The sequence below is a fragment of the Salvelinus sp. IW2-2015 genome, linkage group LG20 (assembly GCF_002910315.2).
Source record: "Salvelinus sp. IW2-2015 linkage group LG20, ASM291031v2, whole genome shotgun sequence".
NCBI classification, from domain to species: Eukaryota; Metazoa; Chordata; class Actinopteri; order Salmoniformes; family Salmonidae; genus Salvelinus; species Salvelinus sp. IW2-2015.
The window spans coordinates 44396725-44468813 of record NC_036860.1 but is presented as its reverse complement, the minus strand read 5'-3'; the positions used below and the strand labels follow the sequence as shown (position 1 = coordinate 44468813).

Genomic DNA, 72089 nt, shown 5'->3' with positions numbered 1-72089 from the left:
AACATCATGCTAATCACATTAGTGCATGTTAGCTCAACCGTCCCGTCCCGTAGAGGTTAACCAAACAGCCACCCAGACTATCTGTCAGACTATCTGTACTGACCTTTTTTGCACAAACTTTTTTGACTCATCACGTACGCAGCTGCTACTGTTTGTTATCTGTCCCTTATTCCTAGTTGTATGTAAAATATATGTTACATTTATCATTACCCATTGTGTATTTATTATTACTTTTATATTACATGTTTTACTTTTCTAATATTTGTCTACATTCTTTCTCTCTGCATTGTTGGGAAGGGCCTATAAGTAAGCATTTCACTGTTAGTCTACACCTGTTTACGAAGCATGTGACGAATAACATTTTATTTTATTTGATGGACACGGCTTGCCGCGTACTTGTGGCTTGTGTGTGTGTGCATTTTATGTGCTCTTACCATGCGCTGTGCGCAGCAGCTTGTAGGAACAGAATAGTTGGATATACAGATGTCTCTGTCCTTCACAGGCTCACTGAGGCCTACTGTACATCCAGTCAGTGCTACTGGAGACAAGACAAAGCAGCAGTACTGTTCATACAACGTACTGTACGGTTCAGAGCAGATTATTACTGTAGTCGATAGCAGTGTGTTTTTTTACGCCAAGTGCTTGTGCTGGCGGGACTGGATGTATATTGACACATAGGATGATGCATTCAAATGTGTTTAAGTGATGCCTTTGACACACATCATGATTTATAATGTTTTGAACAAAAGGCCCAAGCCTAATTCCCTAAAAGACAACCTATGGTGACAGTGGCATGAGTGGATAAAGGGGTATAATGGCAGGGAAATGGGTTAGTGGTCAGAGGGTTAATTCACTGTTGAAAATTTGTCAGGGTAATAACTTCAGAAGAAAGTTGGGATCTTCCCAATTAGTTGTGATGAATATAGTTGTGCTGGTTTTTGGTGCAGTGCGCTATGCATAACTTTCACTCTAAGAAAGAGCTCTGGCGCCATCCTGTGCAAGTTAAATATATTGCACTCTACATGTTTTGACAAACTCTTGGCATTTGAATTCCACACAATGCACACAATTACCTAACATAAATGTTTTTCTGAGATTGTATAGAACCCCAAATATATAAGACAAGCACTTTTCTTTCATTGAAAGTAATACGGGTTATTCTCATTGAGATAAAGTATAGGCCTACAAGGCAGCAGGTAGCCTAGCGGTTAGAGAGGGTTGCCAGTTTGAATGCAGGGTCTGACAATAAATATTTGTCTGGAAGTGAGCTGGCAACTGGAGGGTTGCTGGTATCAAATCTTAGATGCCATTGCCTGCTGTTGTGCCCTTGAGCAAGGCACTTAACCCCCCAGAACAACTGCTCCACGGGTGCCCAGTGTGGCAGCCTCCTGCACCAACATCTCCAACCATGTATTTGTGTCTTTCTGAGGGGTTGAGATAAAGCAGAAGTCACATTTCGGTTGGACCTTGTGTACAATTGATTAATAAATAGATCTTAATCTTAGGAGATGGCAGTTTAGAGTGTATTTTGTTTAGACATTTTGGGGCCATACTTGTGTACATTAGAAAAAGTAAATTTTTTACCTGGACCTCTGTCTCAAAATGCCTGTGAGCCAATTAAAATGGTCAATTTACTTGCACGTGATAGAACGCTACATTGTGTACAGTAGCTGGTCCCATCAGATAACCTGGCACACGTTAAGCCCCATGCAACCTCACCAGGTGGCAGTGATTATTTCCTGTAACAAATTCAGCGTCGGCCTATCAAAGATCTTAAACCTTTTCTTCACAAACCAATGGCATTTCTTAAAATAGGTCAACCTGGCCACCAGAGGGATATATTTAAAACTCCAAATTCAATGTTTACTTTTGTTCCCCTTCACTTAGTCTGTCTCAAGTGTAGAGAGTGACAATATTGGTCCTTGGTCATAATGCACTAGCGGGAGTTTTTCGCCCACCCTCAGCTCCGGTATCTGCTCTATGCAAATTGTTCGAGTTAATGTCTAATTATGCAAACTCTGAATTATTGATTATTGGAGATCTCAATCTGGACTGGCTGATGCCAGCATCGTTTAAATTAAAAGACATTTGTAACGAACTAAATCTTACTCAACTAATAACTATACCTACCCGTCCTAATCCAAAAGACCCCCCAAAAATCTCCATTAATAAACCTTATCTTAACAAATACACCTCACAAATATATAGCTAGTGGGTTATTTGCTAATGACATCAGTGACCACTGCCCTATTGCATGTATCAGAGATACTAGGCTAAAAAACCCTGACCCCCGTATAATTCTAAAGAGAAACTATAAACACTTCTCAGAGTAAGCCTTTATCCATTACCTTTATTATTCCGAGCTTTTATCCGTAAACTGCATAATGCACCCAGTTTTAGCGTTCTCTTTCTTTTCATAAATTTTTACCTTCATGGCTGATAAACACGCCCCGTTAAAGTGACTTAGGGTAAAAAAACGAACTAATCCTTGGTTCTCCTGTGATTTGAAAATCATTTTCCTGCAAAAAAATCAAGCACGGGCTTTGGAAAACTGGTGAAACAGCTGATTGGCTGTATAAAAATAAAGAAGGAATAAAGAAGGCAAAATCTAGGTATTTTCTTGATGCTACGACAGAGTCTGCTGGTGATCCCGCTAAATTCTGGAAAACTGTTAACTCACTTAAACGAGGAAATTCCTTGACTTCCCTGCCGAAGCAAATTACATCGGAATCTGGGATCATCAGTGACCGAACTGAAATTTGTGATGTTTTTAATAACCATTTTATTTCTGCTGGTTTTCTTTTTGATAGAAAAAATGGCCAACATGATCCTGACCGACCTATTGTTTCAGTCCCTCGGCCTTCAGCTGATGTGGAAAACAATAAGCCGGTTTTTAATTTTCAAAAAGTCACAGAAGATGAGGTCTTATCTGCACTATCTGCTATAGATTCTAAGAAATCATTAGGCGCTGACAATCTGGATCCATATTTACTCAAGTGTGCGGCACCTATTATTGCTGGTGTAGTGACGCATATCTTTAGTCAAACATTTGTCGTAGGAAAAATTCCTAAATCTTGGAAAACAGCTTTTGTTTTACCACTCCTCAAGGGAGGTGATGGTAGTGAATTGGATAATTATCGGCCCATCTCTACGCTCTCCTGTTTGGCTAAAATTCTAGAGTTATTGGTGAATAGGCAACTACAATGTTTTTTAACTGTTAACAATACTCTTTCTAGTAATCAATCTGGCTTCAGACCTAAACACAGTACAATTACGGCCACTGTACATGTTGTAAATGATACTACTAATGCCCTAATAATAGAAAGTACAGTGCCGCCTTGTTCATAGATTTATTTGAAAACTTTTGACACTGTAGACCATGCAATACTTTGGGGTAAGCTGTTGTCAATAGGACTGGGATTGGATGCCTGTCGTTGGTTTCATGACTATCTAAAGGATAGAAGTCAGGCTGTTAGAGTCGACGGCATCCAGTCAGAGCCATTGGAGTTGGTTAAAGGGGTCCCACAAGGTTCTATTCTTGGTCCATTACTGTTCACTCTCTACATAAACAATATCGGTGATGAGATAAAAAAGTGTCAAATTAATTTATATGCTGATGACACTGTCATGTACTCTATCGCTTCAACGGCTGACCAAGCATTATCATTATTGGAGACATATTTTAAGATATTACAAGGGTATTTTATACAGCTGAAACTTGTTTTAAATGCAAAGAAAACACATTTTATGATTTTTAATAGGTTAAAAAAGTTGGTTGAAAATACACTTGCACTTACGAGCTTAGATGGTTCTCGAATTAATCAGGTCTCTGCATATAAATACTAGGGATATGGTTGGATGATAAACTGTCTTTTAAAATGCATATTGACAAACTTTGCAAACGGCTAAAAATCAAGCTAGGCTTCCTCTATAGAAACAGGACATGTTTGTCCTCTACAAATAGAAGACAAATTGTGCAAGCTACTTTTATGTCTGTTATAGATTATGGGGATATTATTTACATGCATGCTACGGCATCAACACTTAAATTGCTGGATGCTACTTATCATTGCGCACTTAGGTTTATTACGGGTGCTAGCTACAGAACTCTTTACTGTGTTTTATATCAAAATGTGGGTTGGACTTCGCTGTCCRTGAGACGAGAACAACATGCTCTCGTGTTTGTCTATAAAGCACTTCTGAATAAACTACCTTATTTATCATCACTCATCAATATTAGAATTATAATTCCTAAAACCAGGTCTCAAGCATGGATTACACTTGAGGCCCATGCGATTTCCACAGAGTTGGGTATGGCTGCCTTTTCTTGTTACACTCCGTGCCTATGGAATAGCCTGCAGACTAAACTTAAACTTGAGACTCTTGTCCTCCTTGCCCATTTTACATTTTTATTGGAGGATTATTATTTTTGTATTGCTTGTAACTGTTTCGGGTAATGCAAGTTCTTGTGCTGTTAGGGGAATAACCTATGTGTAAATGTAATCTGTTGCTGTATTGTTTGTCTTGTGTAGTTTCTTAATCATTGTACCTGTATGTGTAAACATGTATACGCAGGGCCCAGCTGTAAAAGAGACCTTGGTCTCAGTCTGTGTTCCTTGTTGAAATAAAGGTATAATAATTGCATGATCATTGAATCCTTGACTAGGCTACTTACTAACGTTACGTTAGGCAAACTAGTTTTCAAATATATGACAAAATCCCACGTTTTTGCCTATCTGTTTCACACACATTCCTGTTCTTTCACAGCAATAAAGCTGTAGGGGGATGCTACTGTACATGATGCAAGTTTATATTTGTATTCGTATAAAATGCTGTAAAATCTTGTAAAATAGATGTAATTTAATTTATAAATGAGTGGGGTGAACTGAGTGTGGCTAATGCAGAGACGGAAGAGAAAGCGAGACGTTACACTGCCTCCTTTATCCAGTTTTTGCTCCTCATAGGAAGTAATCCATCCACCTGTATTTAGACCATCAATCTACAACTTCACAGATGTAGCTACACTTTCAACCCCATCCCCTCCTCCCTTCTCCAGGCCAACTCTGGAGATGTTCTCCCATTCCTCACTTCCCTCATCCCTGACCACTGTCTGCATACCCTCTGACTTCAAACTGTCCGGTGTCGCTCCCCTCCTCAAGAAACCAACACTCATGTCAAAACTACAGACCGGTATACTTTCTTTTTTTTCTTTCCAAAACACTTGTGTGTGCTGTCTGACCAAGTTTCTCGCTATCTCTCTCAGAACAATCTTCTTGACCCTAACCATGCTGTCTGACCAACTCTCTCGCTATCTCTCTCAGAACGATTTTCTTGACCCTAACCATGCTGTCTGACCAACTCTCTCGTTATCTCTCTCAGAACAATCTTCTTGACCCTAACCATGCTGTCTGACCAACTCTCTCGCTATCTCTCTCAGAACGATCTTCTTGACCCTAACCATGCTGTCTGACCAACTCTCTCAGAACGATCTTCTTGACCCTAACCAGTCAGACGGGCGGCAGGTAGCCTAATGGTTAGAGTGTTGGACTAGTAACCGAAAGGTTGCAAGGATGAATCCCCGAGCTGACAAGGTAAAAATCTGTTGTTCTGAACAAAGCAGTTAACCCACTGTTCCTAGGACGTCATTGAAAATAAGAATTTGTTCTTAACTGACTTGCCTAGTTAAATAAAGGTAAAAAAGACTTCAAGATGGGTCACTCAACCAAGACTGCTCTCCTTTGTGTCATGAAGGCTCTCCGCGCTGACTCTGTCTTCTCATCCTCCTAGATCTATCTGCTTCCTTTGACAACGCTGCCTACTTTTCTCCTCGCCCCTTCTGAAACCCAGGTGGTGACACGCATCCCTGCGTGCCTTGCAGATATCTCAGCTTGGATGTCAGCCCACCACCTCAAACTCAACCTCGACAAGACGGAGCTGCTCTTCCTCCTGGGGAAAACTGCCCTCTCCAAGACCTCTCCATCACGGTTGACAACTCCACGGTATCCCCCTCCCAGAGTGCAAAGAACCTTGGCGTGACCATGGACCACACCTTGTCATTCTCTGCAAACATCAAAGCAGACTCAATCCTGCAGGTTCATGCTCTACAACATCCGTAGAATATGACCCTACCTGACACAGGAAGCGGCGCAGGTCCTAATCCAGGCACTTGTGCTCTTTCATCTGGACTACTGCAACTCGCTGTTAGCTGGGCTTCCCGCTTGTGCCATCAAACCCCTGCAACTTATCCAGAATGTCGCAGCCCGCCTGATGTTCAACCTTCCCAAGTTCTCCCATGTCACCCCGCTCCTCCACACACACCACTGGGTTCCAGTTGAAGCTCACATCCACTACAAGACCATGGTACTTGCCGACGGAGCAGCAAGAGGAACTGCCCCTCCCTACCTTCAGGCTATGCTCAAACCCTACACCCCAACCCAAGTACTACATTCTGCAACCTCTGGCCCTATGGGAGGGTAGCTCCTGCTCAGCCCAGTCAAAGCTCTTCTCTGTCCTGGCACTCCAATGGGGGGGCCAGCAGAGTCCCTGCCCAACTTCCGAAAACATCTGAAACCCTTCCTCTTCGAAGAGTATCTTAAATAATCCCACAGCACCCAGCCCCCAAAATGCCTTTTGTGAGTTTACACGTGCACTTGACCTTTTTCCCCCCTACTAGCACTGACTTTCCTGATAGCTACTTTATTGAGGAAAAATGTACTTACTATGACTGAGATATGTGGTTGTCTCACATAGCTATCTAGAGATGAATGCACTTACATTCATCTAGAGATTAATTGTTAAATTACAAAACATTTAAATGTAAGGCTACTCTGAAATGTCTATTTTGGCTAGCCATGTGGTGGAGAAAGAGATGGTTGTTTGGTTTGGCCTACATGGAATGATGTGGGACCCAAGACCCTTTGATAGACATTTTGATGTATTGCACACGTTGGTATCACAACAACTGAACGACCAAACACTTCTGGAGCTGGCCGGCCCAGATAGTCAGTCAGAGGTCAGCAGCTGGAGAAGGTAACATGCCTTGTACCCAGATTTGACTTGTACCTGTACAAATGGTTGTAGAAACTTCACTATTCCAGCAGGTGGTAGCAATGCAGCACCATCTTCAATCCAGAGACCACAGTGATCAGCTGTTCAGAAATTAAAGCCTTTGGTCCATAAATGAAAAGCAACTATTCAAAGATGTAATTTGAAAATGTCCTAATAAGCAAGATGCAAACTATTGTTCAATATACCATAGAAGTGTGAAAACATGAGATCATTAAAAGTGCATATGGATATCTTCCAATGGAGCAACACGTGGCTCAGACGGGCAGCTCCATTAGCCAAGTAGGCCTACATCCCCTAATAAAGAGAGGATCCATAATAGGGAGAGAGGACGCCCATTGCGTTTGAGCCATAATGTTCTTTGACTTTCCCTGGTACAGAGGCAATCTCAGTGCATTTAGATGAAACTGCTCTGATGCCTCTCAGTGCACACAGAGAGAAAATGAGGTCCGCTGGGTTCAGCGCACACAATTACTCTGTCTGCTATGGATGCCATCCATTGCACTGCCTACTTGTGCATGTCATGCACGATTGGCCATTCGCAAGTTTTCTGACCGCAAATACTTTTTCATGGCCAATAGCGCTTTAGGGAAAAGGGATTTGAATGGGAATTGTATTTTCCATCGCTACATTTTACAAATGCTATGCTCATTTTATTTTGTTATAGAAGTGATACATTTTGTTATCATCCATTTATCAATTCAGGTGGGAATTTCATTGAATCAATTCACAGTCAGTGCATTCTATTTAAATTAGGGTGTCTTATATCCTCTTGCCTTCCACTGTAGTCCGCGGCGCCACTGCTTTTTCACTCTGGCTAGCACCTTTGAGGTTATCATGCTATGGAATGATAGGCTGGTCATATAGAATGAAACACCTTTTCATAGTGGCAGAATATGGTGATGAAATAGAATGCTTGCCAAAGTGTTCTGGAAAGATCAAGGTCATTAGATAGGATTCAAGGTCTTACCACTATCTTTCATCCACTGCACTCTGTTAATTAAGTGTATGTTCACTGTTTAAGACATGACACAAAAGTCGCCTTTACCAAGGAAACCAACCACTTTGTAAAAAACAATATATTCAGTAGTTTAACAGCTTTCTTCTGGATGTTCAAGGCACACTAGAAGGCAGCAAGTTTGAGTTTAAAAATACTATTATCTTGGCGTTTCTAAAGAACTTGTTAAATATAGACAAGCAATCAAAATGCCAATTTGTTTCAGCACAGCCCGTTTTGACATAAGGCCTACATCATTTACCTTTTCCTTTCTACTCAAAAGGGCTTCAATAAAGATAGGCTATTCAGAAAGATTGGGTTAAGGACTAATAAACAGCTTTGAGAGAACACAAAGTCTGAATATCTCAGAGGAAGCACTCAAATGGCTGTCACTTACGGCTGGAGATGGGGGAGTAGATTGAAATTCTGTTGATTCTGTGGTGGGATGTGTTACGAGTTGAAAACTGGTCAAGGTGTGGAGAAATGCCAGATGCAAAAGATAAGGCTAACAACTTCTATATTTAAAGGTTTAATAGACAAAGACAGACATGCATATGGGGAGACAGACACGTTCCTCTACGAAGTTCACAGCAATCTACCACCCTCCAGAGGTGAGGACAGAACTAAATACTCTTTCCTTATCTGTTCGCTCTTTCATCCTTCTGTGCACTCAAGCATTAAATCAAGGCTGAGACCTTGGGGTTGAATAGACTACACATTTTTGTCAGAGTCGTGTGTATAGGTGGCAGGGAAGTCAGGCGCAGGAGAATCAAACTTAAGGTAATGGAGTTGTTTAATAACAATAAATAAAACATAACTCCAAAACTATAGTAACAATAAAACAAAGTGGGTACGAGGACCTGTCGCGCACCAATACAAACAACACTAAACTGAACATCAAACAATCTCTGACAAAGACATGAGGGGAAACAGAGGGTTAAATACACAACAGGTAATGAGTGTGATTGAAACCAGGTGTGTAGCTTCCTTCCTATCGGTCTGGTTGTTCCAAGACAAAACCAATGGAAAATGAAAAATGGATCAATGATGGGGCCGCCCGAACAAGGAGAGGCTTCGACTTCGGTAGAAGTCGTGACAATTTTTAACATCTTTATCACTTAAAGTGAAGATTGCAGAATTACTGTTTAACATTCTGATTGGTTTCATCCTTCAAACTAAAAGTCCCAATATGACATATCACTTTACATTTGTATTTTGGGAGAAATTTATATTTTATCTGAATTTGACTGAAGTTATGTCGGAAAAGCATTTGAAAAAGTGACGCAAAGAGAAGAACAAGCGTGTGAATCCACAGCAGGAGTGGAGCCACTGTCCACATAAGACGGTAAAGTCCCACATCATACCTAGTCCTCATTGTTTAAAAAAATATATTTTGACACTCTTAATAAAGACAACATATAATTTGACCATATCCTGTGATTTCTTTATGATGTATCAGCTAACAATGTTTTTATCACTTGTACAGCGGGCTAGCTTTCAGCATGGCCCCTTTTAGACCCATGCTAACCACTAGAAGCCTTGAAACACATCACTTATTAGCGGTTCAGCACATCAGCATTTATTGTACTGTTACACAAAATCAAGATAAACCTTAACCATCATAGTAGACATTGAACGTCTATAACCAAACTGACTAAAACTCTGTTGTTGGCAAATAGTAGCTATAGCTAGCCAGATGCTAAACTGAGTGCTAACGTTACTAACGTTACTAGCAGCAGTAACAAAGAGTAAATCCAGGTATAATGGCTAACACAAACATTGGCTACCATCATACCCTTTACGTTATATCGGCCAATAAAGATCAGGCAGTTCAGCAAAAATAAAGGGATACCTTAAAATAAACAGACATTAATCCGATTGGTATTTGACCATTTATTTCTGCAAAATGTGCAGTGTTGATGCAGTTGTTGTAGCTTGCTTGCTGGATTATTCCATCCCCTAAAACCATGCTAGATCCAAGAGGGCCAGTTCATTTTGCATGGTGTACTTATCTTTGTTTTTTTCATCTACTAGCAACATAACATGACAAAACTCTTTGGGCACTTTAGTACCGACTTACCTGATTACCCTCCATCACCAAAGCCACCAGCAGGCTGTTCCTTTCTTGACGCCAAAGCCGCAATGTATTGTTGGTATATGAGTTTTTGATAAATGTCATTCAAATTGCAAAAATAGAAGTGTATAATTATTTTTTTATTCACTTTTGCATTAAAACTGTTTACGTTGATCTCTGGTCTTAAGGGCTGTCCACACCAAGGAAGATAACTATAAAGGTAACTATAACGATAAAACAAAAAATCTTGAACAGGGGCGTTCACTACAACAAGAGTGAAGAAGAATAATGAGAGCTATCGTTTGGATCACTTTCAGAGGGATTTTTTCCCTGTCCCGCCGACGATAAAACAATTGACAACCAATCAAAAACATGTTCCATTGAAGAGTTCTTACTTCTAGGTGCACAAGGCTGCTCGGAGAGAAGGTTGAACGCAAGGTAAGTTTGCCTGAATAACTGGGCATGTGTGAGCATATTGGTGGCCCCATTAATTATAGGATGACTTGGGAGAATGATGATCCACGACAAACAGCCTATGAGAAAGCTGGTAGGCCTATCTGTTATCACCAATACAACCTGACAAAATACACACTATGACTGGCATGCTAATATGCCGTTCTGGACCTTGTAAACTGTCGAGAATAGAATCATAACAGCATAATCAGGCCTAGGCTGTATGCATTCATTTCAGCATGATTTTGGTTATTAAAATTAGCCTACATCGCTGCAGTTTACAGCCATAGACAAAATGGTGTACTCACTTGATAACAATAACACATCCCTCATTGCATTGTGTTGTTGTGGCCTAAGTAGAATAATTTTCTTGTCTAAAAACGTAGACCTAATCAATAGTGGAGCTTTGCGTATCTGGGACTGCAGACCACAACCTGGAGGAATGCACATCTGCCATTTCATAATCTGTGAACTTTTTATTCTTGCATTTTGAAGGGTAAATATTTATAGCCCTACTATTTATCTAATGAATGGCCTAATATCTAGCAAATATTTAGCTTCTTAGTTCAGCTACACATCCCCAGCCTCTCTCTTCCAGCTGTTCCCGTGCATAATAGGCTATAGGCTACGCAAGCCTCTCCGCTATTCTTCTTCACGTGAAATCCAAGGAAAGCTATAGTCTACAAAAGCAATTGAACATTTATTTAAAAAAAATATATATATATATATACAGGTCTGGAAACAAAAGAGACCACTGCAAAATGATCAGTTTCTCTGGTTTTACTGTTTATAGGTATGTGTTTGGGTAAAATTAACATTTTTGTTTTATTCAGTAAACTACTGACAACATTTCTCCCAAATTCAAAATAAAAATATTGTCATTTAGAGCATTTATTTGCAGAAAATTACAACTGGTCAAATAACAAAAAAGATGCAGTGTTGTCAGACCTCAAATAATGCAAAGATATTTTTTTTTAACAACACAATACTAATGTTTTAACTTAGGAAGACTTCAGAAATCAATATTTGGTGGAATAACCCTGATTCTCAATCACAGCTTTCATGCGTCTTGGCATGCTCTCCACCAGTCTTTCACATTGATGTTGGGTGACTTTATGCCACTCCTGGCGCAAAGATTCAAGCAGCTCGGGTTTGTTTGATGGCTTGTGACCATCCATCTTCCTCTTGATCACATTCCAGGGTTTTTCAATGGGGTTCAGGTCTGGAGATTGGGCTGGCCATGACAGGGTCTTGATCTGGTGGTCCTCCATCCACACCTTGATTGACCTGGCTATGTGGCATGGCGCATTGTTCTGCTGGAAAAAACAATCCTCAGAGTTGGGGAACATTGTCAGAGCAGAAGGAAGCAAGTTTTCTTCCAGGGCAACCTTGTATGTGGCTTGATTCATGCGTCTTTCACAATGACAAATCTGCCCGATTCCAGCCTTGCTGAAGCACCCCCAGATCATCACCGATCCTCCACCAAATTTCATGGTGGGTGCGAGACACTGTGGCTTGTAGGCCTCTCCAGGTCGTGAATTTTAGTTGAGGATCGGTGATGATCTGGGGGTGCTTCAGCAAGGCTGGAATCGGGCAGATTTGTCTGTGGGCTTCCAATTAGAAATCATATCCGGAGGTACCTGCACCTTCATCCTCTATTCTGTCTCCCTCTCCGGTGGCTTCTACCTCGGGTTCAGATCCTCAGATCTTCCCCTTCATCGGACCGTGAGGCTGTCTGATACTCCGGCCCATTCATCATCCACGATGGTTACTACAGCTGGCTTGGGAATGCAGAGGGTGTTCTTTAATGGAAGCCTTTCCAACATAATCCAGGTAGAATCAGGCATTCCCCAGGGCAGCTGTCTAGGCCCCTTACTTTTCTCAATATTTACTAATGACATACCACTGGCTTTGATTAAAGCCAGTGTGTCTGTATGCGGATGACTCAACACTATAAACATCAGCTACTACAGCTAGTGAAATCATTGCAACACAAAGAGCTGCTTGGAGTAACCCTGGATTGTAAACTGTCATGGTCAAAACATGTTGATGCAACAGTAGCTAAGATGAGGAGAAGTTCTGGCCATAACAAAGCGCTGCTCTACCTTCTTAACCTCTCTTGGGTACGTAAGACGTTAAAGTCCCACCTCTTCAACAGCCAGTGAAACTGCTGGGCGCCAAATTCAAATACAGAAATACTCATTATAATAATTCAGAAAACAAAACATATTTTACATAGGTTTAAAGATGAACTTATTGTGAATGTCAGATTTAAAAAATGCTTTACGGCGAAAGCATACCTTACGATTATTTGAGAAATAGCCCAGCAGACAAATCATTACAAACAGTAACCAGCCAAGTAGAAGAGTTACACAAGTCAGAAATAGAGATAAAATGAATCGCTTACCTTTGATGATATTCATATGGTTGCACTCAGCAGACATTCATTTACTCAATAAATGTTCCTTTTGTTCGATAAAGTCTCTTTATATCCAAAAACCTCAGTTTTGTTTGCGCGTTTTCTTCAGTAATCCACAGGCTCAAACGCAGTCAAAACAGGCAGACAAAAAATCCTAATTGTATCCGTAAAGTTCATAGAAACATGTCAAACGATGTTTATATTCAATCCTCAGGTTGTTTTTAGCCTAAATAATCGATAATATTTCAACCGGACAATAACGTCGTCAATATGAAAGGTAAACAAGAAAGACACTCTCTCGGTCTCGCGCATCAAAAAGCTCCGTGACACTTTAGGGTCCACTCATTCAGACTGCTCTTACTTCCTCATTTTTCAGTATACGAGACTGAAACAATTTCTAAAGACTGTTGACATCTAGTGGAAGGCATAGGAACTGCAATTTGAGTCCTAAGTCAATGGATACTGTAATGGCATTGAATAGAAAACTACAAAACCAAAAGAAAACTACTTCCCGAATGGATTTTTCTCAGGTTTTCACCTGCCAAATCAATTCTGTTATACTCACAGACACTATTTTAACAGTTTTGGAAACTTTAGAGTGTTTTCTATCCACATCTACCAGTTATATGGATATCATATCTTCTGGGGCCGAGAAGCAGGCAGTTTAATTTGGGCATGCTTTTCATACAAAATTCCGAATGCTGCCCCCTACCCTAGAGAAGTTAACAACACTATCAACAAGGCAGGTCTGCAGGCCCTAGTTTTGTCTCACTTGGACTACTGTCCAGTCGTGTGGTCAGGTGCCACAAAGAGGGTTCAGATCAGGGCAGCACGGCTTGCCCTTAAATGTACACAGAGAGCTAATATTAATAATATGCATGTCAATCTCTTATGGCTCAAAGTAGATGAGAGGTTGACTTAATCACTACTTGTTAATGTAAGAAGTATTGACATGCTGAATTAACAGATCTGTCTGTTTAAACTACTTTCACACTGCTCAGACACCCATGCATACCCCACAAAACATGCCACCAGAGGTCTCTTCACAATCCCCAAGTTCAGAACAGACTATTGGAGGAGCACAGTACTACATAGAGCCATGGCAACATGGAACTTGTTCCACATCAGGTAACTGATGCAAGCAGTAGAATCAGATAAAAAAAGAGATACAAATACACCTTATGGAACAGCAGAGACACACACAGGCACAGACGCACGCATACACATGCTAACATCCGCAATCTACACATACGTACACATGGATTTTATTATTGTAGATATGTGGCAGTAGAGTAATGCCTCGAGGTCACACACTTAATGAAAAGTGTTGTGAAATGTAATGTAATGTCCGCTGGTGTGTTATCCGCTGGTGTGGATGCTCGCCAACGTTTATATACTGAACAAAAACATAAACGCAACATGTAAAGTSTTGGTCCTATTTTTCATGAGCTGAAATAAAAGATTCCAGACATTTTCCATTTGCACAAAAAGCTTATTTCTCTCAAATTGTGTGCACAAATTTATTTACATCCCTGTTAGTGAGCATTTCTCCTTTGCCAAGATAATCCATCCACCTGACAGCTGTGGTATATCAAGAAGCTGAAAACAGCATGATCATTACACAGGTGCATCTTGTGGTGGGGGCAATAAAAGGCCACTCTAAAATGTGCCGTTTTGAGCAAGTTTTGAGGGAGCGTGCAATTGGCATGCTGACCGCAGGAATGTCCAACAGAGCTGTTGCCAGATAATTCAATGTTAATTTCTCTACCATAAGCCACATCCAATGTTGTTTTAGAGAATTTGGCAGTACATCCAACCGGTGTAACCACGCCAGTCCAGGACCTTCTTCACCTGCGGGATCGTCTGAGGAGGGGGGATGCTGAGCAGTATGTCTTTTGTGGGGAAAAACTTATTCTGATTGGCTGGGCCTGGCACCCCAGTGGGTGGGCCAATGCCCTCCCAGGTTCAACCATGGCTGCGCCCCTTCCCAGTCATGTGAAATCCGTAGATTAGGCCTAATGAATTCATTTAAATTGACTGATTTCCTTCTATGAACTGTAACTCAGTAAAATCTTTGAAGTTGTTGCATGTTGCGTTTATATTTTTGTTCAGTATTTTTATGTATAATTTATTATTATAGTTATTGCTATAGTTATCATCCTTGGTGTGGATGGTCCTATAGAAAGGGTACCTACAGTACAGGCCAAATTCCAATAGGGAATGATCATCAGAAAATAGTATTCTTAAACGGTCCGCTGGTGTGGATGCTTGCCAACGTTTATACATTTACATTTAAGTCATTTAGCAGACGCTCTTATCCAGAGCGACTTACAAATTGGTGCATTCACCTTATGATATCCAGTGGAACAACCACTTTACAATAGTGCATCTAACTCTTTTAAGGGGGGGGGGTTAGAAGGATTACTTTATCCTATCCTAGGTATTCCTTAAAGAGGTGGGGTTTCAGGTGTCTCCGGAAGGTGGTGATTGACTCCGCTGACCTGGCGTCGTGAGGGAGTTTGTTCCACCATTGGGGTGCCAGAGCAGCGAACAGTTTTGACTGGGCTGAGCGGGAACTGTACTTCCTCAGAGGTAGGGAGGCGAGCAGGCCAGAGGTGGATGAACGCAGTGCCCTTGTTTGGGTGTAGGGCCTGATCAGAGCCTGAATGATAGTTATGTATCATTTATCATTATAGTTATCATTGTAGTTATCATCCTTGGTGTGGATGGCCCTTTAGAGAGGGTACCTAGAGGCCAAATTCCAATATGGAATAATCATCAGAAAATAGCATTCTTAATAGATGTTAATGTTGAATGTGTATTGAGTGTGCTGAGAGTCGGGAAGCAAGTACAGGGAGTGAGTGTTTAAATAAATAAACAAAATAATAAACACGAAACACAAACAACACACCTACATGAAAGCTGAGTTGCCTGACTTTTTGACACATGGGAAGTCTAGGTTCACCTAGATCATATTACTCAACTTCTTCAAAAATATTCCCACAATATTTTTTCCTTGGTGCTAAAATAATGGGCATCGTGGAATTAAATGTACCTGCTGTATTGTAGACCAAAATAAATGCTGTTACGAATGAGGAATGGGGATATGTACGGACTTTGAGGAAATGTTCATACTGATAGATTTGTGTATACCTGTATTAGTAAATATATCAGTATGAAGACTGAATGAGAGACTGTAAATGGAGAATCCTGTACTGTGAAAAGCTGTCAAGCGAAGTTAAACAAGGTTGTCCACTATCTCCATATCTATTTGTTATTGCCATCAAAATGTTAGCTATTAAAATCAGATCCAACAATGACATTTAGAGGTTAAAAATCCAGGGCTTAAAAGTGTCAATGTATACCGATGACTGAAGTTTTCTTTTAAATTCGCAATCTGGATTACTGCAAGGTCTCATTGAGGATGTTGATCATTTCTCTATCTATTTGGACTAAAACATAGGCTGGGATTCAATCAAACTTGCCATAGCAATGTTTACACAGTGTGTTTATTTTTATAATATTCATCCCTTGCCTAAACTTCTAATTCTGAAAAGTGAAAGCATACCTGTGAAAGGAGTTGCCCTGGCAATAGTTGTAGGTTTTTATACAGTAATTTGACCATTGGAAAAAAGATCTACTGCGTGAATACTGCAATGCGGGTTTGATTGAAATGAGCTCCTAATTATGATGTGTACCATATTACATATTGGATTGTTAACTGTTACAGTACCCTCTAATTTACCAATAAACTGGTCTGATGGTGAAGTAGACAAAATTAACGAACTCACCAAATTCTGTAAAAAGTTAGCAAAATTAGACAAGATCTTGCAACCATGGTGAGGTAAATACCAGTCTATTTATGGAAAAATCACACTGATGAACTCTTAAGTCATATCACAGTTTACTTATTTACTTATGGCGCTGCCTACTCCAGATTACTTGTTATATATAAGCAAAAAATATTTCACTTTATTTTGTATTTTGTTCGGCCAAGGTAGCAGCTACTCTTCATGGGGTCCACACGGGAATAAAACAATTACATCATAATAAAACAATATATCATACAATAACTTATTACATTATTACTCCATTATTGCACATTTACAGTATACATTTTACAACACTACAATAATACAATATTACAATGTGTGTGTGTGTGTGTGTGTGTGTGTGTGCGCGTGCACGCGTGCGTGTGTGCGTGCGTGCGTGCGTGCGTGTGTGTGTGTGTGTGTCTTCACAGCCTGTGCTGTTCCCTGATGTGTTGTTTTATCTGTTTCTAAATTAGATTTTACTGCTAGCTTTCACTTTATTTGGAACAGTAAGCCAGACAAAATTAAACATGCATATTTACGTAGATAATGAATATGAGTTTGGGTGGCTAAATGTATTAAATATTAATGCATTAAACCTCTCACTAAAGCTTCTGTCATACAAAAATTATACTTAAACCCGATCAGGTTATCCAGTAGATTAGTAGGAATGGCTCACCTTTTGTTAAAAAATTGCCTTTTTGCCTTTATCCAGATTACAACCTCCAATTCTTGGTTATTTTAAATTACACCTTGTTCAACGTATCGCCTTTTCTAAAACAAGCCATACAAAGCTGGTTACAATTTCAACTTAATCCTCTAGAAAAGACAGAACAAGTATTCCCCAAAATATTATGGTTAAAATCAAATATACTGATTGATATTTTTTTAACATTATTTATGGAAAATAGGTGTTAAAAAATATGTATTAATGATATTATGCATAGGAATGGTGGAGTTATGTCACACGTGTAGCTAACAAAATATATGGGAATGTTTGCTCTATCCAAAGTTACAACCAACTGATTGCAGCACTATCGCAGAAATGGAGGAGGGAATGGGAAGGGGGAGAAGGTAGGGAACTTGTTTGTCTGCCTTATATTAAAGACCAAAATTTGCTGAAAAACAATTCATAAATAGAAAAATATACCAGATTCATTTCAGGACCAAAATGTTGATAGCTGCAGGTTGCAAAATAACTGGGAAGAGATTATCGATGTTCAGAATCTATGGCACATTGTTTATTAACTGATAGATGAAACAAATCTTGTTTCAACAAGCTCTTCAATTTAAATTATTATAAAAAATGATTGCCACCAACAGAATGTTATGTGCAGTATATGTGGCATACAGCCAATTCAGCTCTGCATATTTTGCTGTGAAGAAACAGATAATCATTAGATAATTTATTCTGGTATTGCCCCCATGTAGCTAGTTTATGGTCACAGGTTCAGCAGTGGCTGAAAAATTACAACATTCACCTAAAAACCTAACCCTACAAATAGCGCTGTTGGACAATTTGGAAAGCCATTGTCAATCAATAATCTAATAATATTGTTGTCACGCCCTGACCTTAGAGATCATTTTTATTCTCTCTTTTGGTTAGGTCAGGGTGTGACTAGGGTGGGCAATCTATGTGTTCTATTTCTTTGTTGGCCGGGTATGGTTCCCAATCAGAGGCAGCTGTCTATCGTTGTCTCTGATTGGGGATCATACTTAGGCAGCCTGTTTTCTACCTTAGTTTGTGGGATCTTGATTTTGTTAGTTGCTGTATAGCCTGCAGAACTTTACATTCATTTTTGTATTTTGTTGGTTTTTGGTGTTCATTTGAAATAAAAGTAAGATGTTTGCCTACCACGCTGCAACTTGGTCCAGTCTATCTTTCAACGGACGTAACAATTCTTACCAAAAATATTGATCTTTAATTTACAATCTATGGATACTATGGGATTAGAAAAACACCACAGCACAGTTGAAAAATAAATGCACATGGAAATCAAGAGAGGGGGAATCCAAGGAGATAGGTGGGATGGGCTGAGTGTAGCTGAGGGCTGGGATTAAAAGCTCATGATCTGTAATCGCCAGGACCGAATACACCATATCATGTACACCAAATATGTCTGAGTACCGTGTAATGTGTATATCAAACTATATGTACTGTATGTCATGTAATACTGTGTATAAAAGTAACATGTATGTAAAAGGAATGAATAATGTACTGTATATGTAACAAAATAGCTAAAAAATAAATACAACAAATTCAAACAAAGTTACTTTTGTCCTCCGAAGCGGTTGATGGGCCAATAATTTTTTTGGTATAATCTATTTGCAATGAAAATTAGAATCCACAATGTGAGAAACAGAAGGAAATGCTCTTTCTGGCTGTGGAGAAAGGGATTGGGAAGCGTTTTGTCACCATGTTGACTGTTCCTGTGGGTTTTAAAGTCACATATTATTTAGCAGATGGAGTCGTCCGTTTGGACCGTCAATTCAACACAGACCCCACAGGATGTCCATTATGCGTTCACGTCACTATTTTAACCCTATTATTCACACTGTAAAGTGTTGCTGAGAGAAAGAAGAGTGAGATGACAGACAGACCTGTTCTAGTAGGTAAGGCAATCAACATGATGGCCAACTATACACTTGTCACTCTGGATGCAGAAATTCAGAGCTGTCAGTGTTATAAGGAAAAGTGGATATCATTAATTACTATACTTCACTTTGCATCCCCCTGAGAAATGCTTCTCATACTTTACTTTTTTCCAAAGATACATAATTTATTAGACTTACCCTGGGCAACTTTTCTCCAAATGCTTTTCTAACATTTTAGAGTAGAGTATCCTTAAAGCTAGAATCCTTGAAACAATAACAACTCTGTCACCCCGTCTGTGTTTTGGTAAAAAGCGGAGGGGTGAGCCTGGAGAATTCTAACCACTCTCAAATTCATAGACAGAGCTATGGATGCAAGGACTGACCATCCATGATATCAAAATTATATGTTTTGAGGCTATACTGTGTTTGTTTATATTTACATTGTTTACAAACATTGGAGTAAAACAAGCTTGTATTTTGGGTTCTGATTTGGTATGACAGTTGAACTAAGCTCACGAGGCATTAAAGTTATATTCTTAAAGTACTTAATTCTATAGCTAGAGTCCTGATATCTTCACGAGTGAAAAGTGTAATTTATTTTGTCTTCATCTGTTGTTGTCTAGTACTGTCTTTTTGCTAGCTAGGGCCATCTACTTTAAGTGCTGCTTGACTTCCCAGCGCCCTACTTGGTGTGGGAACTGATGACTGCTCATAATTTGCAGATAGTTGATGACTCATCAACCAGGATCAAGGGGCAGAGCAATTTGTGTCTTGTTTTGGTAATCAGTGGCTGTATTGGAGGGGGAGTCGTTTCACCTCTCCTAAGCAATTAGCAATTAGTACAGGGAGGCGTGCTCTCCACCTCTGCTAGGCAATTAGCAATTAGTGTTAGTTCTTCAGTCGCCCCTGGTTCCTTAGCGGAAAACTAAGGCCGTTGCCGAAACAAAGACGGTTCTGCGGAGTTGTTCGAGGAGGGAAAGAGAGGAAAGCTCCACTCTCTCACTTGAGTATTTTACAGATGATCTAATTTTGGTATTTTGTAGCTTTGTCATCTATGTGTGTGTTTTCTATACCTGTTCGCACTTCTCCATGTAGGCTTTACAGGCGTTCCCCACCTCTTGGCTGCAACCCTTCTAATTTAGTGTACCCTGTGCGCACAACCCGTGTGGAATTCCGGGTCTCTAGCAGCATTTGGAACTGCCGAACTGCAGTCAAGAACACAGAGTTCATCTCGGCCAATGCTGCCCTTCAGTCCCTTTTACTTTTTGGCCCTGACAGAGACAGGGATCACCCGAGAGAACACTGCCACCCCCAGCTGCTCTCTCTTCATCTGACTATTTTCTCTCATAGTCCGAGAGCATCTGGTCATCACGGTGATGGCACAGGTCTACTCATTTCTCCTAAGTGGAGATTTTCTCTTCTCCCTCTCTCAAATGTTCATCTCTTCATTTTAATTCCATGCTGTCACTTGTCCACTCAAGCTTAGCATTGTCATCTATTGCCCACCAGGTGCCCTTGGAGAATTCCTCAATGAGCTTGACACCTTGATAAGGTCATTTGATGACGATGGATCATCGCTCTTGGTTCTTGGCGACGTCTGCCTTCGATTCATTTCCTTACAACTCTCTTTCCCCTCGTCTCTTTGACCTCACCCTTTCGCAATATCCTCCAACTCACAAGGCAGGCAATATGCATCTTTAGTAGGCGAGCAGCCTCTAGTAATCTCACTAACTCCCCCTCCAGGTGTCTGATCACTACATTGTTTCCTTTTGTCTCCCTTTCCACCAACCCTAACCACTCAGCCGCTACCCAGATGATCATGCACCGCCGCAATCTTCGCTCTCTCTCTCCCACTATTGTCTCCTCTTCTATCCTATCATCTCTCCCTTCTGCTAAATCCTTCTCCCTCCTATCTCCTGAATCTGCCTTTTTCGACCCTACTCTCCTCCCTTGCCACATTCTTTGACTCTCACTGTCCCCTTTCCTCCCGACCGGCTCGGCTCTCCCCTCCTGCTCCATGGCTGAGTGACTCATTGCGAGCTTACAGAACAGGACTGCGGGCAGCTGAGCGAAAATGGAGGAAAATTAAACTTCCAGTGGACCTATCATCCTTTCACTCCTTTCTCTCTACCTTATCTTCCTCAGTATCCACTGCTAACACCACTTTCTACCACTCTAAATTTCAAGCTTCTGACTCTAACCTTAGGAAACTAATTTCCAACTTCTCCTCCCTCCTTAATTATCCACCCCTCCCACTGCAGATGATTTTGTCAACCATTTAGATTTTTTTTTGAGGACATCCGCTACTCATTCACTCAGCCTATTGAGTCCACTGGTCTCTCCCACACACAGAACTACCCTATGCCTTGACCTCTTTCTCCCTCTCTCTTCAGATGACATTCTGCAACAAGTGATGGGCTAGGTTCTAGGCCCTCTCTTCTCTCTATACACCAAGTCACTCGGCTCTGTCATATCCTCACATGGGGTCTCCTGTCACTGCTAAGTGGATGACACTCAACTACTTTTCTCCTTCCCCCCTTCTGATACCCAGGTGGCGACATGCATATCTCAACTTGGATGTCGGCCCACCACCTCAAGCTCAAGCTCAACCTCGACAAGACGGCACTGCTCTTCCTCTCGGGGAAGGCCTGTCTGCTCGAAGACCTCCAACACGGTTGACAACTCCAGTGTCGCCCTCCCAGAGTACAAGAACCTTGGCATGACACTGGACAACACCCTGTCATTCTCTGCAAACATCAAAGCAGTGACCCGCTCCTGCAGGTTAATGCTCTACAACATCCATAAAGTACGATCCTACCTCACACAGGAAGCGGCGCAGGTCCTAATCCAGGTCCTAATCCAGGCACTTGTCCTCTCCTGTCTGGACGACTGCAACTCTCTGTTGGCTGAGCTTCCCGCTTGTGCCATCAAACCCCTGCAACTTTTCCAGAAAGCTGCAGCCCGCCTGGTTTTCAACCTTCCCAAGTTCTCTCAGATCACCCCGTTCTTCCGCACACTCCACTGGCTTTCCTACAATTCTACACATTTTGCCATGGGGCTTAGAGAAGAAATTACAGTTTCATAGCTATTCTAGACATTTTACAATGACAGAGAATTTAGCATTTTTAAGCAAATTTTCTGCTATTCTACAAATTTGGTGCCATGTCTTATGACAGATATGTGATCTGTGGTGGGGTTATATATTATACAATGCCTTTCAGAAAGTATTCTCACCCCATGACTTTTTTAAAATGTTGTTGCTAGACTCTGAATTTAAAATGCATTACATTTAGATGTTGTCACTGGCCTACACACAACAGGACTGTGAAGCAGCATAGACGCATGCATACACACACAATAACATACATACACATGGATTTAGTACTGTAGATATGTGGTGGAGTAGGGGCCTGAGGGCACACAGTGTGTTGTGAAATCTTTGAATGTATTGTAATGTTTTTAAAATTGTATAAACTGCCTTAATTTTGTTGTACCCCAGGAAGAGCTGCTTTGGCAGCAGCTAATGGGGATCCATAATAAATGCAAATACAATACCCCATAATTTTAATTTTTGCAACAAATTTAATAAATGAAAAGCTGAAATGTCTCATGTATTCAAGCCCTTTGTAATGGCAAGCTTAAATAACTCCAGGAGTAAAGATTTGCATTACGTAGTAAGTTGCATGGACTCTGTGTTCAATAAAAGTGTTTAACATGATTTTTGCATGACTGACTCATCTCTGTACCCCACACGTAAACCCAGCAAAAAAAGAAACGTCACTTTTTCAGGACCCTGTCTTTCAAAGATAATTTGTAAAAATCCATCCATGCTGCAAGGAGGCATGAGGACTGCAGATGTGGCCAGGGCAATAAATTACAATGTCCATACTATACTGTGAGACGCCTAAGACAGCGCTACAGGATAGACAGCTGTTCGGTCTCGACGGTGGCAGACCACGTGTAACAGCTGTACAGGATTGGTACATCCGAACATCACACCTGCGGGACAGGTACAGGATGGCAACAACTGCCCGAGTTATACCAGGAACGAACAATCCCTCCATCAGTGCTGAGGCTGGACTGAGGGCTTGTAGGCCTGTTGTAAGGCAGGTACTCACCAGACATCACCGGCAACAACGTCGCCTATGGGCACAAACCCACCATCGCTGGACCAGACAGGACTGGCAAAAATTGCTCTTCACTGACGAGTCGCGGTTTTGTCTCACCGGGGGTGATGGTCGGATTCGTATTTATCGTCGAATGGAATGACCGTTACACCGAGGCCTGTACTCTGGAGCGGGATCAATTTGGAGGTGGAGGGTCCATCATGGTCTGGGGCAGTGTGTCACAGCATCATCGGACTGAGCTTGTTGTCATTGCAGGCAATCTCAGCTCTGTGCGTTAGAGGGAAGACATCCTCCTCCCTCATGTGGTACCCTTCCTACAGGCTCATCCTGACATGACCCTCCAGCATGACAATGCCACCAGCCATACTACTCGTTCTGTGCGTGATTTTCTGCAAGACAGGAATGTCAGTGTTCTGCCATGGCAAGCAAAGAGCCCGGATCGCAATCCCATTGAGCACGTCTGGGACCTGTTGGATCGGAAGGTGAGGGCTAGGGCAATTCCCCGCAGAAATGTCCGGGAACTTGCAGGTGCCTTGGTGGAAAAGTGGGGTTACATCTCACAGCAGATACTGACTGTTACTTTTGATTTTGACCCCCCCGTTGTTCAGGGACACATTATTCAATTTCTGTTAGTAACGTCTGTGGAACTTGTTCAGTTTATGTCTCAGATGTTGAATATTGTTATGTTCTGACAAACATTTACACATGTTATGTTTGCTGACAATAAACACAGTTGACAGTGAGAGGACGTTTCAGTAAGGTCCCTCAGTCGAGCAATAGATTTCAATGGATTTCAATGGATTTCAAACAAAGACAATGGAGGTTTTCCAATGCCTTGAAAAGAATGGCACCTATTGGTAGATGAGTAAAAATGAAAAAAAGCACACACTGAATATCCCTTTGAGCATGGTGAAGCTATTAATAGTGTATCAATACACCCAGGCACTACAAAGATACAAGCGTCGTTCCTAACTCCGTTGCCAGAGAGGAAGGAAACCGCTCATGGATTTCACCATGAGGCCAATGGTGACTTTAAAACAGTTACAGAGTTTGATGGCTGTGATAGGAGAAAACTGAGGATTGATCAACATTGTAGTTACTCCACAGTACTAACCTAATTGACAGAGTGAATACAAATATTCCAAAACATGCATCCTGTTTGCCACAATGCACTAAACTAATATTGCAAAAAATGTGCCAAAGTAACTTCTTGTCCTGAATAAAAAGTCTTATGTTTGGGGCATATCCAATACAACATATTATTGAGTGCCACTCTCCATATTTTCAAGTAAAGTTAGTGGTGGCTGCATCATGTTATGAGTATGCTTGTAATTGTTAAGGATTGGGGAGTTTTTCAGGAGAAAAAATAAACAGAATGGAGCTAAGCATAGGCACAATCACAGAGGAAAACCCGGTTCAGTCTACTTTTCACCAGACACTGGGAGATTAATTCACCTTTCAGCAGGGCAATAAACTAAAACACAAGGACAAATCTACACTGAAGTTGCTTACCAAGAAGACAGTGAATGTTCCTCAGTGGCTGAGTTACAGTTTTGACTTAAATCTGCTTACATCTTTGGCAAGACCTGAAAATGGTTGTCAAGCTATGATCAATAACCAACTTGACAGAGCTTGAAGGATTTTGAAAATATACAGAAAGACTCATAGCTGTAATCGCTGCCAAAGGTGCTTCTAGAAAGTATTGACTCAGGGGTGTGAATACTTATGTAAATGAGATATTTCTGTATTTCATTTTCAATAAATTTCACAAATGTTCTAAAAATCATGTTTTCACTTATTCATTATGGGGTATTGTGTGTAGATGACTGATAAAAAGATTAATTGTATCAATTTTGAATTCAGGATGTAACACAACAAAATGTGGAATAAGTCAAGTGGTATGACTTTGTGAAGGCACTGTATAATTAATTAAAATGTCCAAAAATGTATATGGCAACTAACGAATCCAGCTTTAATTCAGAACCCTTGACTTTAAGGTGGATAGTGCTCTTCGAACTTAGCTGTTACCTGGGGCTCTATTAAACTAGATGCGCTTTAGTTGACATCCGCATTGCGGTTGTTTAGGCGGTGTCGGAGGTAGAACTGCGTTAGAGCTGTCAAATCCACAAGCTCCTGGTATTATACCTAAATCGGACATTGCCAGTGGCTGCACGGAGTTGCTTTAATAGAATTCCCATGCAGCCTTGTTTACAAGTTCGAACACTGGAATTCTTGATTATGCTGATAGAAATCATCATTATTTCATTTAATCATTTTAAATTTGAGCGTCATTGTTTCTATATTACCTACACTTTCTCGTTCTGAACTTCTAATGCGAGTGGGACACGTGTGGCTTCGTAACAATGATGAAGAGCAGCTGCTCACCGATTTGACAGCTCCAACGCAGTTACACGTCCGACTCTGCCAAAACATCAGCTATGCGGGTGTCGGCTATCGCAGGTATACGCTTGATCTGATTGAATCTAGGCCTTGATTTTATAGTCCCAAAGTTGTTTCTTTTGGATTAAACCAATAAACTACACCGCTGAAAAAGAAAAGCTGCATTTGAAAACACATTGAGAGCAATGCATTGAGCTGACTATAGTTCAATGAGCTAGTTACACTATAGTTGTCACGCTTGTGCCATGGTTAGATGTTGTAATGACTGAGTTACAGACTCAGCCTTTTGACAGATGGGTTAATAGTATCATTGAGGGTTTTGATAGGAAGTGTTTCAACATCTTGACTCAGTGGCTTAGAGCCCACATCACTATGCAAATGCGTTGTAACACACCCCAAAAACTCAACAAATTCTAATTTAAATGATAGGGTTCAATGAGTTGATTAGTTTTCCGTTGTCTTTGTGTGAAATTCTTTATATTCTGTCATCAGCCAAACACAATGGCAGACAGCCAGAGAGTTGCACCATATTTATTTTCTAATTAGTCTGTGTTTGTTTTGTTCCACAACTATGCCGCTAATCTACATAAACAGATGCCAGTGCTGCCGTCTGTCTGTGCATGGATCCAGCTTTTAGATTCATTAATATGACCAATTGTTTGTTTGTCTATCTTCAAATACCTTTCTGGCCATTATCTTCCCAATGTGTTGACTTGTTGTTTGCAGTAACAGACTGAACATTAAGCATGTAATTAAAAATTATAATTTGGGAAAATATCTTGCACTCAAGTGTCCATATTCTATTCTCAAGCGGTGCACTTTCCCCTATAAACATGGGAAAGCTACTAGACCAAATTAGACCAAAGCTATTAGACCAGCCACAATTTGTACAAGATATGGTACACAATGCTACGAATGGGCTGTTTAGCCAGTACAATGTCACTTTACGTCTCTCAGAGGAATGGAAGCCACTTACAAACTGATACAACTACAAACAAACAAAAAAGCCTGCATAAGACCAAACACCTCAGTTTCACTACCCACTGACTACCACAACAAGATATGAGTCATCATTCAACCAATAATGAAAAACCTGACAATAGAGCTAAACATAGGACATTTAATTAGCAAAAGTCCAATACAACAACCAGATTACATTGTTGGATGGCATGTTTTCTGTTTAACCGCCCTCTATCAGTAAAACTGATATTAAACATTACAAAAATCCCAAACAAATTCAAACGACCTATGATTCCAATACAAGCTAAAGGACTCACAGTCTACAATGCTTGATTGAATTGTTTGTGCAGACAGGCAATTGTTCCATACTCCTAATGCCTGCAGTAAAAAGGAGAATGTGTCACTTTCAGCAGGAGCTGTAATATTCAGCAATCTTTTCATCCCAGTGAAACTGACAGTTCACACTAAAGTCTAACTCAATGTTATTCCACAACTCTCTGCAGCTATTCACAGTGGGTTGGCAATGTCAAGTGCATCATTGGTGTGTTCATACAGTCACTTTCCCTCTGAGCCACTCTTCTGGAAATGTTTTGTAGCTGACAGAATTCTTCAACACATCTAAAAACTTTCACCCAACCATGCTAATTAGTTGGCTGGACAAATCCCGTTGGAGTGGTGGCAGAGATTGCACCTTCCCCCTTCATTTGTTGTCATGTCCTTTCGGGCTGTAGTGTGGATGAGCTGGTGATCATCTGGGTTAGTATTTGTGTGGCAGGCCATTGTAGTTCCTGTCCCTCAGGGCCTGGTCCACCGTGAGGATGTAGGAATCGATGGTGCTCCTCATCTCTGCTGTAAAGGGGTCGAAGGAAGGCCGCTGGGCCCCCCCAGAGCGTTTGAAGTGTCCATCCTGGTTGCTTTTGGCACACATCAGCCTCTCCTCCATCATGGTGGCGTTGAGGAACAAGGTGAGGAGGCGGAGCTGGGGGAAGAGTGCCATCTGCAGGTCCTCGTAGTGTACCACCAGCAGGCGACGGCCAAACTGCAACCAGCTCAGAGCGTGGGACGCCCACCAGGGGGCGTAGCTGTCAACAAACTCTGGCCATTCTGAAGTAAACAGAGGAGAGGGGGAAAATAGGTACACTTTATATACAAAAGTATGTGGACACCCCTTCAAATTAGTGGATTCGGCTATTTCAACCACACCCGTTGCTGACATGTGTATAAAATTGAGCACACAGCAATGCAATCTCCATAGATAAACATTCGTAGGAGAATGGCCTTACTAAAGAGCTCCGTGACTTTCAATGTGACACCGTCATAGGATGCCACCTTTCCAACAAGTCAGTTCATCAAATTTCTGCCCTGCTAGAGCTGCCCAGTCACCTGTAAGTTCTGTTTTTGTGAAGTGGAAGCTTCTAGGAGCAACAACGGCTCAGCCGCAAAATCTTAGGCCACACAAGCTCACAGAACTGGACCGCCGAGTGCTGAAGCTCGTAGAATGTAAAAATCATCTGTCYTCGGTTGCAACATTCACTACCGAGTTCCAAACTGCCTCTGGAAGCAATGTCAGCACAATAACTGTTCATCGGAAGCTTCGTGAAATGGGTTTCCATGGCCGAGCAGCCGCACACAAGGCTGAGATTACCATGCGCAATGCCAACCGTCAGCTGGAGTGGTGTAAAACTCATTGGACTCTGGAGCAGTGGCAGGAGGACCRAGCATGCCACCATTCTCATCGACGGGGCTGTAGTGGAGCAGTTTGAGAGCTTAAAGTTCCTTGGCGTCCACATCACCAACAAACTAACATGGTCCAAGCACACCAAGACAGTTGTGAAGAGGGCACGACAAAACCTATTCCCCTTCAGGAGACTGAAAAGATTTGCATGGGTCCTCAGATCCTCACAAGGTTCTACAGCTGCACCATCGAGAGCATCCTGACCGGTTGCATCACTGCCTGGTTATGGCAACTGCTCGGCCTCCGACCGCAAGGCACTACAGAGGGTAGTGGTGTAGAGGTCTGCCATCCAGGACCTCTATACCAGGCGGTGTCAGAAGAAGGCCCTAAAAATGGTCAAAGACTCCAGCCACCCTAGTCATAGACTGTTCTCTCTGCTACCGCACGGCAAGCGGTACTGGAGCACCAAATCTAGGTCCAAGAGGCTTCTGAACATATAATCAAATTGCTACCCAGACTATTTGCATTGCCCCCCCTCTTTTAGCTGCTACTCTCTGTTATTATCTATGCATAGTGACTTTAATGACTCTAGCTACACGTACATATTACCTCAATTACCTCGACTAACCAGTGCCCCCGCACATTGACTCTGTACCGGTACCCCTTGTATATAGCCTCGCTATTGTTATTTTACTGCTGCTCTTTAATTATTTGTTTACTTTTATAAAAAAAATTGGGCGGGGGTATTTTTCTTAAAACTGCATTGTTGGTTAAGGGCTTGTAAGTAAGCATTTCACTTTAACGTCTACACCTATTCGATTTGAATTGAAAAGCTTCACCATCTGGCAGTCCGACAGATGAATCATAGTGCCAACTGTAAAGTTAGTGGTCTGGGGCTGGTATTCATGGCTCGGGCTAGGCCCTTTAGTTCCAGTGAAGGGAAATCTTAACGCTACAGCATACAATGACATTCTAGATGATTTGTGCTGCCAACTTTGTGGCAACAGTTTGGAGAAGGCCCTTTCCTGTTTCAGCATGGATATGTCCCCATGCACAAAGCGAGGTCCATACAGAAATGGTTTGTTGAGATCGGTGTGGAAGAACATGACTGGCCTGCACAGAGCCCTGACCTCAACCCCGTCAAACCCCTTTGGGGTGAATTGAAACGCTGACTGCGAGCCAGGCCTAATCACCCAACATCAGTGCTCGACCTCACTAATGCTCTTGTGGCTGAATGAAAACAAGTCCCTGCAACAGTAGTGGAAAGCCTTCCCAGAAGAGTGGAGGCTATTATACCAGCAAAGGGGGGGACCAACTCCATATTAATGCCCATGACTTTGGAATGAGGTGTTCGATGAGAAGGTGTCCACCTACTTTTGGTAATGTAGTGTATCTTATCAATGTGCGATGTGTAGAGACTATGCTGACATCTCACGTTCAGAGTCTATGCAGCGAGGTATAGCAGCTGACGTGAACATTTGTCACCATATTTCCCTAAACACTGAGCTGTGCTTGTTGTGTGGTGTTACCTTTGCTCCTCCACTGTGCGTCTGTGGCATAGCCCAGGTGTCCAGCACACTTCCGGTTGAACTCTGCCATGAGGGAACGGTAGGGGTTACGGATCAGCAGGATGGCAGAGTCAAACATCTCTATCTCTCTCTGACCACTCTCATGTGTCTTAACACAGATGCTACGCCCACTCTTCCAGTAGTCCTTCTCCCCTTTGAAACCTGGTAGAAAAACCCAGATACCCAAGATGATCAAACATCTGAAAACGTATGCGTCACAGAGCATTCAAGCTGTTATTGCCATTTGTAAGTACTGTACACGTGCATTCATTGGAAATTCTCTATGAGAGCTCCATGGTATAGCAATTTTTAGCGCATACTTAAAAACATGCAATGATACATTTCAGTAGAGAAACATCAAGCATTCACAGTATGTGCTATTATCCATCACAACACCTGAGCTGTGTTCACAGCCTCACCTCTATTGTAAAGCGCGCCATCGAAGTAGAAGCTACCAGTGTAGTAGCCTGTCACTAGCTCGATCAGGTGGCGTACCCAGGTGTTTCCAGCTCCGGGGAAGCTTGAGAGAGCCACCAGGGAGGTAGACCTCTCAGGCAGAAATGTCCTCTCTTTGCACCTAGAGTCTGAATGAGGCAGAACCAGCAGGGTTGAACATCGCCATAGAAACACGCCATTGATCTATCTCTGAGATACGGTATTGTAGCATGCTGTTGCTAAGAGTTTAATTACAGTTGCAGTGAAGTATAAAGTCCATATATTTTTTATGGTTGAAAACTTGGACTGCAGTATCAGTGAAACTAAAGGTTATTCAAGGCTCTCACCAAGTACAGGTGTCTGGTAGACCTGGTAGTAGTCTTGGTCAGATGGGGAAGTGGAGATGGAGGAATCAGTGTGTTCTGTGCCATTAGTCTCCAGACATGGCTGGTCCAGTGGCAAACGTTGACTCAGTCTAAATAGAAACGAGGCCCGGATGCAGTAACAATGTGGCTTCCTCAACACAGCCAGTGGGAGCTCCTGCAGTAGAAACCGAACCAGGATCAATAAAAAAACATCAGAGGCATAACTTCAAGCAGTAATTTACAGTGCAAGGAACATGACTGGTCACTCATTCCTCCTCTGGTGGATTGGATGTGATTTTACCATTGGGTGACATGATGGGTGGGTTATATAAGATGTCTGAACCACTCCTGCTCCATTTTCTTTGATTCCTTTTTTTCTAAAGTTCAGATGTTTTTTGCACAAGTTGTCTTAGTTTTTTCCTATTCAATATTGTAAAGCCCCCATCACCTCCACACAAAATGGAATTACAATTTCTATCGAGACTGACTCTGGAGAGAGGCAATTGTGTTATATGCTGGTACAGTTCTCTTTGTTTATTGACACTGGGCACTGGAAGATGCGCTAATGTAAATACACACAAAGCACAAACGTACACACACATACAGAGTGAATAGGCTAAATCAAATACACGATTATCATCACATAGACAAGTCTGTGATATTTCTTCCAACCATTTGTGTGTAGAGCAGAGCAGAGGACCACCTCACCCAACATCCTAGGCCCACTACAATTGGCATATCGCCCCAACTGATCCACGGACGACGCAATCACCATTGCACTGCACACTTCTGCACACTTCCCTATCCCACCTGGACAAGATAAATAGTTATGTAAGAAGGCTATTCTTCGGCTACAGCTCAGCCTTCAACACCATAGTGCCCTCCAAGCATTATTAAGCTCAGGGCCCTGGGTCTGAACCCCTCCCTGTGCAACTGGGTCCTGGACTTCCTGACGGGCTGACCCCAAGTCGTGAAGGTAGGCAACAACACCTCCGCCACGCGTGCTCAGTCCCCTCCTGTACTCCCTGTTCACCCATGACTGCGTGGCCACACATCTCCAACTCAATCATCAAGCTGCTGACGACACAACAGTGGTAGGCCTGATTACACACATTGATGAGACAGCCTACATGGAGGAGATGAGAGCCCTGGCAGAGTGGTGCAAGGATCATAACCTCTCCCTCAACGTCAACAAAACTTAGGAGCTGATAGTGGATTACAGGAGACAACAGAGAGAGCACGCCCCCCATCCACATCGATGGGGACGCAATGGAGAGGGTCAAAAGCTTCAAGATCCTCAGCGTGCACATCACTGACAACCGGAAATGGTCCCTTCACACAGACAGCATGGTGAAGAATGCGCAACAGCTCCTCTTCAACCTCTGGAGGCTGAAGAAATTTGGCTTGGCCCAGAAAACCCTCAAAAACTTCTACAGATGCACCATTGAGAGCATTCTGTCAGGCTGTATCACTGCCTGGTAAGGCAATTGCACTGTCCGCCACTGCAGGGCTCTCCAGAGGTTGGTACGGTCAGCCCAATGCATCACTGGTGGCACACTGCCTGTCCTCCAGGATATCTACAGCACCCGGTGTCACAGGAAAGCCAAGAACATCTTCAAGGACCTCAGCCACCCGAGTCAAGACCTGTTCACCCCGCTACCATCTAGAAGGCGGAGACCGTACAGGTTCATTAAAGCTGGGACCGAGAAGCTGAGAAACAGCTTCTGACTGTTAATCAGTCACCACTAGCCGGCCTCCGCCCAGTGCCCTGAACCTCAGTCACTGTTCTAGCCAGATGCACTGTCAACTGTGCAACCTTATATAGACAGGTGTGTGCCTTTCCAATTTATGTCCAATCAATTGAATTTACCTCAGGTGGACTCCAATCAAGTTGTAAAAACATCTCAAGGATGATCAATGGAACAGGATGCACCTGAACTCAATGTCAAGTCTCATAGCAAAGGGTCTGAATAATTATGTAACTAAGGTATTTCAGTTTATTTTTATTTTTATAAATTTGCTAAAATGTCTAAAAACCTGTTTTCGCTTCATCATTATGGGGTATTGTGTGTAGATTGATGAGGAAAACATGTAATTGAATCAATTTTAGAATAAGGCTGTAATGTAACAAAATGTGGAAAAAAGGTTGGGGTCCGAATACTTTTTGAATGCACTGTAAATATACTATATTCTATTCATGGCTCATTCTACATAACTACTGCTGTACACAACTTTCTATTCATATACTGTTCACACTGTATATACACACCATTATAAGTACATGTACAGTACCAGTCAAAAGTTTGGACACACCTACTCATTGAAAGGTTTTTCTTTATTTTACTATTTTCTACATTGTAGAATAATAGTGAAGACATCAACTATGAAATAACAGATATGGAATCATGTAGTAAATAAAAAAGTGTTAAACAAATCAAAATATATTTTATATTTGAGATTCTTCAAATAGCCACCCTTTGCCTTGATGACAGCTTTGCACACTCTTGGCATTCTCTCAACCAGCTTCATGACCTGGAATGCATTTCAATTTACAAAATGGCTCCGACAGAGAGGGCTGCCTCGCTTTTAGTCCTTAGGAAGGGTTGCAGTATTTTGTTGTTCTATGTATTATTTATTACATTGTTATCCCAGAAAATCTTAAGTGTTATTACATACAGCCGGAAAAAACGATAGGATATCAGAGCGGCGTCAACTTTCCAGCACTACGACCAGGAATACAATTTTCCCGAAGCAGACCCTTTCTTCGCACCACCCAGGGCATTTGAACTGATCCCAGAGGCAGACCCAAAACAACGACGCCAGAGGAGAGGGAGTCGGAGCGGTCTTCTAGTCAGACTTAGGAGGTGCGCACACCACCCACCGCTTCCGAGTATATTACTCGCTAATGTCCAGTCCCTAGATAACAAAGTAGACGAGATCAGGTCAAGGATTGCTTTCCAGAGACATCGGGGATTGTAACATACTCTGTTTCATGTAAATATGTCTCTCTCGGGATATGCTGTCGGAATCAGTACAGCCACATGGATTCTCAGTGCATCGTGCTGAAAGGAATAAACATCTCTCCAGGAAGAAGAAGGGCAGGGATGTATGTTTCATGATTAACGACTTATGGTGTAATTGAAACAACATACAGGAACTCAATTCATTTCGTTCACTTGACCTAGAATTCCTCACAATAATATGCCAAACATATTTTTCTCCCAAGATAATTATTATTGTTGTCACAGCCGTGTATGTCCCCCCTCAAGCAGATACCACGATGGCCCTCAAGGAACTTCACTAGACTTTATGCAAACTGGAAACCATATATCCTGAGGCTGCATTTATTGTAGCTGGGGATTTTAACAAAGCAAATTTGAGGAAAAGGTTACCTAAATTCTATCAGCATATTGACTGTAGCACTCGTGCTGGAAAAACACTTGACCAATGTTACTCTACTCTTTTGGGATGCATATCAGGCCCTCCCCCGCCCTCCTTTCGGCAAATCTGACCACGACTCCATTTTGCTCCTCCCTTCCAATAGGCAGAAACTCAAACAGGACGCACCCGTGCTAAGGACTATTCAATGTTGGTCTGACCAATTGGAATCCACGCTTCAAGATTGTTTTAATCACGAGGACTGGGATATGTTCCAGGTAGTCTCTGAGAATAATATGGATGTGTACACCGAAACGGTCACTGAGTTTATCAAGAAGTGTATAGGAGATGTTGTACCCACTGTGATTATTAAAACCTACCCTAACCAGAAACCATGGATAGATGGCAGCATTCGCGCAAAACTGAAAGCACGAACCACCATATTTAACCATGGCAAGATGACTGGGAATATGGCAGAATACAAACAGAGTGATCGTTCCCTCCGCAAGGCAATCAAACAGGCAAAATGTCAATATCGATACAAAGTGGAGTCGCATTTCAACGGCTCAGATACGAGATGTATGTGGCAGGATTTACAGACAATTATGGACTACAAAAGAAAAACCAACCACTTCGCGGCCCCAGACGTCTTGCTGCCAGAAAAGCTAAACACGTTCTTTCCCCGCTTTGAGGATAAAACAGTGCCACTGACGCGGCCAGCTACCAAGGACTGTAGGCTCTCCTCCGTGACCGACGTGAGTAAGACGTTTAAACGTGTTAACCCTCGCAAGGCTGCCGGCCCAGATGGCATCCTTTGACGTGTGCTTAGAGCATGTGCTAACCAGCTGGCTGGTGTGTTTACGGACATATTCAATCTCTCCCTATCCCAGTCTGTTGTCCCCACATGCTTCAAGATGGCCACCATTGTTCCTGTACCCAAGAACGCAAAGTTAACTGAACTAAATTACTATCGCCCTGTAGCACTGAATGAAGTGCTTTGAGAGACTAGTCAAGTATCATATTACCTCCACCTTACATGTCACCCTAGACCCACTTAAATTTGCTTACTGCCCCAATAGGTCCACAGATGATGCAATTGCCATCACACTGTCCTATCCAATCTGGACAAGAGGAATGTAAGAATGCTGTTAATTGACTATAGCTCAGCATTCAACACCATAGTACCCATTAAGCTTGAGGCCCTGGGTCTCAACCCCGCCCTGTGCAATTGGGTCCTCGACTTCCTGATGGCCCGCCCACAAGTGGTGAAGGTATGAAACAACATCTCTACTTTTCTGATCCTCAACACTGGGGCCCCACAAGGGTGCGTTCTCAGCCCCCTCCTGTACTCCCTCTTCACCCATGACTGCGTGGCCATGTACGCCTCCAACACAATCATCAAGTTTGCAGACGACACAACAATAGTAGGCTTGATCACCAACAACGACGAGACAGCCTACAGGGAGGAGGTGAGGGCTCTTGGAGTGTGGTGTCAGGAAAATAACCTCTCTCTCAACATCAACAAAACAAAAGGAGATGATCGTGGTAGCACCCCCCTATCCAAATCGACAGGACAGCAGTGGAGAAGGTGGAAACAGCCATCACTAGCATAGAGAGGCTGCTGCCTATATACAGACTTGAAATCATTGGCCACTTAAATGGAACACTAGTCACTACAATAATGCCAATTTAACAATGTGTACATATCTTGCATTACTCATCTCATATGTATATACTGTATTATATACTATCTATTGCATCTTAGCCTATGCTGCTCTGACATTGCTCATCCATATTTCTATACATTCTTATTCCATTCTTATTACTTTGATGTGTGTGTATTATGTTTTTGTTGTGTAATTGTTAGATATTACTTGTTATATATTGCTGCACTGTCGGAACTAGAAGCACAAGCATTTCGCTACACTCGCAACATATGTTAACCATGTATATGTGACCAATAAMATTTGTTTTGATTTGGAATTAACAGGTGTGCCTTGTTAAAAGTACATTTTTGGAATTTCTTTCCTTCTTAATGCGTTTCAGCCAATCAATTGTGTTGTGACAAGGTAGGGGGGTATACAAAAAATTGCTCTATTTGGTAAAAAAGACCAGGTCCTTATTATGGCAAGAACAGCTCAAATAAGCAAAGAGAAATGACAGTCCATCATTATTTTAAGACATGAAGGGCAGTCAATCCAGAACATTTCAAGAACTTTGAAAGTTTCTTCAAGTGCAGTTGCAAAAACCATCAAGCGCTATGATGAAACTTGCTCTCATGAGGACCAACACAGGAAAGGAAGACCCAGAGTTACCTCTGCTGCAGAGGATAAGTTCATTAGAATTACCAGCCTCAGAAATTGCAGTCCAAATAAATGCTTCACAGAGTTCAAGTAACAGACACATCTCAACATCAACTGTTCAGAAGAGACTGCTTGAATTTTTTATTTATTTCACCTTTATTTAACCAGGTAGGCTAGTTGAGAACAAGTTCTCATTTGCAACTGCGACCTGGCCAAGATAAAGCATAGCAGTGTGAACAGACAACACAGAGTTACACATGGAGTAAACAATTAACAGTGGGTAATAACATGGTAGAAAAAAGAGAATCTATATACAATGTGTGCAAAAGGCATGAGGTAGGCAATAATCGAATAATTACAATTTAGCAGATTAACACTGGAGTGATAAATTCAGATGATCATGTGCAAGAAGAGATACTGGTGTGCAAAAGAGCAGAAAGTAAATAAATAAAAGCAGTATGGGGGTGAGGTAGGTAAATTGGGTGGGTAGTTTACAGATGGACTATGTACAGCTGCAGCGATCGGTTAGCTGCTCGGATAGCAGATTTTTTAAAGTTGGTTGAAGGGAGATAAAAGTCTCCAACTTCAGAGATTTTTGCAATTCGTTCCAGTCGCAGGCAGCAGAGAACTGGAAGGAAAGGCGTCCAAATGAGGTTTTAGCTTTAGGGATGATCAGTGAGATACACCTGCTGGAGCGCGTGCTGCGGGTGGGTGTAGCCATCGTGAATCAGGTCTTAATGATCGATTTGCTGCAAAGAAACCACTACTAAAGGACACCAATAAGAAGAAGAGACTTGCTTGGGCCAAAAAAAAGAAGGAAAAAAAAGCAATGGACATTAGACTGGTGGAAATCTGTCCTTTAGTCTGATGAGTCCAAATTTGAGAATTTTGGTTCTAACCGTTGTGTCTTTGTGAGACGCAGAGTAGGTGAATGGATGATCTCCGCGTGTGTGGTTCCCACCGTGAAGCACGGAGGAGGTGTGATGTGTGGGGGTGCTTTGCTGGTGACACTGTTAGTGATTTATTTTGAATTCTAGACATACTTTACCAGCATGGCTACCACAGCATTCTGCAGCGATACGCCTTCCCATCTGGTTTGCGCTTAGTGGGACTATCGTTTTTTTCAACAGGACAATGACCCAATACACCTACAAGCTGACAAGTGCTCAGCATATGTGGGAACTCCTTCAAGACTGTTGAAAAAGCATTCCAGGTGATGCTGGTTGAGAGAATGCCAAGAGTGTGCAAAGCTGTCATCAAGGCAAAGGGTGGCTGCTTTGAAAAATCTAAAATCTAAAATCTATTAAACACTTTTTTGGTTATTACTTGATTCCATATGTGTTATTTCATAGTTTGGATGTCTTCACTACTATTCTACAATGTAGAAAATAGTAAAAAAAAAATAAGAAAAATCCTTGAATGAGAAACCTTTGACTGGTACTGTATACTATATATTTATATTCCTGTCTCTGACATTGCTTGTACTGATTTTTTTTATTTTTAACTGCACTGTTGGAGTTAGAAGGACACACATTTTGCTGCACCTGAGATAACATCTGCTAATCTGTGTACGTGACCAATAAACTTTGATTTGATTTGATTTGACCCAACTGATGCACCCATTCAGCGTGAAGGACTGATTCCAGAGCCCATCTATTTCTCCTTAGAGGGACATTAAACCTTAAACAGTCAAATGGTGTTCCAGGCGCTCAATCACACAGAGCCATGCCATTCCCATCTCCCATCTCCAGGGAGCAGAGACAGAGACAGGCCATGATCGATGATACCTCACTCCTAGGTCTGTGTGAGGAAGACTGGGGTCTGGGCTGGTAGTGAAGATGAAATAAATGGTTCAGTGGTTTTCAGAGTTTCTTTTTGGTAACAGAATCAAACCTTATCTGTGCAGGTCTCGATGCAGGTCTGTGAAGTGGAGTTTGGTTGAAAGGAGTAGACAGGGAAGGTGTTGGTGGTGTTCTTTGGAACCTTGAAGCAGCCACCATAGCGGACGTTTCTGACTATGAGTAGAACAGAGGTATGCAGACATCAGACCACATCTTATAAACATAGCTACATTCCTTGAATTTATCTATATGTTTCTCTGTATTGATAATGGCAAATGATCTACAAGCATAGTCTTACACTGCCAAGCTTAAAGGAAACATTGGCCATAGAAATCTATCTATTATCAACTTAACAAATTGCTAAATCAAATTTTCACATCAAATTTTATTTTGTCACATGCTTCGTAAACAACAGGTGTAGACTAACAGTGAAATGCTTACTTACTGGCCCTTCAAAACAATGCAGTGACATGTTAAAAAAATATATAGAAAAATAGAAACAATAACACGAGGAATAAATACACAACGGGTAATGATAACTTGGCTATATACACGGGGTGACAGTACCGAGTTGATGTGCAGGGGTACGAGGTAATTGAGGTACATATAGGTATAGATAAAGTGACTAGGCAATAGGATTTCTCTCCCAGGCTGATACAGAGAGACTCATCTATGCTTTTATTACAAACAGGCTTGACTGCTGTAATGCTCTTCTGTCTGGGCTACCCAAGAAAGCCATTGGTCATTGCAAAACATACAGAATGCTGCAGCACATATTACACCGGTTTTAAGTCTCTGCACTGGCTGCCTGTAAGTTTAGAATTCATTTGAAGATTCTTCTATTTAAATCAATCCACAATTGTGCACCCCAATACATGTCAGACATGCTTTTACGTTATGTACCCAGTAGGTCCCTCAAGTGCTCTGGCACTGGCCTTTAAACTATCCCAAAGCCTAGGTCCAAGAGGCATGGAGAGGCAGCCTTTAGTTATTATGCCCCCTGCCTCTGGAATAGCCTGCCAGAGAACCTGATGGGGGCCGAAACTGTTGACATTTTTAAAATAAATCTTAAAACACACCTTTTTAGCTTTGTTTTCCTTAGGGTGCTTTTTAGTTGTTCAGTTTTTATTGTTATTCTTTAGTTATTTATCCTCTTATGTTTGTGTAGTAAATATTTTCTAGTTTTAATTCGTTTTTTCCTGTGAAGCACATTGTGGTGCATTCCATGTCTGAAATGTGCTGTAGAAATAAAGCTTGATTTGATTTGATTAGGCAAAAGGATAGATAATAAACAGTAATGGCAGCGTATGTGATGAGTCAAAAGACAATGCAAAAAGGGTCAATGCAGATAGTCCGGGTAGCTATTGGTTAATTACTCTCTGAAGCGCCTTGCGATCGGATGCCAAGCAGTTGCCGTACCAAGCGGTGATGAAACTAGTCAAGATGCTCTCAATGGCACAGCTGAAGAACCTTTTGATTATCTGAGGGCCCATTCCGAATCTTTTCAGCATCCTGAGGGGGAAGAGCCATTGTCGTGCACTCTTCACAACTGTGTTGGTGTGTGTGGACCATGATTATTTCTTAGTGATGTGAACACCGAGGAACTTGAAGCTCTTGACCTGCTCCACTACAACCCAGTCGATGTGGATGAGGTGTGCTTGGCCTTCCAATTCCTGTAGTCCACGATCAGCTCTTTTGTCTTGCTGATGTTGAGAGAGAGGTTGTTGTCCTGGCACCACACTGCCAGGTCTATGAACTCCTCCCTATAGGCTGTCTCATCGTCGGCGGTAATCAGGCCCACCACCGTCATGTCGTCGGCAAACTTAATGATGGTGAGTCGTGTGCGGCCACGCAGTCGTGTACAGTAAGCATTATTAAAGCACTGGTCTCTCTTGACACTGTTGGTCAGCGCTCATGAGATGTGGTTCTGGGTTCAGAGATTAGTAAAGTTTTACAGCCATTCAATCAGCCAGTGCTCTATCCAGATTGAATGTACTTACATTTCCTCTGTCCCGGGAGCTGTTCCTCCACCTTGTAGATGGAGAGGCGCCCCACACCCCCACAGGGGACTCCCCTCTCGCCCCTCTCCCCCCTGCAGACCAGGCTACAGTCCTCGTCCTGGGCCCGCGAGCTGCTGATGTGGTTACCACAGTGACATTCTGCTCCGTACTCCAGACCTGCAAATCGGTACCCACTGCATAGAGGAGACAAGCACATAGGTCACCACACCCACACACACACACACACACACACACACACACACACACACACACACACACACACACACACACACACACACACACACACACACACACACACACACACACACACACACACACACACACACACACACACACACACACACACACACACACACACACACACACAGACCCTCTCACCTCAGTGCCTTAGCCCAGAGCTGTCTTTAACCATCATTAGCCTTGGGATAATTTGCCCCAAAGGACACCAGATTGCATAACCCCAGGCCAGCATGTGAATAAATACTAAACATTTTATTTGAATCAATCAGGGCAGGCAGCAGAGAAGCACAGCATTCATTGCTCTGTGGTGCTGGCTGGTAACAGTTTCACCGTTGACTAGATCACAGTAATAGCTCTGGGTGGATGATGGTCCTTTCTAATCCCAAGGGCGACATGAGTCATCCTACCTCAAGTATCTTATCCTCTCTCCTTGGAAAGAGAGGACCTATTCAAAATGACCTTCTTGCATTTGCTTTGAGCTCCACCAAACATTTCCCAGACTTTATTTGACAGCTAAAAGCTTGACTCTACTCTCCACATGGGTGGGGGAAAGGCTGAGCAGGCATATGATTCTGGCTGAATATCCTCCCAGCAGTCCACATTGATTGATTCTATTTGCTTTGCCTATTTGTTTTTGTGGCAATCATTTCCTGTGTCTAAACGTACTGTGGAATATTGCACTGCTAACGGTTTTGGCATAAATTGATTTATACAGTTTTGTCATTAATTTGAATGTATACTAACACTCCTCTAATACCCATTATATCTTATTCTGCATCTTTAACGCAGATCTGGCCTTCCACTACACCACACGCACACCACACACACACACACACACACACACACACACACACACACACACACACACACACACGCACACACGCACACACACACGCACACACACGCACACACACGCACACACACACACACACACACACACACACACACACACACACACACACACACACACACACACACACACACACACTCACACCACCAATTCTTTCCCCATTTGGAACACAGGATCTATTCATCCCAGCGACTGAGACAGAATAATTAACCAAATAGCCGCAGCTCTCCATGGTTCCAGACTCATTACCTTTCTGAGCAGGTGTCTTGACACAAAGAGCTGGTCATTTTGCGCAGGTCATACAACACGGTTCCCCCCAGGGCTTGATCATTGGCATCATGCATGAAGCAGCCTATGTAGGTCCCTTGCCATGTCAAAACAAAGCAGTTAATGAAAAGCCATATTATATCCATTCAAACAACAATATTAATAATTTAGTACAACACACTATTGAGAAGTGATGGCAACACAGGTTTGCAGCAGATTTTAGGCTCAGTCCTGTCAGTGAGTACTATTTAACTCACAAATACTATTTAAACCAGGTCTGGTATGCATTCAGCGGTTAAACTACACCTATGTTGGCAATAAAGTAAACAATGTTGCAGTGGGTAGGTGGTACCTTTGTGCCTGGTATTGCTTTGTAGGGGACCCCTCTGCTCCTGTGCGTCTGGCATCAGACCGTGGAACCAGCGGCGGTGCAGATGTTGGACCCTCAGGTGCCGGGATGTGGGCCAGTGCCGCCCCATCTTGATGCCCATTCCACCACCCAACACGCCCTGGGGGGCTGCCCATCTGGAGCGCGCCCTCATGCCCAGGCCGGGGGCAGCCCTCACGGCTGTGGGAGGCGCTGGCAGTGCCATGAGAGAAGAGAGGCTGGCGCTGCCTGGTGGCTGGGTGGTCCTCAGGGTCAGGCTGGAGCGCTGCAGCAGCAGAATGCTCCCTGCCATCAGGTAGGCGATGCCCAAGAAGAGGAGGAGCATCTGAGCTCGCCGCAGGAAGCAACGCAGCCTGTAGAAGGGCGTGGCCATTCCCAATGTCCAGCTGGTGGCTATTTGATCCTTAGTGAGCCACCATTCCAGAGAGAGGGGTGAGGGATCTACAGCTTCATTATAACCCCATCAGTCCAGTAACAGTAGGTAGGCTACCTGGCTGCAGCTTCAGATGGTTAATGAGGCTCCACGCTTAATAGCCATGCCTCTGGACAGGAGACCAAAAAGACCACTGTGTAATCAGATCCCTCAGATGAGTCACAGCAGCGCCAGACTTTACAGTAATCTCCAAGGCAACAGAACAGCCAGCAAACCCTGGAAGCCAGTAGTTTCACCTAGGGCAACAAAATAGAAGCAAATAAGATTTTAATTGGCAGAATATAATTATCTTTGTATACAACCCCTATAGAATATACGAGGGAAACGTATATACAATAGCTTTGTGGATTAGATCTACAGTTCATGTTGACATATAAGATTGTATTTCTGTTCTAGAGCAGTGAGCATAAAGTAATTTCCCTTGCTATTTATTGTTTGTCTTTCCTCTGAACCTGGTGTGATATTATATCTGGTGTCAGAGGGTGTGTGGGAAGAGGTTATCTTCCTGTTAGCTACAGAACAGTTTCTCAGCTTTACGCTTGTCTTGGCTTAGAAAATATCCATCATTCTGCCTCAATTACACTGGCAGCATGACAGCATCACAGCACCATCTGTATTATGTTCTTGTTTCCCTGACTTTTCTCAGTGTGTTGGTACATTTGTAAAGCTCCACAGACATGGGTTTGTGAACCATCTTTTGACGATTTGTACCATATCAAACCAATTATGTTTAAGCGGCAACTCAGATTGAGAGTTATGGAAATTAGTGATTTTCAAAAGCATTTTCAACTGGATTTGTGACCCACATCAAAAGCATTAAAGGGATAGTTCACCCAAATTACAAAATTACATGTTGGTTTCCTTACCCTGTAAGCAGTCTATGGACAAGGTATGACAGTAATCCATGCTTTGGTTTTGTTTCTCTGGCACTGTTTCCAAATGCTAACGTTTTAGCATTTGTGGCACAAATCCAATGCAAGTCATGGTACCTACAGTATCTTAGCATTTTTTGTCCAAATCATCCTAAATTATCTCAAATTGATTAGGTAGCTCAATTAAGTCACTTATAGATGATTTGGACATGATGAGCGAAAAATACTAATACAGGTACCATGAATTAGATCTATGTCACAAATGTTAAAATGTTTTGGAAACAGTACCAGCTGTAAACAAAACCAAAGCATGGATTGCTGTCATACCTTATAGGTTAAGGAAACCAATATGCCATTTTGTAATTTGGGTGAACTATTCCTTTGAAAGTAATAGTGCTCTCAGATAACATGTTAATATCTGCCTGCTGCTTCCAAATCTAAATAAAGTTCCTAATAGATGATTTCACTAGATACACTATTACCACAGTGGGAAATTATGACGTGATAAAACTGTCTTGAGGGGGGATATTTATGGTTGGCTCCAATGAAACAAGATTATCATAGCACACATGTCACCCGACTTTAGAGTTTTATCTTTCAAAATATGGATAAATCAATGGCTCTGCTCCTCCACCTACACAGGTTAAACTCTACCATGAAGATTGGAGAATAATGTGATGCGGGAGGGTGTTAAAAATAATAAACTATTTTCAGTATTTTGATCATGTATAGCAGTGAATGAAGTGTTTAGCTGTGACCTGTAACACTCAAAGAGAGTATAGGCCAGTGGGAAATCGTAAGGGCCTTCTAAGCCTTCAGAGCACAGGAGGTTGCTGGCACCATAATTTGGGAGAACGGGCTTGTGGTAATGGCTGGAGCGGAATAGGCGGAATGGTATCAAACACATGATTTTTATGTGTTTCATGCCATTCTATTCGCTCCGTTCTAGACATTATTATGAGCCATCCTCCCCTCAGCAGCCTCCAATGCTTCAGGGAAGGCCTAAGGATTTATAAAAGGATTTATTATTTTTAATAACTTCAATTTCAGATTTTCTATCATTTAAATTATATTCTGATATAATTTCTTCAGTTTGTTTTGGAAAGGGGAAGAGTTAACGCTGAAGCAAAAACAAAAAGATCCAATCAGGATTTTTATTTGATGGTCTCTAGGGAGAAAAATCTACTTAGCTAAGTCAGCTATTGGATAGGCTCTCAGAATCTAGACAGAAGGCATCAACTGTATTAGGGCAGAATTTTGGAGAGACAGGGAAATCTCAAATGCCTAGAAGACCTAGACATGTAACTCCTGATAGCATGAGAATTAGCTTAGTTTTCCAACAGTCTACCTAGCTTTTGTTGTAGTGCGCGGCTAGGAACATAGGTGTGATGCGGCTGCAGCCACAAGTGTTATTGAGGAGAATGTGAAACTCACACTGTAAAAAGGTGAACAAAAATAGATTGGTGTTATTTCCTGATAGTTGCTGGTAGAAAATATAATCTACCAAATAGTTTTGGATTTCCATGGTGACATTACCATGCAGTGAATCTGTTAATAGACCAATAACAAATGGGTCTCCCCAATTGTCGCCAAGAAGGGAAATAAGAGATTTGAATGTTTAGATTTGAGATAACATTTGTCAAAAATGACTGCTCCAAAAGGATAAAAGTTATATATACAGTTGAAGTTGGAAGTTTACATTCACTTAGGTTGGAGTCATTTAAACTCGTTTTTCAACCACTCCACAAATTTCTTGTGAACAAACTATAATTTTGGCAAGTCAGATAGGACATCTACTTTGTGCATGATACAAGTAATTTTTCCAACAATTGTTTACAGACAGATTATTTCACTTATAATTCACTGCATCACAATTCCAATGGGTCAGAAGTTACATACACTATGTTGACTGTGCCTTTAAACAGCTTGGAAAATTCTAGAAAATGATGTCATGGCTTTAGAAGCTTCTGATAGGTTAATTGACATAATTTGAGTCAATTGGAGGTGTATATGTGGATGTATTTCAAGGCCTACCTTGTCAGTGCCTCTTTGCTTGACATCATGGGAAAATCAAAATAAATCATCCAATACCTCAGAAAACAAATTGTAGACCTTCACAAGTTTGGTTCATCCTTGGGAGCAATTTCCAAACGCCTGAAGGTACCACGTTCATCTGTACAAACAATAGTACACAAGTATAACACCATGGGACCACGCAGCCGACATACCGCTCAGGAAGGAGATGCGTTCTGTCTCCTAGAGATGAACGTACTTTGGTGCAAAAAGTGCAAATCAATCCCAGAACAACAGCAAAGGACCTTGTGAAGATTCTGGAGGAAACAGGTACAAAAGTATCTATATCCACAGTAAAATGAGTCCTATATCGACACAACCTGAAAGGCCGCTCAGCAAGGAAGAAGCCACTGCTCCAAAACCGCCATAAAAAAAGCCAGACTACGGTTTGCAACTGCAATGGGGACAAAGATCGTACTTTTTGGAGAAATGTCCTCTGGTCTGATGAAAAACAAATAGAACTGTTTGGCCATAATGACCATCGTTATGTTTGGAGGAAAAAGGGGGGATGCTTGCAAGCCGAAGAACACCATCCCAACCGTGAAGCACAGGGGAGGCAGCATTATGTTGTGGGGGTGCTTTGCTGCAGGAGGGACTGGTGCACTTCACAAAATAGATGGCATCATGAGGCAGGAAAATTATGTGGATATATTGAAGCAACATCTCAAGACATCAGTCGGGAAGTTAAAGCTTGGTCCCAAATGGGTCTTCCAAATGGACAATGACCCCAAGCATACTTCCAAAGTTGTGGCAAAATGGCTTAAGGACAACAAAGTCAAGGTATTGGAGAGGTCATCACAAAGCCCTGACCTCAATCCTATAGAAGATGTGTTGGCAGAACTGAAAAAGTGTGTGCGAGCAAGGCGGCCTATAAACCTGACTTACACCGGCTCTGTCAGGAGGAATGGGCCAAAATTCACCCAACTTATTGTGGGAAGCTTGTGGAAGGCTACCTGAAATGTTTGACCCAAGTTAAACAATTTAAAGGCAATGCTACCAAATACTAATTGAGTGTATATAAACTTCTGACCCACTAGAAATGTGATGACAGATATAAAAGCTCAAATTAATCATTCTCTCTACTATTATTCTGACATTTCACATTCTCAAAATAAAGTGGTGATCCTAACTGACCTAAGACATGGAACTCTTACTAGGATTAAATTCCAGGAATTGTGAAAAACTGAGTTTAAATGTATTTGGCTAAGGTGTATGTAAACTTCCGACTTCAACTGTATAATAATACAATTGTCAGGTCTTTTACCTAATCGCGGCGCTCTAAACATGCAACAATTCCCATAGGAACACACCCATTTTAAATGTGCAGGGCTTGTGCAATTGTTTTTGGTCTAACATGAATGATCTACCTTTTGACCTTTTTAACATTTTGTTGTGTTACAGCCTGAATTTAAAATGGATCAAATTGAGATTTTATGTCACTGGCCTACACACAATACCCAATAATGTCAAAGTGAAATTATGTTTTTAGACATTTTTACAAATTCATTGAAAATGAAAATGTGAACTTTCTTGAGTCAGTAAGTATTCAACCCCTTTGTTTTGGCAAATCTAAATAAGTTCAGGAGTCAAAATGTGCTGAACAAGTCGCATAGTAAGTTGCAGTGTTTAACATTATTTTTGAATGATTACCTCATCTCTGTACCCCACGCAGAGGTCCCTCAGTTGAGCAGTGAATTTCAAGAACAGATTCAAGCACAAAGACCACAACACAATACAACCTAAATGACAGAGTGAAAAGAAGGAAGCCTGTACAGAATAAAAATATTCCAAAACATTCATCCTGTTTGCAACGAGGCACTAAAGTAAAACTGCAAAAAATGTGGGAAAGACATTTACTTTATATCCTGAATACAAAGTGTTATATTTGGGTCAAATCCAACACAACACATCACTGAGTATCACTCTTCATATTTTCAAGCATTGTGGTGGCTGCATCATGTTATGTTACTCAAATTACTCAAATGTTACTGCTGGCAATGTCATAAAAAGTCTTTAGGAGTTTTGCACACCTGGATTGTACAATAGTTGCACATTATTCTTTAAAGAAATCTTCAAGCTCTGTCAAATTGGCTGTTAATCATTGCTAGACAGCCAAGTCTAGCAATGATTTCAAGTCTTGCCATAGATTTTAGTCAAAACTGTAACTCGGCCAAGGCACTTAGGAACATTCAATGTTGTCTTGGTAAGCAACTCCAGTGTATATTTGGCCTTGTGTTTTAGGTTATTGTCCTGCTGAAGGTGAATTTGTTTCCCAGTGTCTGTTTGAAAGCTTGTCATCGGCAAGGACTTGGGAGTTTTTAGGATAACAATAAACGGAATAGAGCTAAGCACAGGCAAAATCCTAGAAGTGAACCTGGTTCAGTCTGCTTTCAAACAGACAAATATTGTACAATCCAGGTGTGCAAAGGTCCTAAAGACTTTTTATGACATTGCCAGCAGTAATATTTGAGTTTGATTTCCAAAAAGACAAGGCCTGTAGCTTTCAAATAGCTTTCAAATGGCCCCTGTACAGGGCCCAAAACAACCACTCAGAATGAAATGCAGCGGCCATGACTAAAGCTAAACGAGAGTTGTCTTGGGGGATGGTTTAGTGTGGGTGTTCGCACGTGGCAAGCGTTTGTACATTCACTCTGCCAAAACAGTACACAGTTACAGTCACTCACCGTTCTACAGTAGATAACACTAAACAGTCTAACCAGGTATTGTGTCTTGAAGTCGCCTAGGCTAGCTAGAGCTAGCCAACTTCTTTTGCCAATTAGCTTCAGCCGGTTGGTGTGCGACCATGGCAAAGTTGTTTTGACATTGGATAGTCTATCTCTGGGGCTAGTTAGGGTCCGATAAATAAATTACATAAGGTAAATCGGACAATATTTTCATGTTGCACTTCTTTTAGTTGTCTCATTAAATGCTTTCAAATAAGGGGTTACCAACTGAGCATAGTTTGAGGTATTGGCATAATGCATGTATTCCAATTCAAGCTAACTCCATGGTATTTTCTAGTAGGAAGTTAACTGTTGAACATGGCATGTTTGTTTTAGAAACTTTGTATGATCTGAAATCCTGCAGCTGCAGTCTTAGTCTGATTCATGTACTGTAAATGACAGAAGTTTGATTTCTAAAATGTATTGTATTGTAACTCTGGCATCTCAAACCAATCCGGACATTCTGGTTATAACTGAATCTTGGCTAAAGAAGTCTATGCTGGACTCTGATGTGTATCTAACTGGTTATAATGTTTTTAGATCTGATAGAGTTAAATGTTTCTGTAACCATCACCACCTTTGTCCCTAAGAAATGTGAATGTCTAGTCCTAAACACGGGACTTGGTAAGAATGCACATCTGACGCTAAATGGGAATTTATCGCCCTCCCTTGGCCTCCATACGTGCTCTTAGCAAATTGTTGACCTACTGTATAACTATGCTCAATCTGAATTACTGATAGTGGGTGATCCTAATCTAGATTGGTTGATTCCAGTATCTGATGGGCTGAAAGATATTTGCACTGAGCTAAATCTAACTCAGCTGATAATTAAACCAACTCGCCCCAACTTTAAACACCCTGAATAATCTACTCTATTAGATATTATTCTAACAAATTCCCCTCATAAGTTTACAGCCAACAGGATATTTGCCAAATAGTGACCATTGTTCCTTTGCTTGTATAAGACATATTAAACTTCCTAAATCTTGCTCACGCATTATTACAAAGAGACATTTTTGGAATTTTAATGAGCAACATTTTTTGTCTGAGTGTCACGTTCCTGACCTGTTTTCTGTTGTTTTGTATGTGTGTGATGGTCAGGGCGTGAGTTTTGGGTGGGCATTCTATGTTGTGTGTTTCTATGTTGGTTTAGGGTTGCCTGGTATGGCTCTTAATTAGAGGCAGGTGTTTTGCGTTCCTCTAATTAAGAGGCATATTTAGGTAGGTTGTTTCACTGTGTTCGTTGTGGGTGGTTGTTACCTGTCTCTGTGTTTGTGTTCTGCACCAGATAGGTCTGTATCGGTTTTGCACGTTTGTTATTTTGTAAGTTGTTTGTAGTGTTCACTTGTTCTTATAATTAAACATGTTGAGCACTGGCTACGCTGCATTTTGGTCCTCTCCTTCACCCCAGGAAGAAAACCTTTACACTGAGCTGGGGTTGAGTGGCTGGGGGATTGTGTCAACTATCACTGACTCGGATCAGGCCCTTTGTTTTATTTCCGTTTTATTTCTGTTGCAGATAAACGGGCCAAACAAAAAACTAAGGGTAAAAGACTGATGTAATCCTTGGTTTCCGCATAAACAATCTGAGCAATTATAGGAAATACATTTAGCTTGAGTTAAGGCTAGACTAATTGATTCTACGTCTGATTGGCCATTAAGATATTTGAAAAATGAAGGTCTATCCTTGGTTAAAAAGAAAAATCAATATACTGTATTTCTTGAATTGTGTTTCAGAGAGTGGAGGTAATCCAGCCCATTTATGGAAAGTGGTCAAATCTTTTAAATAAAACCTACTCTAGCAGGTTTTGACAGCCTCTGGACCCATTCTAGACAAAATTGTAATTTGTGATGCTTTTAATAACCATTTTGCTTCAGCTGGCCACCTGTTTGAAAGGATAATCTCATCCCACTAGAAGATCCTTTAGTCACCTGAGAACAGATTGTACAGAATGATGCATTAACAGACTTCCATACCTTATTTTAATTTCAACCCTTTGATGTTTATGATGTACTAAGTGCCTTGCTAAAGATTGGTGTTAAAAAACAACAACATAGGGGCTGATTCACTTGATCCCTTCATACTGCAGCTCTCTGCCCCACTTATTGCAGAACCCCATACCTATATTTTTAACTTCACAATTGTTTCTGATGTTATCCCTAAGATCTGTAAAGCGGTACATGTCTTCCCCCTATGTAAAGGAGGAGATCCTTCTGATTTGTACTGTCCAATTTCCAAATGATCTTGCCTTTACAAAGTTTTAGAATCCCTGACTAACTTTCAGCTAAGAACTTTTTAAACTTCTCACTCTATTCTCAATGTGCACCAATCTGTTTTAGACCTGGACATAGCACAGTTTCAGCTGCTCCGCTTGTTTTAGAGGATGTGTTAAATTACTTGGATCATATTTATAGACCTTTCCTGTAACGTTCGTCTTCCTCCTCGTCTGAGGAGGAGCAAGGAACGGACCAAAGCGCAGCGTGGTTTGAATACATACTATCGTTTATTAAACGAAGACGAAAAACACTGGACAAAATACAAAACAAATAAACGACGTGAACAAACGAACGAAAACAGTACCGTGTGGCGAAACAAACACAGACACGGCAACAATCACCCACAAACCAAAAGTGAAACCCAGGCTGCCTAAGTATGATTCTCAATCAGGGACAACGATTGACAGCTCCCTCTGATTGAGAATCATACCAGGCCGAACACAAAACCCCAACATAGAAAAACACACATAGACAGCCCACCCCAACTCGCGCCCTGACCAAACTAAATAAATACAAAACAAGGGAAATAAGGTCAGGAACGTGACATTTCCAATGCCTTTGATACCGTTGACCATCACGTTCCTATTCAAAGGTTGACTGAAATAGGCCTAGATCAGGCTTCTTGCAAGTGGTTTGAAAATGATCAGTCAGACAGGACTCAATGTGTGATCTCTGATGGTGTTAAGTTTCCTGGATATTATAAAAGGTGTACCGCAGGGGTCGATACTGGGACCTGTTCTCTTTACTATTGATATATATAATATTGGTCTATCTGTTAAATCTTTTAACATTCATCTGTATGCAGACGACACTGTTATGTTGGCCATTGCCCCAACTGTTGACCAGGCTATGTTAGAGCTACAATCTGACTTTGTTACGTTACAGAAAGCCCTGGTTGGTTTAAAACTTGTAATTAATAGCGGCAAGACTAAATACATGTTGTTCTCTAGTTCTCACAAGAATGTTTCAGATGATCTATATATTTATTAATTGGATGGTTCTCCCATTGATTGGGTTCCCGCCTACAAATATCTGGGCATTTGGATAACAAAGACTTAATGTTTAAAAAACATAGTTGAGCTAGTTAAAGAGCTAAGACTTAAAGAGGCTTCTTTTTTAGAAATAGATCTTGTCTCTCCCTAAATATCAGGATGCAGATTGTACAGTCAACTTTCCTGCCAGTTCTTGATTATGGTGACACCATATACCAGATTGCAGCAGCAACTACTCTTAAACCTTAGGATGCAGTGTACCATAACGCCATTTGTTTTATCACTGGTGGCAGTGTTAATACTCACCACTGCATCCTGTATCAAAAGGTTGGCTGGTCCTCATAAAGTCCCGTAGATCAATTCATTATTCCCTCTTTGCTTACAAAACCCTACTAAACAAGCTTCCAACTTACCTAACTTCATTGTTAAAGTTTTTTTTTTTTTAAACATGAAATACCAAACCTGCTCACAGAGTTGGTTAACTCTTGAGGTTCCTCTCCACCAAATTAGGTAAATCCCCTTTTAGTTTTAATGCACCTCATTGCTGGAACCAACTGCAAAATAAATTGCAATTGGTCGCTCTGATGCTGCTTGGGCAATACAAAATATTGATTGCAGAATATGGCTGTTTTTCTTGATTGCTTGTTGTGCTGTATTTTAGTTAGTTTTTTTTACTGATATTGATTTTGAATTGATCTATGACTTGTATATGCAGGGCTCCCTTGTGAAAGAGACCCTGGTCTCAATGGTGACTTGGTTTAAAAATATATATATATATATGTATACTGTATATAGATTTGTATATTCATTTCTACAATTTATAGTTTATTTGTCATTGAAATTTGGAGCTATTGCCATTTTTAAATATTGTCCCATGTACATTGTGTAATTTACTGATGGTCCCTAACTAGCACCATAGGGATATCAAATGTCAAACCAAGCTGACCATGGGCATTACGATCGGGTTGCTGTGGAAATGTGGGCAGGATTGAAATAAACCCAACCAAAGGAAAACTGTTACAGTACCCTTTATTCCGTGACACGCCATTTTTTTCTATCATCTTACATGACCAAAATTATCCTATCTACACTTTGTAGTCAATTTTGACAACAGAATAAATGTTTCTGACTCATGTAGATGCCACATAGGTCATTTTCAAAATTAGAAGTTGCTTTTTAGGGGCAGTCGCTTTTTAACATCGTCCTTCAAGATTAACTTTCAACAAGAAGTTAAGTATGAAATGATCATCATTTGGTGAGCAGCACTGTTTTTTTTGTAGCTCAATTGCTGTCAGCTCTCTCTTTGAAAATAATGTGTGTGAAAGATTGTTGCATTGAAACTTTAGATCACATGTTACTTTGTGTGCTGAACGTGATAAAATATGTTTGCAATGGGAAGTAATAGTTAAACATTTTGATTTGTAAATGCTTAATGGTTGTGTTTTTGTTATGATTGGKGCCTACGGGGTTATTATGAATGTGTTTCTTAAAACAGTATGCTGTGTGTGACTGCTTTCTTTCTATCGGTCGTGTCTGTGTGTTTTACAAAAAGTGTTCTATCCTAAATGGWGTGAGCAGATTACGGTCGCTGTCCTTTCAGCACTACACGCCTGTCATCTTTGATGTGTCGTTGTTGTCATTACTAGGCTATTTGTGATAGTGTGATAATGATGGTGTAAAGGCTACCTGGTTCAGTTTGCTCCTAGCAGAACTCGGCTTGGCGAAGTGAATGTCTGTGCCTCGCATACTCCCTCCACTTGAACCTCCACTTGAATAAAAGAAAATAGCGGCAATAGTACTGTTTGTCCCTCTTGAAATGCCATAGCCAGTATAAGCTTCCTCAAAATAATCAGACTTAATGTAAGATAATTAGTAATTCATTTTGACGTTTTTGCTGAGGTCTTTGTCACGCAATTTTTCGAACTAAAATGTTTGGTGCAGTATTTCTCAAGTGAAAAAATGTGCATGAAAACGAGTCGTCTCTCGTTGAATGACAACAAATACTTAATTGAAGAATCCCTACTGTTGACCAATCACCAATGAAGGGCCGTGCACGTTGGCTACTATCAGGGTCGTGTGTATAGGTGGCAGGGAAGTCAGGCGCAGGAGAGTCAAACGGAGTGTAAATGGAGTCTTTTAATATATGTCCACTTAACATGCTCCAAACACTAATATGTACATATATAAAATAAACATGGGTACGAGGACCCGTCGCGCACCTATACAACCATAACAACACTGACATAAAACAATCTCTGACAAAGACATGAGGGGAAACAGAGGGTTAAATACACAAMAGGTAATGAATGGGATTGAAACCAGGTGTGTGGGAAGACAAGACAAAACTAATGGAAAATGAAAAATGGATCAATGATGGCTAGAAGACCGGTGACGTCGACCACCGAGCACCGCCCGAACAAGGAGAGGCAACGACTTCGGYAGAAGTCGTGACAGCTACTGAACTTTGAACTTTGTGCATGAACAAACCCTTGTCGAAGACCGAAAAGAAAAAAAACATCACAAAATGTCGTCATAGTATATGCACAAACTGTTTTGGATGGGAAGCAAGCGGGTGCCTTTAGGCTACCACAGGTTGTTTAAGTGATTGTTGTTGTTGTTGCTGGTAGCATGAGTGACAGCCGATGCGTTGCTCAGGCCTGTTTGATTAATTCATGATGTCATCAAAAAGCATTCCTACTCCTGCATGAGAGCTAGATATAATGTAAGGCGTATTAAGTGATGATGTTTCTGTTATTTTTCTTGATTTATGAATTTGAAGTTTGACGGCTTTGGAGATTATTTTCCCCCACTGAAGTCCTACATCTAATAATCAAGATTCGCCACTGGTGTAGGCTTTATACAATCTCATACAAACAATGTTTTATTTCTGTTTGTGAACAGCACTTTATACACGTTTTCTCTATAATTCTGTAATAGTAGCCTAATGGAGGACTGCCAGGTAGTGCATGACACGCAAATTAAGACTAAACAGTGGAAAACCTTTTAAGATTTTACGGCTTAAATGAAAGCCACAGGTTAGCCACATGAAAGGCAGCAGTGGGTGCAATTATTTAGGCTATTTATTACCCTCTACGGATCTAACTTCAACCCTGATCCAGGGGCCCAACTAAACTGGCCTGGAATCAAAACCCTGATCAGTTCAATTAGATGAGTTCACTTTAATTCTCTTTGTTAGGGTCGATCAGACCGGGGGCGTTGTTGTCTCATTGTGTGAATCTTATGGGCAGGCAGTGGTAGTGCCAACCACCACTAATTCTGTAATAGTAGCCTAATGGATAAATGCCAGGTAGTGCATGACGKGCTAAAGATATCCATTAACATGAGWTATTTTGCTGTCCTATTATCTCTAGACCTTCAGCACAAATACAGCATTTGGACCAGATGTCATATTACAGAATTATTGTCATGACAGTTTCTTTTGGGACTTTTTCTGCCACTAATTCCAATTGTATGACTTTTCCACTGTTCCAACATTATCCCCAGTTCAATAGATATAACCTTCTGGGACAATCAGGCTACCTCATCGTGGGGTTCTTGGGAATAATAAGCTACCAGGCCAGCCAAGGGAAGCAACAGTTTGCACATACACTAGGCTTCCACCACAACACGGAATTTGCATCTATCCTTTCGGGAACTACCATTTTCTCTAACTCTGGTCAACATTGTCAGTAATTTCTAAGTATAAAGTGGCCACATTTTCGAGAATATTGCCCCTTGGAAAATAATAAACTATGCTTTGTCAGCTTTAATCTGAGAGTAATGTATAATTCATAACAACATTATTAAACACCAGTCATTAATCAAAACAAGTTGCAAAGCGCACATTTACTCAGCTAGAATCATTGTGATAAAATACAAATCTGAATACCATTTAGCCTACCTTAGATGTGGAACCCTTTAGGAACTGCGTTTAACCATACAGAAAGCTATCAGGATCGAATCTCTCTCCCACGTACTCTGAAGATTTAGAACATTATTTCCTATTCTATATCCTAAAGAAGTGAAGACGCGTTTGTATTGTAACGATCTTTAAAAATTGCCTCTCGGCTCCTCTTCTTTCTCCCTACTCTCTCTCTCCCTCTCCGTGGCAGAGTAGAGCGTTACAAAACGAGAAGGCAGGGAATGAGGGAGCATACTCATTTGCATTGGCCATCCCCGATGCGTCACCAGCCCGCTGTGGTGTGGGAGATGTGTCCCCCAGCTGCCATGAACCTCTAGATATGGTATGTTATGATCCCGTGGTTACTGTAGAAAGCTGAGTGCATGTTGCCAATATCAACACATGAATGAAGTTCAAACCATTTAACCATCTCATGGTTACTGTGCTGTCCATCTGCTGCCCATTCTGACATTGAAAATGAACCATTCAGCCAATGTGTTCATTCATTAGAAGCCTCTCCATTATCCGTGCAGAGAATGAATGCATCAGATAAGGAGAGGAGCTGACTGTCGAAGCATGTAGCAATTTACACAAGACATCAGCACCACGGAGAGTGCAAGTTCTGACGGTTACTTCCAAGGTATGAGTTACCTTTCTTTCAGAGCAGAACTATTGTAGGTTAAGGAAGGTAGTACTTTCTTTCCACATAGAATTGACCAGATATTTTCCCAGAAATTGCATGGTAAAATGGTAACCACATATTAATGTAGATGTACAATGTAGATGTGTTTCTGTAGGATTGATTAAAACAAGCATCACTAACAGTGCACAAGTAGCCTTGCAGCAATTGTATTGAATTGGCTGCCCATGATGTATTTTTATCTAATTTGATTAACCTTAACATATGAAAATTGTAGTATGTAGACTTCTGAGTTTTTTATGACCAATATGTAATTGCTGACCAGGAATCTGAGCTGTTAGATCAACCGGTGGGCTTGCAGCTCACAAGATTTTGTACTTATCCTCACATTGATTAAGTCTTCTTCAACTGTTTAAAACATGCAACAGACTATTAAAGTAAGACATGTCTCATTTTGCACTAATATTCAGGGAAACATTATGGAATATGTGTAAATGACATATGCGTCTGGGGCATCAGTACATAGGGTATTCTCTTCCTGTCATATGTCTAAACTGTGGCTCAAACACCCTGCCTGTCAAGAGTCAAACAGAATTCTCCATGAGGAGGTGCGCCGAAATATAAGGGCCTATTACATGTAATAGATATGCAACCCTTCAATGATTGTGCCCTCTCTATTTCCTTCCTTCCCTGGCCTACATGTTTTGCAAAGAGCCCCCATTTACAATCCTCTTTCAATTTGTAATCTATTAATTTCATTATGCTGTAGGGCAGTGCACCGTGGTGAGCCTGAGTTCCTTAGATGAGACGAGAGAGGGTAATTGCTGCGAGGTGATTCAAATAAACTGATGATTAGTCAGAATGACTCCTGCTGCCAGCTGTGGGTCTGTGGGGCTGTTTCTCTGGCTGCAGGCGTGGCTTTTTATGCAGGTGAGGGGACTTGTGGCTGCAGGCGTGGCTTTTTATGCAGGTGAGGGGCCTTGTTTTCAAAATGTGTATCTTTCCATTAAGAGCATAGAACATTCCATTTAATTGCCTTAAAAAGGAAAGGCATTTCAGGACATACATACATACATCAGCGGCAGGGACTGGGAGACTGTTCAGGATTGAGGGAAAGATAAACGGAGCATACAATACACACATATACAGTGCATTCTGAAAGTTTTCAAACCCTTTGACTTTTTCCACGTTTTGTTATGTTACAGCCTTATTCTAAAATGGATCAAATCAAATAAATTCCACATCAATCTACACACAATACCCCACAATGATGAAGCAAAAACAGGTTTTTAGACATTTTTGCAAATGCATTACAAATAAAAAACAGAAATACCTTATTTACTTAGGTATTCAGTACCCTTTGCTATGAGACTCGAAATTTAGCTCAGATGCATCCTGTTTCCATTTATCATCCTAAAGATGTTTCTATAACTTGAATGAAGTCTWCCTGTGGTGAATTAAATTGATTGGACATCATTCGGAAAGGCACACAYCTGTCTATATGAGATACCACAGTTGACAGTGCATGTCAGAGAAAAAGAACAAGCCAGGAGGCCAAAGGAATTGTCCATAGAGCTCCCAGACAGGATTGTGTCGAGGCACAKATCTGGGGAAGGGTACCAAAACATTTCTGCAGCATTGAAGATCCTAAAAAACACAGTGGCCTCCATCATTCTTAAATGGAAGARGTTTGGAACCACCAAGACTCTTCCTAGAGCTGGCCGCCCTGCCAAACTGAGCAATCGAGGGAGAAGGGCCTTGGTCAGGGAGGTGACCAAGAACCCGATGGTCACTCTGACAGAGCTCCAGAGTTCCTCTGTAGAGATGGGAGAACCTTCCAGAAGGACAACCATATCTGCAGCACTCCACCAATCAGGCCTTTATGGTAAAGTGGCCAGATGGAAGCCACTCGTCAGTAAATGGCACATGACAGCCTGCTTGGAGTTTTCCAAAAGGCACCTAAAGACTCTCAGACCATGAGAAAAACGATTCTCTGGTCTGATGAAACCAAAATTGAACTATTTGGCCTGAATGCCAAGCGTCACTTCTGGAGGAAGCCTGGCACCATCCCTACGGTGAAGCATGGTGGTGTTAGCATCTTGTTGTGGGGATGTTTTTCAGTGGCAGGGACTGGGAGACTGGTCAGGATCGAGGGAAAGATAAATGGAGCAAAGTACAGAGAGATCCTTGATGAAAAACTGCTCCAGAGCGCTCAGGACCTCAGACTGGGGAGATGGTTTGGAACCATCATGGGCTTGAGTGGCCCAGCCAGAGCMCGGACTTGAAAGTGATCAAACATCTCTGGAGAGAACTGAAAATAGCTGTGCAGCGACGCTGCCCATCCAAACTGATAGGGCTTGAGAGGATCTGCATAGAGAATGGGAGAAACTCCCCAAATACAGGTGTGCCCAAATTTATTTATTTTTTTATCTATTTTATTTTTATTTTTTTTTTTTTTTAACTAGGCAAGTCAGTTAAGAACAAATTCTTATTTACAATGACGGCATTCTCAAGGCAGTAATTACTGCCTAAGGTGCTTCAACAAAGTACTGAGTAAAGGGTCTGAATACTTATGTAAATGTGATATTTCATTTTTTCATTTTTTATAAATTTRCTAAAATTCTAGAAACCTGTTTTTGCTTTGTCATTATGGKGTATTGTGTGTATATTGATGAGGGGGAAAAAACAATTAAAAAAGTATTGGAAAATTGGAAAAAGTCAAGGGGTCTGAATACTTTCCGAATGCACTGTACAATATTTATAAATGTCTTAATTACATTATTTTACTTTTAGATCTGTGTGTATTGTTGTGAATTGTGAGATATTACTTCACTGCTGACCTAGGAACACAAGCATTACACTACATCTACAATAACATCTGCTAAATATGTGTATACGACCAATACAATTTTATTTTCATTGATTTGACACACACACACACACACACACACACACACATACACACGCACACACATTAACTGGGCTCTGACAATAATAGGATCTTCTGGGACTAATGATCCTGTATCACCTCTATGTGTTGTGTTCTATAATTTTGAAAAGAAAATGGCTCTATTTTTTTTTACTCCTCTAACAAATCTTTGTCGAGACATCTGCCTCATTTCTCTGTTTTATGACTAATCCTGCCAAGAGCTTTTCTACCCTCTAAAATTGGGCCCTGTCCAGCCACACAGGAACAAGCAGCTTGCCCACACACAGGGTTTGAGATTCTAATATTGTCTCTACACTTCTCACCACCACTGGATTCACTGGTTCATAGCAGGATACAGGCAAAGTTATACTACACGTTTGTATGCTCACGGCCAAATGTCCACAATTCAGTTCACGTGACCTGTCCATTTAATAACTTGGCCACACCACTTCAGCAGTCACCACTGTTGTATACTCTGTGTTGACCTTGGCTATAAAAGCTGATGAAATCAGATAGGGAATGAGTGACATTTGTACCTACGTGATGTCCAGTGCATCGACCAAGCCTCCCAGACACTGTAAATCAAGTAGTGGTATTCACCACTGCTTTAATAGAGACCTCTTTGTTCAGATGGATTGCAAGCTCCTGGTGATGCTGCTGGTWTAGACTGGACTGTTCTATCTATTATTAGCTGATTGTTGAATTTGTCACATTGCTACAGGTGTACGCAAGGAGGCATGATCAAATTAAGATTGTAAACAGTTGAAAACCGTTCAAGATTTTACGGATTAAATTAAATCCACATTGGCTACATGAAAGCTAGCAGTGGGTGCAAGTCTTTAGGCTATTACCCTCTACAGATCTATTGCCAACCCTGATCTTAGGGGCCCAACTAAACTAGCTTGGAATAAAAACCCTGATCAGTTAAAGGAGATGAATTCACTTTAATTCTCTTTGTTAGGATCAATCAGCACAGGGGGCAATGTTGTCTCATTGTGTGGATCTCATGGGCAGACAATGGTAGTATCAACCACCAACTGCCAACCATGKCCCAGCTCGGATCTCGTCATTGTGAGTAATCCTATTATTGGTTTGCTCAAGGTCACAGAACAATCAAGAGATTGATTATGATCAATCCTCCATCTCTCCATGTCTGCCATTGGGGGATTAACTGGACTAAAGCACTTGAATGGCTGTGGAGTTAAGGCTTTAGGGATAGCAGCAAACACATTCAGTTTGTCTCTACAGATGTAGGATCTTCATTTGARCCAGTTTGCTACAGCAGGGAAATAATCYTGCAGCAACAGGAAATGTGAAATATTATGTGGATTATAATTAACAAAAATAATTTTAGAGGTGGATGCATTTTTCGTTAGGGCAAATCAACTGACATTTTAAAGTGGAAATTGCAAACTTTGGAAGCCTTTTTAAACGTCATACACTGATGTGGAGAAKAATTCTCAGCAATAAAAGAGTGATCATATTAAGATCCTACATCTGTACATGCCTTTTCTGATTCAATCATCCACAAGTAATTACTGGAAGAAATGAAACTCCCCTGGTTTCCAAAGCTGATGGAAAACAGCTAGTGAGAGATGTGATCCTCATAATCTGTGTGACAAGAGGTTGTCTTGTAGGCTACTCACAGGGTCCTTCATGTTTCTATTCAATGTGACTATTGATGTTTAGTGGATGACTATTCACTGAGGCATTTACACTTTTTTTCTTTTTTGTATTGGTTAATGAAATATCTCTTTGTAGACCATCTTGTCATTTATCTTTGAGTTGATTTCACTAGATGGAGAGTATGTTCCCATTAGACAGTGTACAATAAGTTAAACATTGGGATTGTTGGTTGACCCTTTATTCAATCAGCCAATTAGACAAAGAACGAAACAAACAGAAGCATCAACTATGAAGTGTACTGTAGCACAGGCTCTGTCAGTGCCTGACAGCTGTAGTCCTCTGGATTTGTAAACATGATAATGAATAATGATGACATATTCATATTGCATTTCAAGGCAGTGAGGCAGAGGGCTTTGTGTACTGTCCAATGTCTGTCCATTTACATTACAGTATTTAAGTATTTCAAGCTCAGACTGAGTCTTTATAATCCCAGTGAAAACCTTGTAGCGTCTGCATAATTTGAAATCTACATGAATGGCTGCGGAATACCAACTGAACTGAATGTGTGGTGTTTCTGGCAGTGAGTGAGTGAGCTGTTGGTCTTTCCAGGTCACGTGCTGTAGACGACCTCTGGGGAGGAAGAGTGAAGGACTTGCTTTAGAGGGTGGAGAAGGCATCTCACTCTCTCCCGTCTTCTATTCGTTGCTCCCCCTCTATCTCTCTCTTTCCCTTATTTCCACTCTCTTTCTCCTCTACCCATCGCTCTCTCTCCCTCTAACAGCTCTTCAGAGCAGGAACGATAGCCCCCAGTGTTTACACTTCACACTGCATTACTTATACATGAAGAAGATCCTCTTCATTCATCTCTGGGACTCCCGCAGCGCACAACGCTCTGTCGTCTGTATTAGTCTCATGCTATGTCTTCTCTCTTCTCTTCTCTTCTTTCTTCTCTTTTCATCTTCTCTTCATGACCAGAGTCAGAGCCAATGCACGACTTTTACTCAGGGCTGAGCCTCAGTCACTGGGAAAATAGCCGGGGCTGAGTGGAATTGAACTGGACAGATAGACCTGGCACTCATATTTGACCACTTTARTCTTTCCAGGTATGTGCGTAGAGGGGCTTTCACGCAGCCTGTTTGATTTTCTGTCCATATGAGCCTTAACATCTACATTGAAACGTTTGGGTCTCATTATAACCTGGGATTTCAGTTGTTTATCTAATTGGTATGTTGTTGGTTTGTACCAAAAGACCCTTGTAGATTATTGTAGATTTTCTTCAGTTGAGCGGCTGAAAAAGGTATGTGAGTTCCAGTCTTCTTCAACAATTAAGAATTAAGGGCTCTATTCAATCTGTATCACTGAAGCGTTACAGAGAGCACGCTAGAAATTTAACAGCTATTTTCTATTAAGCCGACTTCTGCAGCATTTACTGTGAATGCAGTCTCTGCTAACGCTGGAACATTGCCTTTAAATTTCAATCACGCTGTAACGCTGAATTTCCGCGATGTGGATTGAAAAGTAAGAGGTTAAGAGGTTATCTGAAGAGATCATTATGAAAGATTGTGCTGCTAGCCTATTTCTTTATACAATGCAGACTCCAATTATCCCTTCTGATTTGTTTTAAGGATTCCTACCTTGCGCTCAGCTGCTCACTAAGCCAGCTACAATAGGGCTAATTATGGAATACAAATGTTGTGTAAGAGAATCCTTAACCTTAAAATCATTCATGTGTTTTAAATAAGTTTAATCAGCTGTCTAAAAGTTATATTGAAGGTGTGAATTCTTCAAAGAATGTCATATAATGTATTATTTAGGCCTTATCAGGACAGAGCTTGAGTGAAGTACTGCATTACTGATTAGTCTTTATGGATTCAGTTTCAGTGTACTGTATCTCTCATTATATCTTTCATATCTGTCATTGCATCTGCCCAGAAATAAAAACCTGTCAATGAGAGCCATTTGTAAGGTGAGGTGAGGACATTTTAATGCCTCCCTTGCTGAGATAATAAGGAAGACGAATGTAAAATCATGGCATTCCATAATATCCATGGTGGCTAATTAGAGACTGGCTGGTTTATGATCACAGACGGTAAACTTAAATCTTCCCCACCCCCACCTCTGCCACACACATGCACACACACACACACACACACACACACACACACACACACACACACACACACCACACTACTTTTCACAGTTCTAATAGGCTTAGTTCAATAATGAACGGGTGGTGTAAGGTACTCAAGGGTTGAATGTGTTTCATTTATAATTAAGACATTAATGGCAACAGCGGAGAGAACCTGGCTGCATCCATGGGGGAAAACACCTCACTAACATAAACCAGATGGGAGAAGGAGACTAAAACATGAGGGACGGTATGACAATTACAGTCAATGGGAAGGATTAGATCACATTGAGCTCTATCTGAATCTCTGGCTTGAAAATATACACTGAGTACACAAACATTACAAACCCTTTCCATGAACATAGACTGACCAGGTGAATCCAGGTGAAAGCTATGATCCCTTATTGATGTTACTTGTTAAATCCACTTCAATCAGTGTAGATGAAGGGGAGGAGACAGGTTAAAGAAAGATTTTTAAGCCTTGAGACAACTGACATTTCAGTCATTTAGCAGACACTCTTATCCAGAGCGACGTACATGAGGAGCAATTAGGGTTAAGTGCCTTGTTCATGCACCACTTCCAGATTTTTCACCTAGTCGGCTTGGGAAGTCAAACCAGCAACCTTACGGTTACTGTCCAAAGGCTCTTAACCAATAAGCTACTTGCCATTCAGGGGGTGAATGGGCAAGACAAAATATTAAGTAAGTGCCTTTGAACGGGGTATGGTAGTAGGGTCCAGGCACACCGGTTAGTGTCAAGAACTGCAACGCTTGTCACGGCTTCCGCCGAAGTTGGTTCCTCTCCTTGTTCGGGCGGCGCTCGGCGGCCGGCGTGGCCGGTCTTCTAGCCATCATCGATCCACTTTTCATTTACCTTTTGTTTTCACTTGTCTTCCCACACACCTRGTCACAATTCCCTCATTACATGTTGTGTATTACCCTCTCCCACGTCCGGGAGCACGCGGCGATGCTCCACCATCTTGGCACTGCCATGGACCGCGTTGTCCAAACAATGGACCGCTGGGAGAGACAGGGAGTTCTTCCAGCGCCTCCACCAGCACAACCGGGGTCTCCACTACTCACCCCCCATTCTCCTGGTCCCAGTGGGATTGGTCTCGCCCTTCCCCGGGAATACGACGGGAAGGCTGCACGCTGCCAGGGGTTCGTGTTGCAGCTCGACCTATACCTGGCAACAGTCCACCCGGCTCCTTCGGGCCGTGAGAGGGTGTCCGCCCTCGTCTCGTGCCTCTCTGGGAAAGCCCTGGAGTGGGCCAACGCCGTGTGGAGAAAGGGAGCGCCCAGTAGTTCGCYCTGGAGTTTCGGACCCTGGCCGCCGGCGCGGGATGGAACGACAGGGCCCTGATCGACCATTATCGTTGCAGTTTGCGCGAGGACGTCCGTCGGGAGTTGGCCTGCAGAGACACAACCCTCACCTTCGACCAGCGGGTGGACCTGTCCATCCGGCTGGATAACCTGCTGGCTACCCGCGGACTTCCAGATCGGGGTCTGTCGGTTCCATCCATCYGGTGCGCAGGGAGACCGGAGGAGGTTCCAGCTCGTGCACCATCTATGGCCTCAGAGGTCACACTGCCGGTCGGTGCCGGGTTGGTTCCTCTGGGGATTGAGGCAGCAGGCAGGGCAATCTGGCATCACCCCAGGTAAGCCGGCACCATTCTCACCCAGAGCCCTCTGTTGCACATATGTTTTTGTATGTTACTTTTTCTGAGTTTTCCTCGCATTTCCAACATAAGGCGCTCGTTGATTCAGGAGCGGCTGGGAATGTTATAGATAGATCGTTCCCCCATAGTTTAGGGATCCCCATTGTTCCCGTGGCTGTGCCCTTCCCCGTTCACGCCTTAGATAGTCGGCCATTAGGGTCAGGGTTGATTAGGGAGGCCACCACTCATCTGGGCATGGTGACGCAGGGGGGTCACAAGGAGAGAATTAGTCTCTTCCTCATTGACTCTCCTGCGTTTCCCGTGGTGCTAGTCCTACCCTGGTTAGCTTGTCATGACCCCACTGTTTCTTGGCAACAGAGGGCTCTCACRAGGTGGTCGTGAGAGTGCTCGGGGAGGTGTTTAGGGGTTTCCGTTGGTGCTACCATGGTGGAAAGTCCAGACCAGGTCTCCACCGTGCGTTTTCTGAACATAACGTGCAACCCAAATGGCGTTTTTTTGTTATAAAAGTAATATTTATCGAACAAAAAGAACATTTGTTGTGTAACTGGGAGTCTCGTGAGTGCAAACATCCGAAGATTATCAAAGGTAAGCGATTAGTTTTATTGCTTTTCTGACTTTCGTGACCATGCTAATTTGGGGCTAGCTGTTGTAGCATTGATTGATACACTCACAAAAGCTTGGATTGCTTCGCTGCAAAGCATATTTTCAAAATCTGCCACGATAGGTGGATTAACAACAACTAAACTGTGTTTTGGTATTTCCTTTGGATTGCATGATTATAAATATTGTTAGTAATATTTTGCGCCCTGCAATCTAGCAGCGTTGTTTAGGAAAATGATCCCGCTAAAGGGATCCGGACGCAGAGAAGTTAACTTAACTGACCTGCCAAGTAAAAAAAATATGTGTGTATGTTGCATTTGGTGTGGAAAAAAATATTTGTATTATTATTTGAAAAAATAATAAAAATAACACTTTTTCTGTTTTTGAGTTTTTCTAATACACTGCCCAAAACATGTACTTTTATTTGAGTTTTAAAAAACCAAATAGTCTGCCAAATATTATTTGATAGTATGTTGAAATATGTATTTCACAATACTATTTTCAAATACTGGGTTAAATGCAAAGGAGTGTATTTGAGTCAGTGTATTGAGCTTTTCAAAATATTTTCCAAGTGTATTCTAAATACTTAAAATATTAAACTACTTGTCTTTTCAAGTAAAACATATCTGAATACTTACTTTGAATGTAGGTGAAAGTAATTGAGATATTTGAAATAGTATTTGTACCCAGGTCTAACATACACACATTCTCATACACTCACTACTGTCACCACAAACAGTCACATGCACTCACAGTCATCACCACACACAAACCCACTCACACATACACTACAGTTAAAGTGACTATATTAATCACTATTACCATTACACTGCTGCTATGTTGATAATACGATTATTATTACAATTAGTATGTGTCTTGCTAACAGCCACTTTCTACCCATTTTCAATCAATCAATCAATCAATTTTATTTATATAGCTTCGTACATCAGCTAATATCTCGAAGTGCTGTACAGACACCCAGCCTAAAACCCCAACACAGCAGTAATGCAGGTGTAGAAGCCACGGTGGCTAGGAAAAACTCCCTAGAAAGGCCAAAACCTAGGAAGAAACCTAGAGAGGAACCAGGCTACGAGGGGTGGCCAGTCCTCTTCTGCTGTGCCGTGGTGGGATTATAACGAAATGCCAAGATGTCAAAAATGTTCATAATGAAGCATGGTCAAATAATTAATCATGAATAATTTCAGTTGGCTTTTCATAGCCGATCATCAAGAGTGAAAAACAACAAGGTCGGGACAGGTGGCGGTTCCATAACCGCAGGCAGAACAGCTGAAACTGGAATAGCAGCAGGCCAGGCGGACTGGGGACAGCAAGGAGTCACCACGGGCGGCAGTCCCGCGCATGGTCCTAGGGCCCAGGTCCTCCGAGAGAAAGAAAGAGAGAAGGAGAAAATTAGAGAGAGCCAAGATTTTCAAAATTTCCATAAATGACAAGCATGGTCAAATAATAATCAGGAATAAATCTCAGTTGGCTTTTCATAGCCCGATCATTAAAGTTGAAAACAGCAGGTCTGGGACAGGTAGGTTCCATAACCGCAGGCAGAACAGTTGAAACTGGAATAGCAGCAAGGCCAGGCGGACTGGGGACAGCAAGGAGTCACCACGGCCGGTAGTCCGACGTTGTCCTAGGGCTCAGTCCTCCGAGAGAAAGAAAGAGAGAAGGAGAAAATTAGAGAGCCAAGATTTTCAAAATGTTCATAAATGAACAGCATGGTCAAATAATAATCAGGAATAAATCTCAGTTGGCTTTTCATAGCCGATCATAAGAGTTGAAAACAGCAGGTCTGGGACGGGTAGGGGTCCGTAACCACAGGCAGAACAGTTGAAACTGGAATAGCAGCAGCCAGGCGGACTGGGGACAGCAAGGTGTCATCATGCCCGGTAGTCCTGACGTATGGTCCTAGGGCTCAGGTTCTCAGAGAGAAAGAGAGAACGAGAGAATTAGAGGAGCAACCTTAAATTCACACAGGACACTGGATAAGACAGGAGAAGTACTCCAGGTAACCAACTGACCCTAGCCCCCCGACACAAACTACTGCAGCATAAATACCTGAGGCTGAGACAGGAGCGGTCAGGAGACACTGTGGCCCATCCGAAGAAACCCCGGACAGGGCCAAATAGGAAGGATATAACCCCACCCACTTTGCCAAAGCACAGCCCCCGCACCACTAGGGAAATCCTCAACACCAACTTACAATCCTGAGACAAGGCCGAGTATAGCCCACAAGATCTCACCACAGCACAAACCAAGGGGGGGCGCCAACCCAGACAGGAAGATCACGTCAGTAACTCAACCCACTCAAGTGACGCACCCTCCTAGGGACGGCATGAAAGAGCACCAGCAAGCCAGTGACTCAGCCCTGTAACAGGGTTAGAGGCAGAGAATCCCAGTGGAGAGAGGGGAACCGGCCTGGCAGAGACAGCAAGGGCGGTTCGTTGCTCCAGAGCCTTTCCGTTCACCTTCACACTCCTGGGCCAGGCTACACTCATCATATGACCTACTGAAGAGATAAGTCTTCAGTAAAGACTTAAAGGTTGAGACCGAGTCTGCGCTCTCACATGGGTAGGCAGACTGTTCCATAAAATGGAGATCTATAGAGAAAGCCCTGCTCCCCGCTGTTGCTTTAGAAATTTCTAGGGACAATTAGAGAGGCCTGCGTCTTGTACCGTAGCGTACGTATTGGTATGTACGGCAGGACCAACTCGGAAAGATAGTAGGAGCAAGCCCATGTAACGCTTTATAGGTTAACAGTAAAACCTTGAAATCAGCCCTTGCCTTAACAGAAGCCAGTGTAGGGAACTAGCACTGGAGTAATTTGATCAAATTCTTGGTTCTAGTCAGGATTCTAGCAGCCGTATTTAGCACTAACTGAAGTTTATTTAGTGCTTATCCGGGTAGCCGGAAAGTAGAGCATTGCAGTAGTCTACCAGAAGTAACAAATGCATGGATTAATTTTTCTGCATCATTTTTGGACAGAAATTTCTGATTTTTGCAATGTTACGTAGATGGAAAAAAGCTGTCCTTGAAACAGTCTTGATATGTTCGTCAAAAGAGAGATCAGGGTCAAGATGTACGCCGAGGTCCTTCACAGTTTTATTTGAGACGACTTTACAACCATCAAGATGAATTGTCAGATTTAACAGAAGATCTCTTTGTTTCTTGGACCTAGAACAAGCATCTCTGTTTTGTCCGAGTTTAAAAGTAGAAAGTTTTCAGCCATCCACTTCCTAATGTCTGAAACACAGGCTTCTAGCGAGGGCAATTTTGGGGCTTCACCATTTTTCATTGAAATGTACAGCTGTGTGTCATCCGCATAGCAGTGAAAGTTAACATTATGTTTTCGAATAACATCCCCAAGAGGTAAATTATAGTGAAAACAATAGTGGTCCTAAAACGGAACCTTGAGGAACACCGAAATGTACAGTTAATTTGTCAGAGGACAGACCATTCACAGAGACAAACTGATATCTTTCCGACAGTAAGATCTAAACCAGGCCAGAACTTGTCCGTGTAGACAAATTGGGTTTCCAGTCTCTCCAAAAGAATGTGGTGATCGATGGTGTCAAAGGCAGCACTAAGGTCTAGTAGCACGAGGACAGATGCAGAGCCTCGGTCTGACGCCATTAAAAGGTCATTTACCACCTTCACAAGTGCAGTCTCAGTGCTGATGGGGTCTAAAACCAGACTGAACACATTTCGATACATTATTTGTCTTCAGAAAGGCAGTGAGTTGCTGCCAACAGCTTTTCTAAAATCTTTGAGAGGAATGGAAGATTCGATATAGGGCCGATAGTTTTTATATTTTCGGTCAAGGTTTGGCTTTTTCAAGAGAGGCTTTATCACTGCCACTTTTAGTGAGTTTGGTACACATCCGGTGGATAGAGAGCTGTTATTAGTTCAACATAGGAGGGCCAAGCACAGGAAGCAGCTCCTTCAGCAGTTTAGTAGAATAGGATCCAGTTGCAGCTTGAAGGTTAGAGGCCATGATTATTTTCATCATTGTGTCAAGAGATATAGTACTAAAAACTTAAGTGTCTCTCCCGATCCAGGCCCTCGCAGAGCTGTGCAGATCCAGGACAGCTAAGCCCTGGAGAAACGCAGATTCAAAAGAGAGTCCGTAATTTGCTTTCTAATGTCATATCTTTTCCTCAAAGAAGTTCATGAATTTATTACTGCTGAAGGAAAGCCATCCTCTCTGGGGAATGCTGCTTTTTGTTAGTTTCGCAACAGTATCAAAAAAGAAATTTTGGATTGTTCTATTTTCCTCGATTAAGTTGGAAAAGTAGGATGAGCGAGCAGCAGTGAGGGCTCTTCGTACTGCCACGGTACTGTCTTCCAAGCTACGTAAGACTTCCAGTTTGGTGTGGCGCCATTTCCGTTCAATTTCCTGGAAGCTTGCTTCAAAGCTCGGGTATTTTCTGTATACCAGGGAGCTAGTTCTTTATGACAAATTTTTCGTTTTTAGGGGTGCACTGCATCTAGGGTATTGCGCAAGGTTAAATTGAGTTCCTCAGTTAGGTTGTAACTGATTTTTGTCCTCTGACGTCCTTGGGTAGGCAGAAGGAGTCTGGAAGGGCATCAGAATTTTGTGTCTGAGAATTTATAGCACGACTTTTGATGCTCCTTGGTTGGGGTCTGAGCATATTTGTTGCGATTGCAAACGTAATAAAATGGTGGTCCGATAGTCCAGGATTATGTGAAAAACATTAAGATCTACAACATTTTTCCATGGACAAAACTAGGTCCAGAGTATGACTGTGGCAGTGAGTAGGTCCAGAGAGACATGTTGGACAAAACCCACTGAGTCGATAATGGCTCCGAAAGACTTTTGGAGTGGGTCTGTGGACTTCTCCATGTGAATATTAAAATCACCAAAAATTAAGAATATGATCTGCTATAACCAAGGTCTGATAGGAATTCAGGAATTCAGAAATTTATTATTAGGATCATGACCATTGGTATTTCTTCTGCTACTAGTCACTTTTACCCCTGTTTATATACACATACCTACCCCTTTTATCTTCTCTCGTTTTTCTTGTTGGTTTTATTATTATTCTGCATTGTTGGGAAGGAGCTCGCAAGTACGCATTTCACTGTACTGTTATACACCTGCTATATCCTGTGCATGAGACAATACAACTTTGAAACTTGAACTTGAATAGCAAATGGCTGAATGAATAGCAAATGTCACACGTCTTGGAGATTATGTTATTTGATGCAGCCTAAGTTAGTCTGCGTGCATTACATGTGTACATGAGGTAATAAGCCATCTCCCTGGTCTCGGCTGCATGTCTCTGTCTCTCCACTCTGATTAAAGATGCAGGCTTGCCTCGGAGCAATAGAACTGATCTATAGCTGATGAGATGAGCCATTGACATGCTAGAAACACACGCTAACACATCCAGCACCAAAACACCTCTTTGAGGCTGAGACAGGCACGGTGACGCTACAGTACAGTAGGTTAAGTGATGTATTTATCCTCTGCTGTTTGCAATCAGTAGATTAGACTTATTGGATTTCCTTGTCGTTCTTGAACTACTGTCTTGGAAAAGCCCAGGGGTCAGATTTGCCAGCTTTGCAACAATTTCTCATCCAGTCAACTACAGAATTACCCAACTCTCAATATTTGTTTGTGGTGGTGGTGTGGTGGTGGTGTGGTGGTGGTGGTGGTGGTGGTGGTGTTGTGTGTGTGTGTGTGTGTGTGTGTGTGTGTGTGTGTGTGTGTGTGTGTGTGTGTGTGTGTGTGTGTGTGTGTGTGTGTGTGTGTGTGTGTGTGTGTGTGTGTGTGTGTGTGTGTGTGTGTGCGGATGTGCTTGTGAAGTGTTTGTGGAGTGTGTGTGTGAGTGCGTGCATGCGTGCGTGCGTGCGTGCGTGTTTGTGTGTATTTTTACATGGTTGGTGCAGTCGCCCAAGCGGACATTGTCGTCACCACTTTAGTGCCTTGCTCTGGTCTTTGTGGAAATGTAGCAGTAGAGAGAAGTAGTGTTGAGAGAGAGAAGTACTGTTGATGTTTGTGTTTTTAGGAGAAACACAGGCAAATTGGGAGAGGAAGGAGAGAGGAGAGGGTGCAGATATAAAAGGACTCCTATGGGAGGAGATAGCAGCCAGAAAAATCATGGAGGAAGTGAAAAGGTCTGTTTTTACAGCCGGTTTCATAGCAGTCTCTAAATCAGTGATGTTAAGTTATGGAGAAGCAAGGCAACTTTCTACCCTAATAGTCATTACAATTAATCAGTCAAGCTCCAATGCTTTGGGAGAATTTACCTGTAACCGGTGCAATGAAACACAATTTAACTACCATAACAGATTTATAGTATTACAGGGAGACGTTTGGGGTGAACATTATGCATGCAGTCTTTATCCCATAGACTTTCAGAGCATGTTTATATTTGATTATTGTTGTCCACAGACAATATATGAAGCATGATAAATAAACCATCACCATTTCAGTGTTAGGCGGTGGTCTCATTTCTATGGGTGGACTAGATACTGTATATACTGTTTGGCAGAAATCTGTGCATAGTAGTTCTGTAGCATGTGAAAGTGTGACCTTTAAAAGTCCCTGTTAGTCTTCCCACAGCAGTGCTGAGTATGTGAGTGTAGTGATGAGTCCTCTTGACCTTGGTACCGTAAAGGGCCGCTGCATTTTTCCTCCTTCTCTGTCACGGCTTGGTATTGTCAAATAGTGAAGAACACACTGTTTTAAATGATGACAAATTGACCCTGAATAATTTAATCAAAGCCAGTTGTGAAATGCGTCTCACTAAAAAGACAAGGATTGCTCTTTTGTATGTGATCTTGAAGTCTTCAGTCATCTCTTTGCTGAGGGTATTTGCTCTTAATCTACTGTATTCCTACTTACTGTCACTAAGTGCAGCGAAATGCTGGTGCTTCTAGTTCCGACATTGCAGCAATATCTAACAAGTAATCTAATAATTMTACAACAACTAACTAATACACACAAA

The 72089-nt window shown here is 41.8% G+C and overlaps 1 protein-coding gene across 1 annotated transcript; it reads right to left on the bottom strand.

Moving 5' to 3' along the window:
• Positions 1 to 27048: 27048 nt before the first annotated feature.
• Positions 27049 to 55703, bottom strand: LOC111980419 (sialate:O-sulfotransferase 1-like). Its single transcript, XM_024011152.1, has 9 exons — positions 55505 to 55703; positions 42198 to 42902; positions 41828 to 41942; positions 40468 to 40661; positions 38520 to 38641; positions 30928 to 31120; positions 30565 to 30729; positions 30107 to 30307; positions 27049 to 28006 (listed from the first exon to the last, which is right to left on the bottom strand). Exons 2-9 carry the CDS (start codon positions 42604 to 42606, stop codon positions 27660 to 27662), a joined length of 1746 nt encoding a protein of 581 aa, XP_023866920.1. The 5' UTR covers positions 42607 to 42902; positions 55505 to 55703; the 3' UTR covers positions 27049 to 27659.
• Between the last annotated feature and the right edge of the window lie 16386 nt (positions 55704 to 72089).

What these genes read in the sequence shown, in the direction of transcription:
- LOC111980419 (XM_024011152.1), bottom strand. Translation starts at nt 42,606, where the DNA reads ATGGCCACGCCCTTCTACAGGCTGCGTTGCTTCCTGCGGCGAGCTCAG. An exon ending in AAGCAATACCAGGCACAAAG is followed by an intron (nt 41,943 to 42,197) that starts GTACCACCTACC and finishes TGACATGGCAAG; the next exon opens with GGACCTACATAGGCTGCTTC. An exon ending in GCTCCCGGGACAGAGGAAAT is followed by an intron (nt 38,642 to 40,467) that starts GTAAGTACATTC and finishes TTCTACTCATAG; the next exon opens with TCAGAAACGTCCGCTATGGT.